Source organism: Phocoena phocoena, chromosome 1 (assembly GCF_963924675.1).
Source record: "Phocoena phocoena chromosome 1, mPhoPho1.1, whole genome shotgun sequence".
NCBI lineage: Eukaryota > Metazoa > Chordata > Mammalia > Artiodactyla > Phocoenidae > Phocoena > Phocoena phocoena.
In genome coordinates, this window is record NC_089219.1 from 107,390,523 (window position 1) to 107,462,611 (window position 72,089).

Below are 72,089 nucleotides of genomic sequence, written 5' to 3' on the forward strand. Positions count from 1 at the left end.
TTTCTTTTAACATCTTTATTGGAGTATAATTGCTTTACAATTGTGTGTTAGATTCTGCTTTATAACAAAGTAAATCAGCTATATATATCCCCATATCTCCTCCCTCTTGCGTCTCCCTACCACCCTTCCTATCCCACCCCTCTAGGTGGTCACAAAGCTCCAAGCTGATCTCCCTGTGCTAAGCGGCTGCTTCCCACTAGCTAGCTATTCTACATTTGGTAGTATATATAAGTCCATGCCACTCTCTCACTTCGTCCCAGCTTACCTTTCCCCCTCCCTGTGTCCTCAAGTCCATTCTCTATGTCTGCGTCTTTATTCCTGTCCTGCCGCTAGGTTCTTCAGAACCTTTTTTTTTTTTTAGATTCCATACATATGTGTTAGCATATGGTATTTATTTTTCTCTTTCTGACTTATTTCACTCTGTATGACAGTCTCTAGGTCCATCCACCTCACTACAAATAACTCAATTGCATTTCTTTTTATGGCTGAGTAATATTCCATTGTATATATGTGCCACATCTTCTTTATCCATTCATCCGTCGATGGGCACTTAGAATGCTTCCATATCCTGGCTATTGTAAACAGAGCTGCAATGAACATTGTGGTACATGACTCTAGAGCTAATCAATGAATTTGGTAAAGTAGCAGGATACAAAATTAATGCACAGAAATCTCTTGCATTCCTATACATTAATGATGAAAAATCTGAAAGAGAAATTAAGGAAACACTCCGATTTACCATTGCAACAAAAAGAATAAAATACCTAGGAATAAACCTACCTAAGGAGGCAAAAGACCTGTATACAGAAAACTGTAAGACACTGATGAAAGAAATTAAAGATGATACAAACAGATGGAGAGATATACCATGTCCTTGGATTGGAAGAATCAACATTGTGAAAATGACAATACTACCCAAAACAATCTACAGATTCAATGCAATCCCTATCAAATCACCAATGGCATTTTTCACAGAACTAGAACAAAAAGTTTCACAATTTGTATGGAAACACAAAAGACCCCGAATAGCCAAAGCAATCTTGAGAAAGAAAAATGGAGCTGGAGGAATCAGGCTCCCTGATTTCAGACTATACTACAAAGCTACAGTAATCAAGAGAGTATGGTACTGACACAAAAACAAAAATATAGATCAATGGAACAGGATAGAAAGCTAAGAGATAAACACACACACATATGGTCACCTTTGCCATTTTTTGACTTGGGTTGTTTGTGTCTGTTGAGTTGTAGGAGTTCTTTATATATTCTGGGTATCAATTCCTTATCAGATACATGATTTGTATCTCCCATTCCATGGGCTACCTTTTCACTGTTGATAGTGTCCTTTGAAGCACAAACCTTTAAAATTTTGATGATGTCCAACTTATCCACTTTTTCTCTTTCATGTGCTTTTGGTGTCATATCCAAGAAATCATTGCCAAATTCAATGTCATGAAGCTTTCCTCCTGTTTTCTCCCAAGAGTTTTATAGTTAGAGCTAATCTTTAGATTGGCCTCAATTCAGTAATTCATTAATATTTTAAGTATACTTTTGCAATCACTTATAAATCTATTATCATCCAGTTCACATTTTCCACCTACCCATTAAGAAATTAATCCTTTTATCTATTCTTTTAATCAGTACCTACAAAGCTAAGAATTATGGATACAGCAGTGAAGTGGTCAGGAATGGTCCCACCCTGCCCTCACCAAGCTCATAGCCTATTGATTGAAGAAGCCAGACACTGAACAGGTGATTACAAGCACAGGTATGACATGAAAGAAAAGGAAACTGCCAACATGTAAGACTGAGGAACATAAACTAAACAAAAAGATTTTATCAACTTCTTGGGAATCTTTGACTTATTGGTCTATTAACCCAAACAAAAAAATACTTTAGCTAACTACTGACTCCGAATGGTAATTATTGCTTTCTTCTCTACGTGCTCACAGACTTTTATTAGTTTCAGAGTCCACTCTAGGCTCTACCGGGGGCCAAGGAGCTCTTGGTCTTCAGATTCTGGAATCTAACATTTCACGGGTTTAAAAAAACTAGGACCACATTTGCCTTTGTATTTTTGGCTCTCTGAGACTCAAAATCTGAAAATATCTTAATTTCTCATAGATAATTCTCTGAAGTAACATTTATAACTTCTTTATCTACCTCAGGGTATTATTCACTGGATATGAAGATCTGAAGTCATTAAAAGCAACCCGGTGTTATGTGCTCACCTCTTTAAGGTTTTGATCCCTCCTAACCATGTTTGTTTGGCCATTTTTGGCTTGAAGATTGGTTCCCTTTATAGCAAAGAGAGGAGAATTTGGAGTTAAGTGATTTCATTTTGTCTCTCTCCTTTATTAAATCTTTTCCCCCAGATACTTGGGCCTATATTTTACTTTTTTATTATATTTTCAGAATATAGTTTAAAAGCAGTTAGTTTCCCCTCCTCACCCCACCCTACCCAAGCCTCGGGTATCACAGATAAAAATTAGGGGAGTTGGGGACAAGTGCTTGTTGGGGGTTGAGGAAGTGCTGAGTATGGAGTGATGATGTGGCATCTATGTGTGCACAGCTGGAAGTAAAGGCAGGGGGATGAGAGGTTTGGATTGGTTATGGAGATGTGAAATTTTCCACATGGAGATGAGTATAGATTATCTGTCCATGGAAGTGGGAGAAAAGAGAGTCACATGGAAGGCCAAGAACTAAGTCATGAAGGATTGGCACAGTCAGAAGCAGGGAGAAGTTTCAACCAAAGAAACTGAAATTCATAGAATAGGAAGAAAGCTTAGAAATGATCTAGCCCACCTCTCTCGTGTAACTGATGAGGAAATGGTTGTCCAGATAAAAAAGAATCAGTCAGTGGAATAGCTACAAATGTATAGAGTTGTATAAGTCCTGAGAGGGTGGGAAAGTGGTTTTCAAGAAATAGGAGATGGTCCACAGGGCCAAATGGTACAGAGGAATTGAAGAATGAGAGGGCACTAAGGATGGGCCTCAAAATTGATTAAATGATGCTTTGGTCTTCCAGAGTACAGTTTTGATAAAGCAAAAAAAAAAAAAAAAGGAAGCCAGATTGCAAGGGTAAGTATCAGGGAAAAGGGTTTGAGTGTGAAAGAGACAAGGAGACAGATAGTGAGTTATAATACACTCAGTAGGTTTGGCAGTACTAGGCAAGAGAAATAAGATGATAGCTAGAAGGAAAGGAGAAATAAAGTTTAAGACAATGGAAATATTACTACTTTAAGACAGAAAGGAAGGAACCAATTGAGTGGGAGGGATTGAGGATGCAAGAGTACTCCTACCATCCTTGGCAGGAAGATCACAAGAAGCAGAAAAGGAACCAGAGCACAGGTGGATGTAAGCTTTGGAAGATACTGGAAAGTAAAAGAAGAAGGTACCACATGTGGTGAAGGAGGCAAAGCAAAAGGAAAGCCACATCCCAGAGGACAGGTATGGGGATATGAGGAGAAAACCAAGCTGAACGCAAGGTCCAAGGTGGGACTCTGAGTCCTGCCTCTGCCTCTCCCTGGAACACTGACTTTGATCCCTCAGAGCTTTGTTCCCTCGGAGCCAGCAGCTTTACATTTGGATGTCACAGTTTTTATGAGACGGATATCAGGTAACATACATGCATATGCCTTGTACAAGCTGAGTTATCAAAGCATTTTTGAGATTCATCCCGGGGCTCACAATGCAAAAAGAGAAGATCTGAAATGGCTGCGCTAGTGAGTAAATTCAAAAGTTCACAAGATGTGTGCTGGCTGGGCAGTAGGAAGGTTCTAGCTGGAGCTGGAAATTGTGTTTCTTTGTTCAGGAGAGAGACCCAGGGAGCCCTCTTGCTGCTCTCCTGGGCACTGAAAGGCAGCACAGAAAAACCTTAGAGAAAGAAGCACCAGAGTGTAAATTCTGAGATGGGATGGTGGGAGCAGTAGCAAGAAGGTACTATTTCAAGGGCCACTGTTCCCTGGAGTCTCAAAGCCCAACCGGCCCAAGGTGATGGTAGCAACACTTTTAACAGGGTTATACTGAGGTCACCAGATTCTCAAGCACTCCCCTCTTCTTTAAAGTTCAGAACCACCAAATTAGAGGACCAAACCCCATCCTTGACCACATGAAAAACAAAACGAGGCCTGCCTCTGACTCAGACTGTTCACCGGGAATGAAGGATGCTGTGGAATCATAGGAGCACGGATTCTCAGGGTGGGTAGAGACTTTAAAGGCCATTTATTCCACCACCCGGCTGGTGTGCGACCCTTTTCCATAGTCTGGCAAAATGCCAGCGTAAGCTCAAAATCCTCCAGTGACAGCCCAGTTCATGCATGGCAGCTCTGATTATTTCATCGACTCTCCTTATATTGATCTAAAGTCTATATGTCCCTATAGCTTACATACCGGTCTGAGTGTGGTCCTTGGGATCCACATAAAAAAAATCTTCGATGTGCCCTCAGCATCTCCATTCCTCCCCCTTGATGGTCCTTTTCCAGTTGACATGTTTGTCTGTCTCTGCTACCAAGTCTGGCTCTCAGATCTGAGCACAGCTCTCTGGGTGTGCTCCAGGCTGCACAGGACAAAACAGGGCCATCACCTCCTTCATTTCAGGGACCAGTGCAGACACAGCACACTTAGAATTTTGAGGAACACGTCATATTATTGATTCACACTGAACAAACTGCTCACTACAACCCCTATACTGTTGTGGGCAACTGATTGTGAGATCAAGAACTCTGTATTTATCCCCAGGAAGTTACATCTTGTAATATTTGGCCCAGGAACAAAAGAAAGATATCAACATGGACATATCTGGACATATCTAACATACTTATCATTTATTCACTCTCATTCATTCATTCATTCATTCAATAAGCTGTTCCTCCCAGTTTTATGCACTTAGTAAATGTGACTAGCCTCTGCACTCTATGTTTATTCAGTTTTATTTTTACACAAACCATTGAAAAACGTGTCCAAAGGGGCAGAGGCCTACTGTACAACATGAAACGTCTCCCTGAAGAATGACTGACCACTGATTTAGTTACTTTATTAATTCAGAAAATTCACTCAATTAATATGTGTTGAGGCTGCATGCGCCAGGTCATGATCTATGTGCTGGAGAAACACACAGCAGTGAACAAACCAGACAAGGTTCCTGCTGATTATAGAGGGAGAGAGAGGATAATGCGAATACTACTACTACTAACTAACATTTATCGAGCATTTCCTATGTGCCAGGTATTTTTCTAAACACTTTACATGTTTATTCTTCACAAAATCTTATGAAGTAAATACAGTACTATCATTATCCCCATTTTATAGATTAAGTGTTCTGAGGCACAGAGGAGTTAAGACACGTGCTCAAGATCACACAGATCCTAACGGATGGAGCATCAGCCTAGGCTGTCTGGCTCCAGAGCCTGTCTGTTTAACCACTGAGTTTTTATTGTGTCTCTGCAAAAATAAACACGAAATTAAACATACACATAAACACATAAGGAAATATTCTCATACGAAAAAGTCGCATTTAAGCTGAGGTCTGAATGACAAGAGGGAGCCAACGTCTCAAGAACTGAGGGAAGAGCAAGAGGTAGGAGAGGTGGGCAGAGGGACTATCACGAGGGGCCTCTTGTACTAGGGGAATGCTAGGGATATAGCTATAGGAATTCAAGCGTTCATAAATATGCCTAATTGCTTCAGTATTCAGCCTACACGTGATCATTTTTTCCACAAATATAACGTGAATGATTTCCATTCCTAATCCCCACACGTGATCAAAGATGCCCCCTTTACATTCTGACAGTTCCCTTCTAGCTGTCACCATCACTGGTGTGTACCAAGACACACTCTGGACCCACAGTCAAGATTCAGCATCCATTACGTCGGCATCGTGCTATGTGATCTTGGCCAAGTCACAGCCTCTCTGATCTTCAGTTTCTGGGGATTTTGCCCGTTGCTCCAGGATGTCACCTTACACCTAGAACTGAACCACTAGGGTGTTAAGCATCTGGGGACACTTCGATCTAGGGAGCAATCACTCTTTCAACCTTTCTCCTTCCTGATCTCTTCCATCCTTCTCCCCACAGGCCCAGGTAAGCTGTGTCTAACATGATGCATCTGGCTTCCATTACTAGCAGCTCCCGGGACTGCTCTCTCATCTCCCAGAAGCCCTGCTGGTTTGACCCCATCAAGTTCTACTTACCCAAGTGTTATACAACCCTCCCCTTAATTACACACTCAATCAGTTCCTCCCGATCTCAGCAATTTGTGGTCTCTGGGCATCCCCTGGCTGCTTTTCTGGAGGTAGCTCCCAGGCTGGGCCTTGGCAAGCCTCTGAAGCACTGACTGGGTTTCTAAGGCCAGAGTTGAAAGCCTTGCTGCTATTTCACACTCTTATTTCCTTCCCAATTAATTCTCTGATGAATACTGTCCTTTGCAGTGATCCAGTACAGGCCATTTTCTTACATCTTTCCTTTACCTTTGAGACTTTTAATCTCTCTTGAATCCAGATTTTCCTCCGTGGAAAACCTGCCTCAGGGAAAAATGCCCTGCTTTCCAACCAATATAAACAGACCTACCCCGCAGCACACTTCCTTTACTGGTTTACCTAGGCCCTACTTTTGATTTCAAAGCACATGCTTGCACTCTCTAAACATCCCTACACCACAAGGAGCAACTCAAAACTTCAGGGCATGTAACAAGCTGCTGAATTGTAGTTTCTTTAAGCCCCAAGTACATGAAGATGCAGATTCAAAGTTTGGACTTAAAGAAGCTACCATGTTCCAGACCCTTTTATATAGTGATTTTGTTTTACACTCTCCACCACTTTCCCTCTCCAACGTGCAGAGAGTATCATCATCCCCAATATACAGACAAAGAGAGACTTGGCCATGTTAAGTGAGTGGCCCACGGTCACAGAGCACAGGAAAGTGGTAAAGGTGGAATTCAAGTCCCTGGTTCTTTACTCCAAGGTGGGTGCTCTCTTACCGTCCCACAAGTGGCTTAAGTGCCTCTAAAACAGTCACCAGGATCTTAACCCCCAATGGCAGGCCATCTAGGATGGGGCGCCCACCGCCACGGCTGCCTGAGGAACACTCAGAAGGAGCCACAAAGAGGCTTTTCTGGCAATAATTTGAGCAATGCCTCACGTTTTTATAACACTTTTTACATTATGAAGTGCTTTACATATGTGACCCCTGGGATAGTTCTGTGAGGGAGGCGCTATATTTGAGTCCCACCATACAAATGAGGATATGCAGGCTTGTTAATGGAAAGTTAACAGAATGTCCAAAGTCACACAGAAAGTACATACAGAGGTAGGACTCGAACTCACAGCTCGTGACTCCAAGACCAGTTCTCTCTCAAGTCCTTACACATTAGTTTGGATTTTTGCTTCAGAAATGGAGATTCCATGCCACCAGCCCTCTTCCACCACCTCCCACCTTCAGGGAAGTGTACATTTCAAAAGCCAGGTGGAGAGAAAGGAGCTCAGGGAAGACCAGCTTTTTATTGGGGAAAGTGTTTCTCCCCTCTCTCCACTCACCCTTGGACAGGGACCAGGTTTCTAGAGGCTGGCGGGGTGGACTGAGAGGGTCAGGACTGCATGGCTGGTCCCCTTGGCCACTAGAAGGCAGGGTCTGAACAGAGCACACAGCCTCTCCCCAGACAATTCTCCAGACAGCCAAAGGGACTCACACTTGCCCTAGCAGACCCAGGGTACACAGCGAACCACAGCTCTTGGCCCCAAAGCTGAAGAATGATACATCCCTGGCATATAGTAAACAAAGTAGTTGCTCTTAGCCCCTCCCAGCCTCCTTCGCAGGTACATGGGCAGTGCCCTAGAGGAGTCCAGCTAAGGAAAAGGGGTGCCAGGTATCACTTACAAAGACCTAAGTTTCTTATAATAAATACAAACAGGTCACCATGCCAAGACCCAGTGCTCTGAGGTCTGGGGGTGGGGTGGGATGGGAACTCTTTCTTCCTCCCTCTCTCCAGGTGGAACTTTCAGAGTTTTGATGTCCTTGCTGTTCTTTTAAACCGTCTACATGCAACTATTAAAGGGGTGCCGGCACAGAGCAATGCCCGGCCCTGTCTACTAACAGCTATTTTATCCCACTGTGTACCAGACCAAGAGCTCTTGAGTAAGATAAGCCATGAGGCCCTCAGGAGGGTTTGGCAGGTGAGTTCCCCATGAAATCAGCCTACCCGAGCAAGCCCGGTTACGTGGGGGAAGAGGAGTGACCGCTCTCCTCTATCCTGGGAGGCCCTTTACTTTGCCATCCAAGGATGAGATCCCCTCTGGAAATTATTTTAACCTTAACAACACTCATTTTCAAAAGCATTAAGAGAAAGGAGTCAAGGGCAAGGGCTGGTTAGGAGTTTATGAAGTGCTTTGCACATCCATCCTCAGAACAAATCATCAGGGAGGCAAATAGCAACATCACTGTTTTATAGTTGGGAAAGCAAGAGCTCTGAGAAGTTAAATGACTTGCCCACAGCTGCACAACTGGTGGGCGAGGGGCCAGAGTTCTCCCGCACACACAGGCTCACTCTTCTCCGTAAGGGCAGGCACTGCCTACGGAGAGGGTGGCTGGAAAGAACAATCCCAGTTTCCTACTCCTTGAGGAAACCTGTTACAGCTAAGAATCTAGTGGGGAAGAAATAGCCAAAGGGCAAAAAGGAAAGTTTGAACGCCCTTATATTTACTCAATTCTCACAACAACCCTAATTAGTAGGTATAATTATCTCTGTTTTACATGAGAGGAAAAACAGGCTCAGAGACACCTGTCCAAGGGTCACAAATACTAGCTTCAGAATTTGAACCCAGTAGAAGCCACGTGTTTTCTTTACTCCATGCTTCCCCCTGGTGGTGAGTGGGGAAGAGTACATAGAAGCCCCTTTGTGCAAAGCGGAAACAAGGAGAGGGAGAGGTCAGAATCCATTCAGTAAATCTTGGCTGAAGTCCACTTTGTGCCACGTCTTGTGCTTGGCTCTAGGAACACAATAATGGACAAGACAGGCAGCCCCCTACTGAGGGACAAACAGAAACACGGGAGGCATCAAGATGAGAGGGATAGGGACTTCCCTGGTGGTCCTGTGGTTAAGACTCCACACTTCCAATGCAGGGGGTACGGGTTTGATCCCTGATCAGGGAACTAAGATCCCACATGCCACAAGGCACGGCCAAAAAAAGAAGAAGAAGGAATTCTCAAGACAGCAATGTAGAAACCCTGCCTGAGTTTCCAACCATCAGACTCAAGATGGCAACACCATCTCTTACCTGAGCCTACTTCCTAAAGACTTGCTGGTCCCCAGGATTGTGTGAGCCAACTTCTTAAAATAAACGTCTCTCTCTCTCCTTAAAAAAAATTGCTTAATTTAAAAAAGAAAAAAAGATGAGAGGGATACATGGGCAAAGGGAGGGTGTGTCGGGGGCCAGGGGAGGAAACAGTGTGTCACAAGAGCCAGAGGAGGGGGACTAACTGTTCTTGAAAGAGTTCAGTCTGGCCGGGGGGGCGATGCATGAGGGGGTGTGAGGGACGAGGCTGGAGATATAAGCAGGGGCCACGTCTCAAAGGGTAACGGAACATAAGAAAGGGAGTGACCCGTTAGGAAGGCACTGAGTAACCTGGGAGGATGATTATGGGCCCAGGAGAGCAGTGTCAGAGGTGCTCACTCACTCAACGAATGTGTGAACACTAGTGCATGGCAGGCATTATTCTCAGTGCTGGGGACACATCGGTGAACAAGGTAAAGTCTGCCTTCGTGGAGTTTACGTTCTCATCAGGGAGATAAATAAATACACAGATGTGTAATATCAAGCACTGAGAAATACCACAGGGGAAAACAGACAGGACAAGGTGGGTCCTGGATTTGCTTGGGCTACTGTAACAGAATATTACAGATCAGGTAGCTTAAACAACAGAAATCTATTTCCTCACAGTTCTGGAGGCTGGAAGTCCAAGATCGTGGTGTCAGCAGGGTTGGTTTCTGCTAAGGCCTCTCTCCTTGGCTTACAGATGCCCATCTTCTCCCTGTGTCTTCACATGGTCTTCCTTCTGTGTCAGAGTCCTAATGTTCTCTTCTTTATCCAGTCATATTGGATTAGGGCCCACCCATATGACCTCTTTTTTTCTTTTTAAGTTGAGAAATATGGTTTTTAAAAAATAATTAATTAATTACTTTATTTATTTATTTTTGGCTGCATTGGGTCTTTGCTGCTTGCTGTGCGTGGGCTTTCACTAGTTGCAGTGAGTGGGGGCTACTCTTCGTGGCGGTACGCGGGCTTCTCATTGCAGTGGCTTCTCTTGTTGCGGAGCATGGGCTCTAGGTGCGCGGGCTTCAGTAGTTGTGATGCGTGGGCTCAGTAGTTGTGGCGCACGGGCTTAGTTACTCCACGGCACGTGGGATCTTCCTGGACCAGGGCTCGAACCCATGTCCCCTGCATTGGCAGGCGGATTCTTAACCACTGCACCACCAGGGAAGCCCATATGACCTCTTTCCACCTTAACTACCTCTTTAAAGACTCTATTCCAAACATAGTCACATTTGAGGTACTGGGGGTTAGGACTCGAAAATGTGAATTTTGAAGGGATGTAATTCCACCCATAACACAAGGTGATAGAGTGTAGCTAGGCTGGAGGTAGAGTGAGGGGGTGGATATGAAATATCTTATGTAGGACAACAGGGAAGGGCCTCCCTGAGATGACAGTGAGCTGAGAGCTGAATGAAGAAAGGGCGCTAGCCATGCCCATGTCTAGGAGAGCATTGCAGAGAGGGGAAGAGCTTGAGGTGAGGACACGACTTGGGGCTCCTTGGCAGACGAGAACGGTAAGGCGGCTAGTGCAGCCGGCGTAAAGTAAGAAGAGACAGGTAGGAGAGAAGTCACATAAAAGCCTTGACGACCATTATGACTGGCTCTCGCTTTGAGATGGGAAGCCCGGGGAGAATTTTGAGCAGAAGAGTGACATGATCTGACTCGTATTTTAAAAGCAACACCTGTGTTGAGGATAAATTAGCAGAGAGGGAAAGGGCAGAAACAGGAGACTTTGCAATAATCCAGGTGAGAGGTGACGCTGGGATGAAAATAGTAGCAATGGAAGTCTCGAGAAGTGGTCAATTCTGGATAAAGTTTGAAGAGAGGTGCAATAGGATTTACTGACGGATTAGATGTAGTACACGAGAAAAAGAGAGGAGTTAAGGGTAACTCCAAAGTTCTTGGCCCAACCGGCTGGGATAATGGTGGTGCCATTTACCTCAATGGGGAAGCATGTGGGAGAAGTCGAAGAGGCATGAGAACTGAGAGTTTAGCATGGACAATGGGAAGTTCAATACATATTAAGTAGCTTAAATATCCACGCAGAGATGTTGAGTAGACAGTTGGAAATGGAACCAGAATTCAGGGGAAAGGTCCAGGCTGAAGGTATGAATTTAGGAGACATTATGTAAATAATATTTTAAATTATGGAACTGCTTGAGATCACCTAGTGGGGTAAGTGTAGGAGAAAAGGTCCAAGGACTAAGCCTCGAGATACCCCAACACTTAGAGATTTTTAAAAGGTAGATTCAGCAAAAACTGAGAATTTGAGAAATGAGGAAAACCAAGAGAGTATTTGTCAAGGAAGCCAAATGAAGAAAATATTCCAAGAGTGCCGATGAGAAGCTGAGTACTTAGACTGAAAACTGGCTACGGATTTAGCACCCAGAGGTCACTGATGATGTTGACAAAGCTGTTTCCATGGAGTGGCAGGGGTGAATGCCAAATCACAGTTGGTTCAAGAGAGAAGGGGAAGGGAAGCATCAGAGACGGCAAGTATGAACAAGGCTTTTGAGCAGTTTTGCTACAAAGGGAAGAGGAAAAGAGCATAGTAGTTCAAAGATGTGGGAAAACTTAAGACAGGAGATTTTACAGCATATGTGTAAGCTAATGGGAATAACTGGTAGGAAGAGAAAATTAACAATAGAGGAAAGAAATAATTGGAGGAATTACTGCAAAGCTGGAGGGTTGGCCTTGGATAGGAGTAGGGATGGTTCATTCTTAGTAACAGGAAGGAGGGCCTTATAGGCACCAGTGCAGCTGGGTTAGCAGGTTGGGGGTGGCGTGATGGATATGGAAGTTCTCTTCCGATTGCTTTTACTTTCTTAGTAGGGTGAGGGGATATTGAAGATCGAGGAAAAAAGATATGAGTATATTCAAGAAATAAACAGGTAGGACTGATAGAACTTAACTGATGAGACATATAAAAGTGTGAGAGGAAGGAGACAAGGATAGATTTCTGGTTTAGTATCTGAGTGGATGGTGGAGGCGTCTTCCATTCAAATAGGGAAGGCTGTAGGAAGAGCAGATCTAGGAGGAGAGAGGGAACATTTTGTGTCTGTGGGACATCCAAGTGGACATAAGTGTCTGAAGCTCGGGAGAAAAAACTTGAACTAGAGAAGTAGATCTGGGAGTCAACAACATAAAGATAGGAAGCAGAGGGGTTTTTGTGCTTGCTATTTTCTCCGAGAAGTAAAGGTGTTGGTGGCTTGAGATCAGAGAAAGTTTGAAATAGATTCTGGGGAAGAATGAGAAAATTGATAAGGAAATAGGGGGATCACCAGGTAACCTTGGGGACCCAGGTCAAGGTGGAGGACTTATGCTAAGAGTGGTCCCGACCCGCCAAGCGAGCCCTCATCCACGCTCCTGGAGCTCCAGCCACCAGAAGCCAGTGCCCTTCCTGCCAGGTCCCCACAGCAGGGCTGCACCTCATTGCCCAGCAACGTGCCCTGACCTTCAAGCCTGCCTTTTACATAACACCACTTCCTTCTTGCTTACCTGGTTAACTCCTACTCCCTCATTTTCTCTATTCAGATCAGGACAGAACTTCCCAAGAAGCGTTTAACTGCTCCCCCCAACACCCGGCCAACTGGGGCTGGGGGTGTCTTCTCTGTACCCAAGTAGACCCTGATGTACCTTATCACAGAATGAAATATACTGTATTGTCATCACTGATTTACTTATCTGCCTCTCCTACTGGACTGAAACAACTTGAGGGCAGTAACCTTTCACCTTTATAATGATCACTGCTTAGTAGGTGCTCAATATATGTTTGTGAAATGAAGATAAGAGAAAAGAACTGAAGTCCAAACCCACACTCAATTCTACAGGGTCATGATGTCCCCAGCCTATGTCACAGGCAGCTGCTTCTGGCCATGGAAATCAAGCCACAAAACAGGATATATCATTCCGGTTTCAACATTACATGCCTTTTCCTTTCAAGAAGAGACCCTAATATACCCACAGGAGGGAAATACCCTTCCCTCAGGTTAAAGTACCTTAACCCTTGTTCCTGCCTTTCCCAAACACAACAGCTGGAGGCACTGTATAAAGGCATTTTATTCAAAAAATCAACACCTCCTACTTGAACAAATCACTCACTATTTCCAAGTCCCATCACTTGGGCTTCAGAGCAGAGTGTGTGGTATTTTTCTGGGCTCAAGGTATAAACTGACATGGTGTTCAAGAACTTGTCCAGTGGACACAGCCGGTCAGGGCAACCTTCCGGCACCTGCTCCTGTGGAAGAGACAGAACTCAGCAGGGGCACTGAGGACCCTGTCTGGCTGTTTTCAGCTGTGCCCGCAGTTCTGAAAGGCTCTGACCCAATGGTGTGTGTATACACACATATAACAGCCAGGAAGGTCCCATTTACTGGTCAACTACCAGATTAAAAGCACTATGCCCTGCTTGTGAAAGTCCCTCAAGAACTGTTGGTTGAATTGACTGGGAAAACACACTCATGTTTACTCCTGAGCTGGGAAGGCTAAAGGTCTAAGCCGTGGGGAGTGCTCTAGCCCCTGCCCTGGACAGCAACCTGCTGAAGCAGCCAAGGCACCAAGAGTACTGACAGTAAACATCACCTCCCAAAGACATCATCATTAATTTTCAAAACAGGCCTCACAGTCAGGGTGTTACATCCTGGCAGAGACACTCAGGAGAAGAGAAGGGTGGTCCTATTCTTAGAAGATAAGGGATAAGGCCCAAGTCCCAGCCTGCCACTATATGCCCAGTTCTGCCTTAACCCTGGGCCACAGCCTTGAGAGGATTCAGAGAGCTCAGGTGCCAGTGGAGACTCCCTGGGCCCGAGGAGGGAGACTTGGTGCTAAACCAGGTGGGTGGGGTCGCCCAGCCACCTCCCAACCCCACCCCAGAGCTCTTACCTCTCCACGGTAATAGAGCTGCACAAACCACTCCTTAGACTCCCGGTGCTGGTAGAGTTCCATGGTCAGGTCCACAGCAAACGGGGGCCATTTGTGGTCAAAAATCCCCAGGGCCATTAAGAGAGGCATGAGGGTCACATCATGAGCTGCATAGAGGTACAGCTTTCTGCAAGAAGAAAACAGTTCTTCACAATTAATTCTTTACCTTAGGACTCTGGAGGCCAGGACACTGCTGCCTTCGCGAGTGAGGACACCGGTGACATCTACTAATCAGTTGAGCCTACTAAAAAACTCCTTTGAAGTAGGTCGTGGGGAGAACCCTCATCCCGCACGCCCCTTCTTTTCATGAGGAGGGATCCCCACCGGAGTAGCTCTCCTGGCCTCCTCCTGCCCGACCAACCACCTACTCCTCCCCCGGTGAGTTTTGAAGAAGAAACTGGGCATGTGTGGCACAGCTCTACCTCTCTCTTCTCTTCGGGACCCGCCTGCCTACAGCAAATGTTCTTCCTACTCTCAGTTGTGTGATGAGTTTAGCAGAGCAAGCTCTCCTTGTTGGGGAAGCTTGCAGTTTGGGGGCATTAAGTCCATTTCATTAATATGCCTGTCTGGCCCTCAATACATTCTCTAAATGGGCTTTAATCAGTAATAAAGTTGCCTTTTAATCTATATCTACCTGAACCCTGTATCTGTCTCTTGGGAAACACTGAGGATTTTATTTGTTGACCCTCAACCTAGAAGGCTAGCATTGGACCCTACAGTACTCTACAGACACAAGGCCGAGGCGGGGCAAGGTGGCAAAGGCCAGTAAGAAATATATTGTCATTGCAGGTCTGTGGAGGACAGGGAAGGTCATTCACGTGATTTGCTATTATAAATCTAGGCCCAAAGTTCCTGAATGTTCCTATTTCAACTCACTGTCCCCTTACCTTTCCCACACTCATCGCGCATTTCTAACTACGTATGATTCTTTCTCTCAAGCAGGCAGTCTACAACAGTCCTTCTCCAATATTAGGGCGCTTACAAACCCCCTGGGTGTCTTGTTAAAATGCAGATTCTGATTCAGTGGGTCAGGCTGGCGCCAGAAACTCTAACAACCCCAGGTGACAGTGAAGCTGTTTATCTGCAGACCACACTTTGCTTAGCAAGTGCCCAGGACACACAACATTCCAAATCCATGGTCCCTAACCTGGGGTTCCGGGCACTCCGTAAGTGGCAGTGGACGTTCACAAGCCACTTCCAACATTTTTAAATGCCCAGTAGAAATCCTACCTTCCTGTATACTCAGTGAAGGTGTTCAAACAATCTATTAAGCAATTATCCGTGTTTGGGGCTATTATAATACCGAATCCGTGTGATGTCCTCATTAGCTACTCCATTGGACACATGTTCAATTAGTTAAAAAAAAAAAAAAAAAGGAAAAATAAATTTAGGGTTCTTTTTTACTAAAATAAAATTTCCGAACATGGTAGGACAGGTGTGGCAGGAAGAAAGGTAGAAATGTTGTGAATGTCTCTGGGACACGTGGCCTCTTAAACATCTACTTTCAGCCTCCTTCTTGCCCTCCTAGAACCTGGGTTCTCTCCCTGCAGCCAGACACCACCCCGCCCCCACCCCCACCCCCACTGCCCCCAGCCACACCAAGCTGAGCTGCTGGGCCAGGTACCTGGTCTTGCCGGGCGGGGTGGTAGGGTCCACGACTTTCAGCAGGTTGCTTTCCAGAATGTGGAGGAATTGGCCCACTGCCATCTGAAGGCTTTCCCTATGGCGAGTAAACAATATTTAAGTACCCAGCGGGCACCTGGCACACAAGGGATGCAGGCTAGTTCTGCCCCCTTGAACCTCATGAGCCCAATGAGACAGAGCTGAGAAAAGACAAGGGATGCATGAGGGACAGTGACAGGCGGTAAGGAGAAAAACAGCGCTGCCACAAGTCTGAGGGCTCTCTGTGCGCAAAGACTGCCAACAATAACAGCAGCAGGATATAGACCTGGTAAGAACACAGCTGAGACAGGATAAGTCATGGAGAACCAGGCCTTCACGGTTAAAAGAACAAAACTGGGAAGGACACGGTGTAATGAATTCCAGGAATTCCAGAAGGCCTTTAGAAAAGCCATCCAAAGGAACTGCCTAAACTACACTTCCTACGCTTCTTTGGAATTTAGACCATAAGGACTTTTCTTATTTATTTAACAAGAAGTTCAACACTAGTGCTCCCAGGCTTGGCACTGTGGCTCCACCACTTTCATTCTCAGGACTGTCAACCTCACGATCACAAGATGGTGCCTCTACTCAAAGCACTTCTTCTCACAGCAGCAAACAAAGCTGAGAGATGGTGGCTAGTAAGTAGCAAAAAGGCTTGCTTTGGGTGCCTCACACTTCTTATCAAAGAGGAAAAAAAAACCTCTCCCAGAATTCCCAGAACCCAATCACTGACAGAAGGAAACGGGGTTGCCATGATCGGCTTAGACCAATCTTTACTCAGGGTGACTGGGTAAATGGCCACCTTTATAAATCAAGGAAAGTGGAAGCAATAGCTGAGGAGTATGCAAATACGCTTTCCAGAAGAATGTGTGCAGGCCAAGCCAAGTTGGATGGCACTGTGAAGTTGTAACCATTTGTCCTTGAAGAAACATCAGGTTTATGAAACCAGGGCTAACGGAAAGGAGAATGGATCAGGTCTTGTGTGAAACGCTTTACACCAGGAGAAAGCAAACTATGGCCACGGGCCAAATCCAACCCACCTGCCTGTTTTTGTAAATAGTTTTATTGGAACACAGTTGTGCCCATTTGTTTGCGTATGATCTATGGCTGCTTTCACGCTACACGGGCTGAGATGAGCGGATGCGACGGACAATACACGGGCCGCAAAGCTATATTTACTAAATATGTGTGTATGTGTTGGTGGAGGGGAAGGCAGTGAGTGACAGTTTAGGTCCAGTGGGGCCACTTCAGGGAAAGATGAGGGAAGGAGACAAGTCACAGGGAGTGGCAGCAAGCTGAGTGGCGCGACTGGAGCCTTTCAGATGCCCGAGGCAAGTGCAAAGTGGACACACTGACTCTGTGTGGGAGAAAAGCAGGCAGAGGCTCCTATGCTTATGCGAGACCAAGCAAATTCTTGAAATGTTAGCTGCCTTTTCCTCCCACTCATCTTCCCCAGGACTGTTCCTCTACTTCCCATCTCCCCTCTCTACCAAGTCACCTATTCTGAGGACAAGCTGAATGCTTTGAACCAATCACAGAAAGGTGTTTTTTGAAATTTGGTTTCCCCATTCTGGTAGTCAGGAAATATGTCTTCTAAAAACAGAGCCCTAAGTACCAGTAAAATAGAGAAAACACAGGACTGGCGGTCAGAAGATCTGGGTTCAAGTCCCACCTCTGCCACTTGCTAGCTGAGCCTGGGCAAGGTAGCCCACATCTCTCAGGTCCAGTTTCTCCATCTCTAAAGCGAGGACTTGGACTTGTCAGGGATAATGACACCCACCTCACAGCGAGAACAGGAAGGTGCTTTGTAAATTGTAATGTGATGAATAAAGTAGCAATAATGATTCTTCCTTCAGCATCCCCGCCACCCCAATCTTTTGAAACTTAAAGCAAAGGAAAAAGTCAGTGATTAAGAGAAATCCAGTCGAGTGGTGGCTCCCGGGTCTGTGTAACAGTGAATGGAAGCACTAGGTCACTAGTCCCAGCTCTGGAAATGTAAGGACCTAGGGCCGGGTCCATTCAGAAGGCCAGGAGAATGGGGTGATCTCGGCCTCTGCACACAGAGACGCCAGCTAACAAGTGTGAGCAGGCCTGATGAGCCCCCTTCCCCACGCACTGGGAGGTATGACCAAGCGTGACTTTATGACAGCAGCTGAAGAGGCTCCTTACCTGTCTTCCCTTTGCAGGATGTACAAGGCTGTGTCCACCGCTCTCTGCTCAATCATCCATGCAAACCTCTTCAGCGTGGGGCAGCTCGGGAGGCTGTGCACCTGAAAGGTCCAAGGTACAGTTTTTGAAAGAAATGCTTCTCATCCACTGAGCCTGGCAGCCAATTAGCTTCCATGGAGCCCTAGGGGCCTGTCTTCTCCTGGGGAGAGCCTTAACAGCTCAAAAATCTATATCCCCAAGGCCTGTCAGAAGCTATTCCTCGAGATCTAAAGGCCCAGGAAAAAAAAATTGTTTTTCCTTTTTCTGATACTCCTCATCTACCCCAAAGTAAAAAAAATTTGTATTTTCTTAAGCTAAAAAAAGACCAAAAAATTGAATAGAATACAAGGCAAGGAATTCATAAATTTCTACTTGGCCTTCATTTTCCCCAAGATGATTTCTATAAAGTATGCCATATAAATATGTTATATATGCAAACTCTTGCTTATTAAACTTAAACCTATTTTACACATAAGCACAAGGTGCATTTCTGCCTTCAGGGCACACCATCATCTTCACAAGAGAAGGAAGGAAGATCCAGGCTATACTGCCTTTGGGTGTCCGACTTTTTTTTTTTTTTTTTTTTTTTTTGGCGGTACACGGGCCTCTCACTGCTGTGGCCTCTCCCGTTGCAGAGCACAGGCTCCGGACGCACAGGCTCAGCGGCCATGGCTCACGGGCCCAGCCGCTCCGCAGCATGTGGGATCTTCCCGGACCGGGGCACGAACCCCTGTCCCCTGCATCGGCAGGTGGACTCTCAACCACTGCGCCACCAGGAAAGCCCGGGTTTCCGACTTTTGAATCTAGGACAGCATTTCCTATTGTGCGGTCTTCAGTATTTATTAGATAAGAAAGATTCTATGGCTAAACAAGTTTGAGAAAAACAGACTTAAGGATGAACCAACTTTCTTTACTACAGGCTTCTCAGATTCTTTAACATGCTGACGTGTGTATAGACTCTCCAACAATAAAGAGGGACTCCAAAATTTTTAGACAATAATCTCTCCCTACCGTCACCCACCCCACCCCTGCCTGCCCACGTAATACACACTCACATAATGAGCATTCTGGTGAATGTGCTTTAAGAAACTCTGGTTGAGAGTTAAATGTCTGGGCTCCCAACCCAGTAAGGGGTCCTCCTTGATTGTTCCCTATCCCTCAGTTCCCACGTCCATTCTGTCTGCAAGTCCTATCACAGCTGCCTCCAAGCCAGGAGCTCTCCACCCAGTTCTAACTCAGAAGGCAGCCCACCAAGCCTCCCCCAGGGTCCCCCACCCCCAGGGCCCGAGGAGGACAGCCAGCCCACCTGCTCAGCAGCCATGTTGTCCAGGAGGATGAGGAAGTCCACTCCATCGCTACTGGCAATGCCCATCCCTTCCTTCACCTTCTTCAAATCCTCTGAGATCCCTGGCTGCAAAGAAGCAGCCTGCCTCCGGCCTCTGTCAAAAAATAAAAAGTTACTCCTTATATTTCATCATACTGTATAGTGATTAACAGCTGACAAAGTGTATCTCATTCTTCATTTGGGATCTCATTTAACCTTCAACGACGACTCACTGGGGTTAGCTAGTATTATTGCCATGGTATAGATGAATAAACTAAGACTCTATGAGGTCAAATGACTTGTAAAAGGAAGTTAGTATGTACCAGGACTAGAATAATAACTTGGATTTTCCAAATCCCACTCTAGCATTATCAAAAACAATGCAAGCATGGCCAGGTCTGCTTGAAAACAGCATTCTCCTTCTTCTGGGGGAACACATACTACATAGTTTTAGTGCAGACCAGAAATACCTGAAAACTGCAAAGTGCCATCAGCCCAAACCAGTCTATCCTACACGGCAGAATGTTGGTAAGAAAAAGGGAAGCTGTGTCTTCTTCTGCTCGTCCATCTGGATTTGCAGTTTGATGACTGACTTACTCATCTTTATTTAATCATCTTTTCTGTAAGGTTCTTCATCTGCCCCATCTGAGAGCATTGAAGGATTGAAGAGAGGATAATGCTTGGCAAACGGCAAAGCCCCACTCATGGCTGTATACACCATCTTTCCAGCCCAGCGCGTGGCTCTCCCCAGGCATCCTGTACCTTCACTATTAGCCTGTCACTGTGAGTAAGAGCTGCCTCACTTCCTGGACGGTTGATGGCAGACCTGAGCTTAATGCAATCTCTTTCATTCCTTATCCACCAGCACGGCCAGCCTGGGCAGGCCCTCAGTTCAGGGAGCGCCTGCCAGCTCAGGCGGTAAAACGCTGCCTGTTCACCCCTGGTGAGCAAGAATCAGGGGCAGTTACCTGGTTCTTTCCCGGAGCCTCTGGCAGTTTTGGTAGTTGGGGTACAAGACTTCAGAGCTTGCTTCATCAGTGTGGATGATGATGGGTCCTGGAAGGAATGCGGGAAGCACAAGTGGGAAGAGGCTTCAGCTTGTTCTTCCCAGCAGCTCCACCCCCTTCTTCTTCTGTCTATACAGACGGAGCTGCTCCCAGAGGCAGATCATCCCCTTAAGGACAGTGAATGCCTTCAACATGCCCTGGCCTTGCCAACAGGAGCTCTGCTGCGGTCTGAGCAATGGATAAAACAGTAGCAGCCTTGCTTTGTCCAGCACCACCTCTCCTGCTGGGCCACCTATAGCCGAGAGCAGGTACAGGTGCCGATCAGACTGGCACGTCCATGACCCAGTCCAAAAAACGTCGCCTCGAGGTACCACCAGTACCTGGGGATTCTAATAAAGAATGCGTCCTCCCTCACTTTATCAGAACTAGGTGACATTCTTGCTTCCCAAAGTCCGATCCTATAGGCCAATATGGTGACTGACATGACAATCTGAGAAGGGTGGCCACAGGGTCACAAATTCTCTCAGACCCCATGGCCTCGCCCAAAAGAAAACCCAGGCTTCCAGACGAACTACCAGGAACCAAAGACTAGACTACAGTGTTTCCTGCAGACCTCGCAGCAGCTTGCTCCTGTCCAGAGCTCACGAGTACCCTTGTCCCGTCCAACGATGCCCAAGAAAAGTGCTCTAACACCTTCCCGTGCTTTGCTCTGTGCCAGAGATGGCAATGGCCTGTGGTAGCGCCCTGTTCTACCCAGCTCAAGCCTCACCTTCTCTGATGGCAGAGAAGCTTTTTGGAATTCACTGAGGTCAATCCATGGAGTGATTAGGTGAATCTAAACCCCAAAGAGCTATTATTTCCGAACAAATTATTGATAGCCAAAACCTCAGTATTTAACAGTAGCCTATGGTGACTTGAGTAGAATACCAGTATTCAGACACACTTTGTTGGTCTGGACAGAAAAAAGCAAATCAGACTGAAAGTCATGAGTTTAGGCCTGAATCTATAACGAACCAGTAGGATGGCCCTGGGAAGTCACTTCCCTTCTCTGGGGCTCATGTGTAAATTGAAGGGATGAGACTAGTATCAGCAATTTTCAATTGTTTCTAAAGCAGTGGAAGCTTTTTCCTCCCACTATTAGATAAGGTAATAAAAGAAAAGGTGCTGATGGCTTCAAGGTAGGGGTCCAAAGTATAGTCTACCTGCATGCCCCAACCCCCTCCTTTTCTGTAGTTTCTGACCCCTCTGAAGAATCCTGGGGTTCCACAGGAAACGTTGTAAAAAAGAATAGACCAAATGATCAGAGGCCCTCTCCAGATATACATGTTTTCTGAGAAGCAGGAGAGCACAAGAGCGAAGAGTATGGATTGTGAAGCCAGACTGCCAGCGTTTAAATCCCAGCTCCTCCATTTACCAGCTTACTATCTGTTCCTCAGATAGTCATTTAGCCTCTCTGTGCCTTAGTTCTCTTATCTGTAAAATGGGGATAATGTTACCTACCTCACAGGGTCATCACAAGAATTAAACAAGTTAATATCCGCAAAGCTCTTAGAATAATATTTGATGTATAGTAAGTCCTTTAAATGTGAGAATAATAGTAACTATGATTTAAACCTCTAATTAACACATGATAATTCCTACCTGGTACCTGACATTAGTGTCTGGATAATGGACCTACAGTTTATGATAAATGAGGCACATTTGAGTTGGCACTCAGATACGCATTGAATGAATGAAAGACAAAACGGTGCAGACCAACACCTTCCAGCTTCCCCCCACCAGCCTGATTCTCTGTAGTTTACTCAAAACCTTCTGGGCCTTCTCTAGGATTTTACTCTTGAAACAATATCCCAAAGTTGCACCACTTCCACCAATGGTAGCACCTTGTGGGGTTCTTAGGTCTATTCAAATCCCTTGATACTGGCCAAGGCATGGAAGTAGCTGTGACAGGAGTCAAACTGGACTTGTGAGGATGTCTGGGTCCAGTGCAGGGAGCGGCTACCCAGGCAGCCACACCAGAGGCTGGTGATGATACCACTTCCTTCCTTGCACCAAGAAACCCCTTTCCTACCTCAGTTACACTTTAGGTGGTTCTGAGGAGAGGACATTTGCCTTTTAGAAGCTGAGCAAGTGAACAGCTTTCAGAAGGCCAGGCACTACGGATTATTCCTAAACTCAGGGGCTCCCAAGAGGTAAGGAGCAGCCCATCCTGTTTGCTTTATGTTACTTAGGCTCGCTGTTTGTGTTCAGCCAGCTTCAGCCAGAATTAGCAGCAGTACCCAAGCCAGCTGGGGGCAAGGCCAGCCTCCTTTGGCCTGGAGGTTCTGTATTTCACAAACTTTTTAAAAGCCTGATGGAAGTTTTATCTCTATTTGAGATACTGCTACAGAAGCTAAAGAAAAGAACAAGAACCTCTGCCTTATGGCATCGTTTTAGTATTTTAATATTGGTGAGGTCATGATGATCTGAAACTCAGACCAGCAGTTAAATGTAAATTTCAACCAATTACAAATGACAAGATATGGCTTCATTTGATAGTCAAAGGGCCTCAACACATGAGATCCATAAAGGAAAATACTGAATGTAGTTCTTGGTGGTGAAAAGGTTGAGAACCGCTAGCTGTGCTCATTCACTGGCTGAACAGGTCAAAACCCAAACTCGACAGATTTTCTTAACTAGGAAAGGCTGTACGGAATACTGTTAATACCATCTGGGTCATGCTGTGGATTACCACCAAGACCAGGGCAGTAGCAGCAGACCCAGGTCCCAGCAAAGTGTCCCTCCTGCCCTCCTTCCTTTTCAGCAGCGTCTCTACTAAACAAAAAGGCCCCAGTACTGTTCACAAGACCTGGCTGGGGCTGCCTCATGCAGCTTGTGTGGATGCTTCAGAGAAGAAGTCAGGAGCCAGAGGCGCATCAGAGCAGCTGACGCATTGCTGCAGGTGTGCAGGTCAGGCTGACAAGGGCAGCAGCAGGCCAGACAGGGAGGGGCCTGCCAGAGGAGTAGGTACACCATGGAAGCTACCTGAGCAGGAGGACAGAGACCAAGGGGACAGATACCAAGAAAGAGAGAGCGGGACTTTGGAAGTGAGAAGAAAAGGCTCCTCAGGGACAGGGGCTGACTCGTAGAGCCCAAACTCAAACCTTCTTTCTGACATTGGAAAAGCCCAGCCAGCAAACACCGGGTAGACTCCAGATTCCGATATATGTTAGTGGAACGAATGCTGGGAAAAAAACCAAAAAGGTAGATTAACTCATAAAAGGAAGATTCATATGTACACTCCACCTTATTCCACAGAGCAGCTGGGAGGCTTTCAAGACTACATAAGGGGAGCTATAGGGCAGGGAAGTATCCTTTATCTCTCTGTGGGATGGCTGCCCAAGGGACCTGAAGGCCAATGAATGTGACCTCCGGTGACCACTTGTTCACTGAATCCTACTGTACTAGGGTAACTGCTCCCAGACTACCTTGGACGTTCTAACAGGTGAGAGCAGATTCTCGTCTACCCCTGACCGGGAGAATGGTCCTCCTCTATCGGGGAAGGTCATCCTCTTCGACCGAGTGTGCGGCTTCGGGAGGGACACACATGGAGAGGTGGGAGAGGAAGGGGACGCCCGCCTAGCCAGCCAGATCAGCAGAATCAAACCCTGGCGATGAATGGGATGACAGATGTCACAGTCAGATCGACCACACATCCCCCCAGACTACCTTGGATGAGAGTGGGAACCACCTGGGGCATCAGGGCAGGTTTTCTCATGCCCAGGACCTTACATTGGGTGCAACATCCCTTTTTCAAGCGACTCACAAGACCTCCAGTGGGTTGAAGGTTGGCGAAAGAAAGGGGATGTCCTCCACGTAGTTCTTCCTCAGCCTCTCTCCCAGGGCAAACATCTGCTGCATGCCCACCTTGGTCAGCTGTCCAGCAAACATGCCCCCCTGAGGCGGGGGAGGAAGGAGAGGAGAATGAAAACGTCTGATGGCCTGCTAACCTCAGGCCAGAGCAAACCATCACAGCTCCGCAGGGGCCTTCCCGGAGCGGGGAAGCATCGCTCACCTTCAGCGTGGTCTCGTGGTACTGAGAGTCGAAAGGAGAATGTGGTTTCGGGCCACCAGCTAGATTGGTGACTGTGTAATCAAGCCGAGTTTGGGGTGGGACCTCTAGTAGCTGGGGTTTCCACTCTACCTGCTGTGACCACAAAAAGCAACATATCGTTTAAAAAGGTTCTTGAAACTTAGAGCATTGATATCCAGCAGCACGTAGCTAGCATCACACTGACACTAGACAAGCAACCTTCCTACGGGAAGGAAGGAAAGGAACTTTAACTCCAGCTCCAATTAAGGGAAGAAAAGACTGCGACTTATCATTCCAGGTGTCCTCAGCCCAAGTCCTGTTATTGCTACACTAGTACTCACTGTTAAGGTATTGCTCTGGCACTAAGCCCAGACTGAAGTAAAGGGGAGCAGCAGCCAGACTGCCGTGGCGAATGAACTAATGATGGAGTAAGTGAATGAATGTGATATAATCTCAGTGACCGTATACTTAAGAATTTTTAAGAAATCAACCTGCAGGCTTTTATGGCCCTTCCTTAAGGACTCTCGTAACTACTACGTATTTCCCTTCCTTTCATCCAACTTCTCAAATAAGTAGCTGCCCCCTAAGAAACCTTCACTTCTTCACCATCTTCCTTTATTCCTTGCAGTCTGGCTCCTGCCCCAACTGTACTGATTTTCAAAACATAACAAGTAGTCATAGGCCTCACAGCTCCAACTGCCAACTGCCCATAAAATTCTTACATGCACTGAGTCCGATGTGATGCCTTAAATTTTAAAAACAAAAGTCTTTTCTTCTAATCCCATATACCAGCCCCTCTTCCCAACTGACTATGATTCTCAAGGCTACCCCAATCCTCCTAGTTGCCAAGACTCAAACCTCTGACTCACCCCACTGCTCCCCCATCCCCACCCCAGACCCTGTGGATCACTGGCTAGAAAAAATGTTACTCCCACTGGTCCTTCTTTTATCTTATTATTAGAGTATAAAACCTTATTACCTCAGGCAAAGTCCTGTGACAGGCTCTCTCCCTCCCACCCCCCAAACCATATATACATAACCACCCAATTAATCTTGCTAGGCCACTCTCATCATATCAATAGCTTTTTCCTAATGTTCCAAGAGAGAAGCGTCTGCCTTTCAGGACTTTTGGCCCAGCCTCTGTCCCCAGCTGTACTGCCACTACGCCTCTCTCTTCCCCTACCCAGGCCAGACCATACCCACTGCTTTCTCTACATCTTCTTTCAGCTTGCTTCCCTTGCTCGGAGGGACTCCTGTCCATCTCTGTCCATCCAGCTTCTCTCCAAGGTTCAATGACAGCTCAAGCCTTACCTCCCCAGCTGTGACTGCGCCAGCTTTCAGTGGTTGTCTTCTTATCCGAATTCCTACAGCACTTACAATATATAACTCAATTTCTTACTGCTTCATTTTGTTTTAAAACTAACTTTTGAAAACCTGCGATGTCACACAGCATTGTATTTATCTTGGTGCCTCCCAGAAATATCCCAGGAGACAGCTACTGGGAGTCCCAGGTCCATTCTTCCAAAAGGCATTGTCTCAGCCTCACCTGCACCCAGTCTCCAAACACCTGAGCCTCTTCCCCTGCTGGTGCTACAGCAACTGATATCAGAAGATCGGGTGTTCAGAGCCGAGACCTTCTTCCTACAATCTTTTAATCACTGCTCCTCCTTTCAAAGTTCTAACACTATAACTTCCCTTCATAAAACCCTTCAAGGGCTCATAGCTGCATGATGGCCCCTGCCTCTCTCTCTTCACCAATTCTTCCCTGCCCTACACACTTCTTCTCTAGCCACAAAACTCTGGAACACCATCCCCACACCTCCTGGCCTTTCAACGTCATGTTCCTTCTACCTGGAATTTTCTTTTCCCTTTCGTCTGGAAAGACTTCTGTTCATTCCACAAAACAGCTTAAATGTTCCCAGAAGCTGTGACCTTGGGCCTGTGCTCTCACAGCAGCCTCAGTGGATCTTTTTGGTAGCCTTTGCCAAACTGTATTAGACAAGTCCCTTTACTAGTCTGTCCTGCTCAGCAGACTTAGCTCCTGAGAGCAGAGCCTGTGTCATCTATTGACCTCTGCATTTTGGATGTCCAACAAAGGGCCTGGCACACAGTAGGCATAATTAACAGCTCCAACAGGGAATTCCCTGGCAGTCCAGTGGTTAGGACTCTGTACTTCCACTGCAGGGGGCACAGGTTCCATCCCTGGTTGGGGAACTAAGATCCCACAAGCTGCGCGGCCAAGGGGCGAAAAAAAAATAGCTCCAACGATTTGTTAGATCCCGTGGAAGATACCAAGATTGAGATAACATGACCCTGCCTTTTTTGGATTTTCCAGTTAGTAGAGACAGCAAGCTATGTATGTAAATGATAGCAGAACTAAAATAGAAACTATGTGCTACAAGAAACCAGAGGAAGGCCATAGTAGTTCAAAGGCAAGACAGACCTTCTCTTCTGGCTGAGGATTCAGGAAAAGTTTCATGGAAGGAATGGTATTTGAAATGAATAGGATTTAGAAAAGCAGAGACCAGGACTTGAGAGTAAGAGGTAGGTAAGAAGAGAGGGTGGTATTCAGAATTCTAAGAATAGGTAGAAAGCTTGAGCAAAGCAGAGATGGGGAAGAATATATAGAGGAAAGAAGTGGCTTGGTTTGCCTGAATGTGGGAGTGGTTTTCAAACTTTTAAATTAGCAAATATCAGGTTGAGTTAGATTTGTATATTTAAAGGCAAAAACTGGAGTTCCTCTAGTTTAAGTAGGAGTGGGAACTCAGAACCCTAGCCACTCAGCATCCCCTTCGCCAGCAGGCTCCATAGAATAGTTTGAAAGCCATCAGTATAGATCACAATTGAAATGGAAAGACTCAATGCAGAAAAGCCAATTTCAAGATGTCTGCCATAGAGCTGGTGAGAGCCTAAGGCTTCATCTAAGGCAGCAGGAATAGAAGGGGTGGATTCAAGACTTTTGAGTCAAACCTGGCAAGTGAGTAGATAAAAGCTTTATTTGGAGGCTATATTGGTAGGTAAACAAGAAAGAATAAAGAGAAAATGACTTTGATTTTGAGTCTGGGTGCCTAAGGTGGTAAAGGGTAATGGAGGAACTCCTTGACTAAAACTAAGGCCAAGACAGAAGAAGAGCTGACAAACTGAGTTCGGGTTTGTACGATTTAAGTTTCAGACACCTCCTTTGAGTTCCCAGCACTCCCCGCATATTCCTATAATTGGAATCTGTTTTGTCTCTCTCCTTCATCACATTGTAAACTCTTTTCTCTTTTACAGCTGAGATTGAATTATCCATCCTTGTAAGCCCAGTGTCTAAGCACAGGTCCTGATACCAGGTCCACAGGGCCCGCTCAGCCACACTACAAAACCTCCTCCTGTTAGGTGCATTCACCAAGAGAGGATCTCTGGTTTTCCTAGGAGATGACTCCTGAGGTCTAGGTGATGTCAAGTCTAGAGTACACATTTTCAAATTTTCAAGGATGGATGATACATGAGCTCCATACATGGTGTCCATCCCACATACACACTCTCATTCTCGTGCTTGCTTTTCAGCTTCGGAGTTAGTGGCAAAGACTAATTTTATAATTTTATTTATTTATACTCCATTTTCAAGAACTTAAAGTAAGTGGTAGCAATACCTAAAATATAGTAAGATAAGCGATTCAAAGTAGACAAGAAAGACAAAAGCAAATGAGTATATAGGGACCAAAAATATGGATAGAGTAATAGAGTTTCTCAAAAAAATACATGCCATGAAGATCCATATACTTACTGTAGGTGGGCCAAAAGAGTCAGCACTAAGCTTTCTGGCTTTTATGTACAAGGAGAAACTTGATCAGCTAGACAAGCTTAAAGATAAAAGCAAGGCAACTGTTCAGGAGAAGCACACCACTTCTCATGCTAACAGACAAATGCCTCCCAAGGGTCCTCATAAAGAGGATATAATGAACATCTTTTCAGTAGTCGCAGCAATGAGTTTTGTGGGATTGTTTCTCATTGTTCCCTCGACACAGAATGATAGCATCTCACCAAAGCACATTTCCGTGAAGACAGTACTACACGGGGATCGATGTGCTACATTCAGGTAAAAGAAAAAAAATCTACGTAAAAGTAAACAAGAACTTCCAGGTGTAGATTTTAGAATAAACTAATGATTTGAAACCTTGCACAGTAGTACCACTGGGAAATTGTTTTAAAGGTACTGATGCCCGAGCCCCCTCCTGGGCTAATGACGTCCAGATCTCCTGGGGATGGGGCCTCCGTTTTTTAAATGCTACCCAGTCCAGATAACTCTAAGGCTTCACCAGAGGAGCTTTTACCATATCTGGATGCTCTGGGTCAATTAAATCAGAATCTCTGGGAGACAGACCTAGGCATCAGTATTTTCTAAAGCTCCCCAGTTGAGTCCAAGGTCCCACCAAGGTTAAGAACCACCACTGCACAGGAATGAATGGATTGATTGGCACATCCTTTGTGTAATGCTTCCTGAAAACTGCTGCTCTTAGATGAGTTTTGAATAAGTATTAATCAACACTGATACTGACATTATCCTTCTGAGCTCATCTACACTATCAAATAAATATGGACCCGAATGTCTTCATGAACAGTGGAGCTGGAATGGGTTGGACTTTATTTTATAAAAACTGAGGAATCTTCCTGGGTTGGGGGCTATTTTGCCATCATATAAAGAGGCGCTGAGGGAAATCCAAAAGTAGGGCCAAATTTATCTTTTGAAAGTGTACCTGGATCTAATCTAACAACCAGAAGAAATGGACAATCAAGTTCCAGAGTTTTATTTCCAGAGCACAGATACAACTTTTAGGAAGATAGGTTAATTCATCAGCCATTCAAGCCATAAGAAAACAACTCAATAAAACAACTAGTTTTAAACAATGATATTTTCTGAGGATTTGTGAGATAACTGAATGGATTGACTTGTCACATAAGTTTATCCATAAACTAGTCAGAAGTCTGGAAATATCTACCAAAGGCAATTTTAGTTTTAGAATGTTGTCAAAGTCCTTTCTGACTATAATTAATAGCAGAACCACAAAGATTAGAAAATCCCAATAACAACCTCTATTAAATTGTAGCTTGAAAAAAAAAAAAAACCTGAGAGAGAATATCCAGAAACAAGTTACAGGAGGCTGATGATACTTGCTCATAGCCTAAGTTGAACAAGAGTTGGTTCTACCCCTCGCTTTTATGCGCAAGACTTTATACAAGATAACCAAAGACGTTCAGTGCATCTGCCTGAAGTCTAGAGAATGTGAGCAGGCAAAAGAGGTAATGTGCCTTATCTAATTGCGAAATAACACCGAGGACTCAGATTCTCTATATTTTGTGGCTACAAAGACAGAAATTGAATGAAGCCGGCAGTCTACCTGAGCTACAACTGCCACTTCCAGCATAAAGGCAGAAGATACCCATCACACATCCACTGGCTCAGGAGAAAGCCCTAAAAGAATCTAAATCTTTTTCTGGGTCCTTTAGGGAGCACATATACTGTCTGTAGGAGGTCTAGGCCTAGACATTCAGACTTTTATTCACTGCCACCACTGACAACTTTGTCTTCTATTCTTGTACGTTATTTTCCATACAGCCTTTCAGTACCGAGAATAAATGGCGAAGAAAGGAGAGTACACAAGAGATGGGCTATGTACAAAACTATAAGGAAAATTTAGTGACCTAATATAAAAAGGCAAAGTAAGAGACTGAAAAAAAGGTCAAAGTATACAAAAAAAGGAAAGAAAGAAAGAGAAGGAAAGGAATGGAATTCAGGCACCAGATAGAATGTGGTATAGCCATATAGAAAGGCCAACTAGAAATCTGAAAATAGAATTAAATGCCTGACAAACTTTATTCATTTCTGTGGGAAGTGCTTTAGAGGTTTGATTTCATGTGTGGCCAGCTTTAAAAACTGGGTTTTCGGGGCTTCCCTGGTGGCGCAGTGGTTGAGAGTCCGCCTGCCGATGCAGGGGACACGGGTTCGTGACCCGGTCCGGGAAGATCCCACATGCCGCAGAGCGGCTGGGCCCGTGAGCCATGGCCGCTGAGCCTGCGCGTCCGGAGCCTGTGCTCCGCAACGGGAGAGGCCACAAACGAGAGGCCCGTGTAACGCAAAAAAAAAAAAAAAAAAAAAAAAAACTGGGTTTTCAGTCGTACAATGTGAGTTGTATAACCTTGAGGGTTTCTTAAAAGCAGCTATCATCATGAGTATGTCTAGTATCAGATTTGGACATCCTGTTGAACCTGCTCCAACATCAACCTGGAGAATAGTAAGAATAGTAAGCACCCCACAGGTTAAGTTTGACACCTGGGTGCCTGGGGATTTCAGGTTTCCTATTTATCTTCACTAGGAAGACAGTTCTTTAATCACAGGCCTGCCTGCTATGAAAGGCCAGAGATCTTTACTGGCTCTCCCCAAGAATCAAATCCAGAAAGGGTAAGCATTTTCAAAACTGACTACTTGTACTTTAATCATAATTATCCTGACCAAAACCAGGTAGATTTTAAGACATAAGCCACAAGACTGAACAATTAAAAATTATTTTTCCTACCTCAGATTCCTTCCACAATAGGTTTAGGAACCCAAAATAAAAAAGGAGAGCTCCAAGACACAGCACTTATTACCAAAAAAATCTTCAGGATCGCAAATGGTATCCAGCAAACCCTGAGAGAAAGCTGCAGTAAATTCTGTTCCCAAAGGTATTAACCTCTGTTATCCACTGCGATCCCAGTTAGGGTGGTTCCTGGCACAAAGGTCCCTGCAACTCTTTGACAACCGCCAAAATGGTCACACATAAATGCACTACACCCTTGTACTCAAGTTCCCACAAATATTTATTAGAAATGCAGAATCTCAGGCCCTACCCCACGTCGGCGGAATCAGAATCTGCATTTTAACAAGATCCTAGGAGATTTATACGCACCATGGGAAGCACCCTACTACTTCCAGCTGCGCTTCATCACAGCCATCGGGGGGCGTAACTGGAAGTTGCCGGTCTGCCCTACAATCCGAGAGTCCGAGGGGTCTTGGGGGGTCAGGGGCGGGCACCAGGCCAGCACCTTTGCTCAAATTGTTTTCCCTTTGTCTGGACCCAGCCCGAACCCCCGCTCCGTGAGCGTAAAATTCCAAAGGTGGTGTGTGTTGGGGCGAAGAGCCCGGCCCGCCACTGGTTGGCCACACAGTCCTCGCCCCACCGGCCGCGCCGAACTCTCACCTGCTCCTCCCGCGGAAGCGCCTTGAGAGGGCTCCGCGCCCCGTGTCGAAACACGACTTGCACCATTTTCAGCTCCAGCAGGCTTCGGTCGACGGAATTCTGGTCGTCAGCCCCCCGCCGCTGGTGGAGGCAGTACGCCAGCGAGGTCAGGACGCCGACAGGGGCCCACATGCGCACCCTCAAGATCCGGGAGATCATGGGGGAAACCCCTCGGCTCCTCTCCGGGGTGAGGGTGCAGAAAGCGAATACAAGTCCTCCGCGATCGACGGGGCTCAGCAGCCGCCCCCAAGTTCCCGGGAACCGGTGGGCGAGCACATCCACCCGCCCAAGCTGCGACCGCTGCGACTCCCAGCTGTGTAAGGGGACCCCGAGTGGGAGCGTGGGGGAAGAAGCGGAGGTGGGAGCAGCGATGACTCCCCAGGAGTTTTAACCAGGGTCGGGGTTGGCCTCTCCCGCCGCAGACTGGGAGGGGAGCGGGGAGCTCAGCTCCTTATCCTTCGTCCTCTAGGGAACCTTAAACTTGGATTCCAAGTTCGGCCTCCAGCACGCTTGACGGGACAGGAACCTGCCTAGAGTTCCTGGGCGTCAGTGACTCCATTAACACAGATCACTCGACTCCACTTTTTTATAAGCAAGCTCCCACCCACTTTCTCACCCACCCGGGGACCTGCCCCAAGCGGACCCGCGCAGAGGAGCACGGGAAAACGAGTCCCGCGGTGACTCCTATCCGGAGGCTCTGAGTTGCGAGAACTACAACTCCCACAAGGCTGCGCGCCGCGGGCCCTCCCCGGGAGGTATTACCCCGCCCCCGGCAGTGGGCCTAGCCCCTCAGGCCGGCAGGTTGGAAGTCTCCAGGAGCTGGCGGTCAGCGTGTGTAGGAGTGAGTCCGCGAGTTTGCCAAGCTGATTGGGTAGGCGACATGAAGGCAGGGGGAGATAGAATTGGGTAGTGGAGCCGATTTATTTTGAGTCTACTGAGGGTAGAAGACTTCCTTGAAGTCCTGGAAGTTGGGGTTCTTGAATTAAGAGCCAAGTACCGTTTGCGAAGGGCGGCACTAGGCGCTTTATATTTAATTTTCATTTGCTGTCTCCCTTCTATGTTTAGAGGCTTAAATCGTTGCAAACTTACAGAACTTCAAGCTCATTGATGTGTTTATTTACATCCAGAATATTTCTTGTGGAAAAATCCAGGCCCTGCGTGCAGATGTCCCAGTGACTAAGCACCTTAGCTAAGCCTCAACCACCTGCTGGTCTGGTTTCTCATGAATTTACAGCGGCCCCAAACCACTATTCCAGATCTTTGCAACAGGGCACAATGAAACCATCTGTGTCTGTCTCAAGGCAAAGGTCAAGTTGTGAGGAGAGTCTGAATATGTTACATTAAAAAAAAACCAAATTCAGTCAATTTGAAGATCTAATTAGCTTTATTCAACTATTCATGAATTGGGCAGCATCCCATCTAGCAACTAGAAGAATGCTGGGAGTGGTTGTACAAAATGGAAGGCTTTTAATAGGCAGGAGGGTGGGGCAAGAAGGTATTAAAAAAAGAAAAGATGGGTTCCCTTTCTGGGAAGGCCCCCCCCCCCCCGCAAGGGTTTTATCATGCAGATTGCCTCTTCTGGGGGTGGGAATGGGGGTTGATGGAGAGGGACCACGTGACAGGTTACCTTACTGGTGCTTAACCAGAAAATTCCATACTGGTCCCTTAACATTACATTTCTGGGGGAGGCAGAAACTGCAATTAGACATGGGTACTAAACCTAGATAATAAATCTAGGTTTGGTATCATGGGCTTCAGCACTAGTGATGCCACTTTGGGCCTGTGGTTTTCTTTTTAACACCATCCAACCAATTCTTTTATCATTCTAGATTCTGTCATTGAATCAAACGGGGCAAGATGTGAGGGCAACATACTTATGGAGTATGGCTCCTGACCTGAGTCTAAACTAGTTCACTCACCTAGAAAATTCTGAATGTCCTACTGTCGGGAAGGGTCAGTTTGGAACACTGCACATTGTCACAGTTTTCCCCCTGGCCTAGCCCATGGACTCACTTCTCAGAGTCTTACTGTGTGTCCTGATACTATTAAAAACTGAAAGCTGTTTTTCTAGCTGAAGTAAGGTATCAGGAGCACCAGACAACTCAGCTTCGGAACCTGTGTAATGAAATGTAACCTCAGTGGGGAAAGCTGTTCTCAGCAGTTGAGTGAAAACATGGTATAACTTTAGTGCAGAAGGGCCCTGGTGTTTGAGCAGCTTCAGCAGTCCTGGTTGTGCTAGCACATCAGAGCAGCTTCAAGGCAATGTAATGTTGGCCTCTGGATGCCATTCCCTTCTGCATAATGGACAGGCCACCCTAGTCCACACCCTTACCCTGGCAGCCTCAGCACAGACTTGTCAGGCATCACGAGCAGCACCTTTGACCTGGATGAGCCTGTGCTGCTGGGGTGCCCGTGTGTAGTTGAGGAGCAGTGCTGTGGCTGTCTTAGCAACAGATCTCTGCAGGAAGCCAGAGCAAGGGAGGTTGGAAAATGACAGATTCCATGTGGCACTGTTTGTCAGCACATGGGAGACAACACTTGGGAAGCCCTGTAAATATTTGGTGTGTTATGTATGGTGGTGCTGGTAGTGTTAGTAAATTGCAGTTTAAAAGAAAGGGTAGAAATCCTGAAATCATGCTCTGGGGCTGCAGAGTGGCAAGGGTGGGGGGTGGTAGGCCGTGGGGGACTGAGCAACTGATATTGTGACCTTGGCTTTACCATCAGGCAGGTTTGGCTTGGGAAATAAGCCCTCTTCCCACCAAATTGTCCTCAGAGGGTTGGCTTTAATATTATGCCAAAACTCGGTTTGAATTATGAGATAAGAAACAACCACATTCACTGTTTTATCTCCAGTAGTGAACACAGTGCCTGAGTCATAAGTACTCCGTAAATACTTGCGGAATGAAATTATAGAATATATCGTAGGAATGTTGTTGAGGACATTGTTCATTACATCACTTATTGCTCCCTATATAAATCGCCTCTTGAGAAATTTGTTTTAGTGTTAGCATTAGAACAAACATTAAAACATATGAAGATTACTTTTCTTTCGTTTTTGCCTTGGCTGATAGGAAGCTTGGAGCTTAATTTTAAACTTAACCACAGCAAATATTTAGAACCTAATAGCTAGTGTAACTGTGATCTTTTCCTCCAGGATATCACCCTGGATTGGAGGGGGGCAAAACTGGAGAAAGGTCAGGCTGTTGCAGGCTTCCAGGTGTGAAACCTTTAGGAGGCAGAGTTAACAATAGAGAGTGAGAGGGAGGAAGGCGTCAAGGATGACTTCTTAGTTCCTGGGTCGGGCAACTTGCAGAGGATGCCTTTTACCGGGAGGAGGTTGAGCAGAAATTAGCAAGTTAATTTTGAATATGTACATTATGAGGTTACCTGTGAGGCATTTAAGTACAAATGCCCTCTAGATTTCATGGATCTGGAACTCAGAATAAATTTGGAGTAGGAATATATAGGTGAAACTCCTCCACGCATAGTTATTAATTGAAACAATAGGAGTGGTTAAGATTCCCAGGGTGAGTGAGTCGAGTAGGAGAGAAACAGGGGGCTAGGACAGGACTCTTGAGTGTTACGGAGCAAGGGCTCACTGTGCAACGCGCATAGAGGCCAATACTATGGCACTGGCTTTTGAGAAAAGAGCTTTATCTTGAGGTCGACTGATAAGGAGGCGGGAGGCAAGGCTCTCAAACCTGTCTCCTTGATCTATGGTCGGGGCAAAGTTTAAGGGGTTAGAGAAATTTCAAACCTGGATGGTGATTGGTTAGTCTTGAATTAGTCCATATGAGCTACTCATGCTGCTGGAAGCCAGGATTTTCTTATTGAAGCACTTCTCACTTTGCAAAGGGCTCTGGTGGCAACATTTCCGGAGGCAAGTCAGGTTTGTGGGTTCAAGCCCCACCCTAAGGGAGTCCATATAAAAGGTTACAGCTGCTGGCGTACTCAAAGGATTAGAGTCCCAAACCCTGGGTTAGAGCCTGCGGTCTTTGGATTTCTCTGCTTGTCTGTGTTTGTCCGTGACTGTTTTATTTGTGAGGAATTGGCCAATAGGGTTAACTATTGGATGACTGCAGCAAAGCTTTGCTGAATCTGCTTCCTGTCATTTTGCTCTGGCTATCCTGAGGAGAAAACACTTCCAAAATGGGGAATGTTAACAGTACCCCTGCTAATTTAACAGGAAGGTGGGGGGAAAGAAAAAAAAAAAACATGATATATCAATCAGTCTAAGGAATAGAGTAAGCACAGTAAAAGTAATTAGGAAATATAAGGAGTAAAATCAGTGAAATGGGAGCTAGGAGAAATCATCAATTTCCAAATGGGAGGTCAGCATGGATTAAAAGGCAAAGCTTTGTGTCTTTAGAGTGATTTGAGGAAAGACAGATTAAAGAGGAAAAAAACAGGTGGGGCAATGTTATTAGACAAATAGATATTTTAGGAAGGTTGAGATTGTTAAGGTAGTAACAGGACAGTGATTTTACAATATATAATTACTTGCAGTTTAAATAAGAAATACAGTAGTCAAACTTGGCCTACATTTAGCCAACTGTAAAATAAAGCAAAAAATCTTCCAAAACACAAGCAAAACTTGACAAGAACATTTTTGAGAAAATAGCTCTTAAATACATCTAGAGAATGGCCTGAGAAGATTGAAGTATTTTGAAGATGGAGATAATGTTTCTAATGCAGATAATAACTAGAGTCACCTGGGTATAGATCTCTGTCAGTAAGTTTGTGCTTTGTTCTGTTTGTACCTGTCCTTTCTGATAACAATATGGTTCTTTTAGTGATGTGCTTTTATTCTGTAATTTTTAATGTATTATGTTCTTGGTGTTCTATTTGAGTTCCTACTGTATATGGTATACTGGAGTTATGAAAAGGAAGAAAATGATTTTCGTTTGTACCACTGCCTGGCCCAGTATCAACTGGGGTCAGGGGAAAATGGCGCAAGAATGGGTCTTCTAATTGTAGGACTATTTTACAATTAGACTTGGTTTGCAAAAGAGTGGAGAAATGGGACAAAATCAGCTTTATCCCTGTTTCTTACAAGGGAGGAGTCTTTTACAGTTAGACACATTTTAGTTTGTCTTCATTGAGAATTTTAACCCTCTTTTGTATGAGCCAAGCTATCAAGGAGCTAGCATTGAACTGCTTTTAAGTGTGTGTGTATGTGTGTGTGCGTGTATCACACACACACACACACATACTATTTTGAGCAATATAGTGAAGGAAATCTGGTCAGCCAGCTACAAAACTCAGACTTCAGGAAGGGCTTGTTTTTCTTCAGAGAAGGAACTCCCAGATGGAGAACCTTGGCTGTCCTACCATCAGCTCTGCCTTGCACTGTGGTTATCAACTTTCTTCAGTTCAGGAGTAGGCAAGCACGACGTCGGACCTCGACTGCTTTTTCTAAGTTATTTTGTCCAGCAGTTAAAACTGCTAAACAGTTCTCAGCAGCGAAACCTGAGTCTCTATATCAGAATAAGAATTTGCAGAAGATATGTAAAGTTATGGTTCAGAGGAAGGCCCTCAGGAAAAACCTATTTTCCCTGAGTCAGAGCCAGTAATGATCTCAACTACATTTGTCTCCTCCTTTGGTGCCTCCCGCCATTCCCCCGCCTCATGAAGGGGGAAATCCCTCCGAGTGGTGCCAAGGCTTCCATCAGCAATCCTCCTAGAGCCCCAGGTCTGGCCCCAGCCCTGTACCCTTCCTTACCAGATAGTCAACAGGGTCTCCCCTCCCCATACCTGTGAGGGTACTCAGTTTGACCCACGGGGTACTCTGCTTCAGGCAGGGCAATATCCATGGAGACAAGTTCCCACAGGTCTAAATGACCAAGGTCAACCCAGGGGATCTGTATATGTGCCCTCCTCCTTTTCTATCTCTGATCTGTATAATTGGAAAAAAGCATATTTAAAGCACAGCTTTCCATATGTGCCTGAATGCCCTACTCCCTTGTTGAGGCAAGGTCTACTAACAAAATTAAATGACTTTCTCAGCAGAAAAAACAAGTGTGCACCCTCCAAGCTGCACTATTACAACTGGGAGATGAGCCTCAACCAGAAGTCCCTGAAGAAATTCTACAAAAGGTAAGAGCATATGTTTGGGCTGACCCAATAGTAGCAGAGCTCTGTCCAGGCACCAAGACTCTAAATTTAAAGCAGTGCCCTTTGAAGAGGTATGCGAAAGAAGGTATAAAGCCTCTGCTAACCACCTGTCTTAAATCCCAATTAATCTGACCTTGTCATTCCCCATATAACACTCCAATCCTGCCGGTATGAAAACCGGGGACAAAAGATTATCGTTTTGTGCAGGATTTGGGAGCCATTAACCAAATTGTAGAGGATACATTCAGTGTGCCAAATCCTTATGCAGCTTTATCTGGAGACTTTTGCTGGTTTACAAACAATTCTGGATATAAAAGATGCCTTTTATTGCATATCCCTAAGTCCTGAGTCCCAGGAACTGTTTGCCTCTGAATGGGATGATCCAGAGACTAATATAAGACAACAGTATTGTTGGATGGCACTCCCGCAAGGATTTAAGAATGCTCCCACCATCTTCAGGGAAGCCTTAGCCAAGGATTTAAGGGGCCTCCAATTAAATGAGGGAATGTTACTTCAATATGTGGATGCTAGTAAAACTAAGGAAGCTTCAGACCAAAATACAATCCTCACTTAAAATTTTTGGCAGACCAGGGATATAAAGTCCAAGGGGAAAGTGCAAATTTCTTAACCAACTGTAAAATATCTAGGATTTGAGTTATCAAAAGGACAAAGAAACTGACTGCCGGATTGAAGGGAAGCATTAGCTAGGGTGGTTGTACCCACCACCAGAAGGCAATTGCAAGGATTCTTAGGAATGGCTGGGTTTTGTCATATTTGGATTCCTAACTTTGGACACATGGCCAAACTCCTATATGAGGCTCTTAGAGGAAATGACAATGAACCATTAAGCTGTACTCCGGAATGCCATAAGGCATTCCATACCATAAAAAAATTGAAGAAGTCTATTCTAGCAGACCTGACCTGACTGATCAGCCTTTAGAAAAGCCAGACGTGGAAATGTTTATGGATGGGAGCAACTTCATGGACTGGGGACTTCCAAAGGCTGGATATGCAATAGTAACTCATCAGGAAGTCCTAGAAGCAGAAGCCCTCCTCCAGGTACATCTGCCCAAAAGGCAGAGCTCATAGCCCTCATGAGAGCCCTGCACCTTGGAGCTAAGGAAAAGGCAACCGTTTATTTATTTATTTTTAATAGTGTTTTTGCTTTTTTTTTGGCCACGCCATGTTGCATGTGGGATCTTAGTTCCCTGACCAGGGATTGAACCCATGCCCCCTGCAGTGGAAGCACAGAGTCTTAACCACTGGAACACAAGGGAAGTTCCCAAGGTTACCATTTATACTGATTCTAAGTATGCCTTCTCTATAGTGCATGCCCATGGGGCCATATGGAAAGAGAGGTCTACTAATATCAGGAAGAAAAGAAACACGGAGAGGAGATACTGGCCATATTAGACTCTGTTATAATGCTGAAAGAAGTAGCCATAGTACATTGCCCGGGCCACCAAAAGACTGATAGTTATATAGCTAAAGGAAATAATTTGGCTGATCGGGCTCTAAAACAGGCAGTCAGAAATGGAAATGGATCTAGGGAGAGCAGACTGATGGGGATTTCACGATGACTCTCGGAAGACTTAGATGGTATTCGGTACCAAACAACCAAATGAGGCTGGATTTATAATGAACAGGGACTAGTGCTTACACCTGAGCATTTAATGGAAAGAATTATTACTCATCTACATCAAGGAGCCCATTATGGGAGGGATGCAACCTATCATTGGCTACAAAGGTTTATTGTTGGTTCGCAGATTCAAAGGCCCATCCAAAAAGTAATAAAAAATTGCCTGATCTGCATCAGAAACAATCCTAAAACCAGGCCACGCCCGATAATGAAAGGGGTGCAAACCTGAGGGACAAAAGCAGGAGATGATTGGTAAGTAGACTTTACTGTTACGCCAAGAAGCATGGGAAATAATAGACATCTGCTCGTATTTGTGGACACCTTCACAGGATGGGTCGAAGCATTTCTATGCTGAATAGAGAAAGCTTCTGAGGTAACAGAGGCCTACTAAGAGAAATCATCCCTCCTTTTGGGTTGCCTCTTTCTATTCAAAGTGGCAGTGGAGGAGATTTCATAGCCAAGATAACTCAAGGGGTGTCTCAGACCCTCGGAATATAGTGAAAGTTACATGCTTCATGGAGATCTCAGTCTACGGGAAAGACTGAAAAGAGGAATCCTACCTTAGAAGAGACAATCACCAAAATATGTCAAGAAACCAAGTTAACTTGGGATAAGGTCTTATCAGTTGCCCTGCTTAGGGTAAAAGTAGCCCCTAGAGGCAAGCTCCAAATGAGCCCTTATGAAATGTTATATGGGAAACCCTTCCTTAAGACAAAGTATTATTGCAGTTTTGAAAATGATCATGTAGCATGAGTAGCTCATATTGCAGAAGAATTAGATACTATAACATGTTTTCATGGATTCCCAAAGGAGTAAGGTCTGTTTTTGAAGGACTGTTAAAGTTAGGAGTCATAGTTCTGTGTATCTTAGGGTTAATCCTTTCACTCATCAGATTTTGTGCTTACTGTCTATCATGTATATTTAAAAAGGCCTCCCCCACTCACATGATGATTGCTCAAGACAAGAGTTCAGGCTAGAATTTGCAAATATTTATAATAAAATGCAAAACAATTTCCTTCCTGTTATAAACATTCACACCCCCAATCAGCAGGAACAGCTAGAATGGTCATTGCCCTATTTGCCTCAAGACTCAGGAATGGGGCTTCCCTGGTGGCGCAGTGGTTGAGCGTCCGCCTGCCGATGCAGGGGACACGGGTTCGTGCCCCGGTCCGGGAAGATCCCACATGCCGCGGAGCGGCTGGGCCCTTGAGCCATGGCCGCTGAGCCTGTGCTCCGCAACGGGAGAGGCCACAACAGTGAGAGGCCCGCGTACCAAAAAAAAAAGAAGACTGAGGAATGTACAAAGAAAAAGGGGAGAATTGAAATAGTACGTAAAACATCGACCAGCCTCAACTGTTTTTGTCTCTTTAAATAGGTTGTTGATTAATCAAACTGAAATAGCACCAGCTTAAACTGGTTTAACTTCCTTAAAACAGGTTGTTGATTAATCAAAGCTGGAGTTATTTTACGGAGATAGCACTGTGCATGTGCAAGACAGGAACCTGTGTCTCCAGGATGACCTTGGAACCAAGAGTCTACAGAACTCAAAGAATAGAAATCTTGCCACCAGAGCCTTTTACAAAGTGAGAAGTCCTTCAATAAGGAAAAGCTGACTTCCAGCAGCATGAGTAGCTCATATGGACTAATTCAAGACTAACCAATCAATCACCATCCAGGTTTGAAATTCCACTAACCCCTTAAATTTCACCCCAGACTCTGGCTTGAGGAGACAGGTTTGAAAACCTTGCCTCCTGTCTCTTTGTCAGTCGACCTCGTGATAAAGCTCTTTCTTTTCTCAAAAATCAGTGCCATAGTACTGGCTTCTATGCACATCAGGCAGCGAGCCCTTGCTCAGTAATGAGGGAACACCACCATTTAAGGGAAGGGCAGAGAAAGAGAGGCCTGAGAAGGAGAATGATAAGGAGTGGCAGAGATAGAAAAGACTTAGGTATCAAGGAAGCCAAGAGAAGAAAGGTTCGAAGAAGAAGGGAGTGGACAGCAGTGTCAAATGGAACTGAGAAGTCAAGTGATGGACGGACCAAGTGTCTCCTGGATTTGACAAAATATTCTTTGGTCACTAAAGTGAGAGCGGTTTCAATGAAATAGTGGGGTGAAAATTAAATAGAAGTGGGTAGTGAGTGGGAAGTAAGTGTAGACATCTTCAAGAAGTTTAGCTGAGAAGAGGAGGTGAACAAATACAGTATCGGGAGGTGTTTGATTCAGGAAGTTAAGGGAGAACTGTCTTTTGAAGATGGGATAAGTTTCTATGTATGTTTAAATGTTGATAGAAAGAAGGCTATAGATAGGAAGAGGCTGAAAATACAAGAGACAGGATAATCGAGTGAAGTGCTTAAGAGGGTAGGAAATGATGAGAAATAAATGTAAAAGTCATTAGCCTCAGAAGGAGAAGGTACGTATTGTCAATGTTGACAGGTGGGAAAGAAGAAAGAACAGGCATACGTGGAGTTACATTTATAGTGTGGGAATTAGAGGGGTTTGCGGAGGGATAGTTTCTTTTTTCTGCAGAATCAGTGGGGTGGGGGGTTAGGTTTGGTACTTCTTGAAGATTTGAGGAACATGGGAAAGTGAAATATCCACAGCATACATGGGAGAGAGGGTGATGGCGAGGTAACCAGAGGCTTAGCTGGTCCCCAGGTGATTCTGATATAGGAGTTCTTCAGATCACACTTCGAGAACTACTGATAGGAGGGGATTATTTTATTCTGGGAGAGTTTTTTACAAAATGGGAGAAAATTGCCCGCTGTGGGGGCAGGGGGGACAATTAACACAAAAAGATACCATTGATGGGGCAAAATCGCTAAGGAAATGGGAGCTGTGATAAAGAAGAAAGGAGGAAGGATCAGTCTTGGACAGGAGGTGTGTCACCTCTCCAACTAAGATCGGCCTTAGGCAGAGAGAGCCTGAAATCCTCTTTCATTAAGGGTCACCTCTTTCCATTAAGATGGGAAAGGAGGTAAAGATAAACATGGAGGCAGGTAACATTGGTAGTTTCACTTCCAACAAAATTTTTCCCCAGTGATAATCTCCAGCAAGCTTGGAAAAGAGAAACTATCAATAACATTATAAGTGATAATCTCCAGCAAGCTTGGAAAAGAGAAACTATCAATAACATTATACCTAGCGTTATGCTAAATCTTTCTCATGCAGTGTGTCATTTAATCCTCCTAGTAACTTAAGTGGAAGGTCCTATCACCATTTCATAGAGAAAGAAACTGAGGTTAGAGAACAGAAGTTAAGTAACTTGTCCAAGGATGCCCCGATCTTAAGGGCAGAGTCTAGGTAGTCTGAATGTGGACCCATGTCTGTCTGAAATCTGTTAGCTACAGATATTATATATAGTGTATATTATATATACACTATGAGCCACAGATATTATACTGCTCAACTCATTGGGGGAGGGGTAGTAATTTGTGTGACATTTTGCATGGATGATACCATGCAACATGGTAGCATGGGAGATTGAAACTGTTTTTCCTTCATGAATTCTCACCCGTAAGTCTTTCTTCCTACCATCACCTCAGTCCTGATTGATGGCTTTTTTCCCCTGAATATCATTTAGAACTTTGTTGCAAATGGCAGAAAACTGACTCAAGCTGGCTTAATATGAAAAAAGAAAAAGAATTAATTAGCCCATGTAATTGAAAACTTCAGAAGGCTTAGCTGGGTAAAAGCTCAGATAATAATGGTTTCTGGTTCTTTTGAAGCCTCCAGCTCCATCTCTCACTCTTTTGCCTTTTCTGTGGAACTTTATCTGGTGCCTCCTAGCTCCTCCCTGGGTCACACAATGGCTATAGCAGTTCTATCTCTTTACTACTCAGTATATCTAGAAACAAAGATTTCCCCCCATATAAACAAGTCCTGGGCCTCGGTCATTTGCAAGATGAGACGTGTTTTTTAAGTTATAAGAAATAATTTCCAACCATCTCTGGAGTTGAAGGGGAAGTCAAACCCACCCACATGAGCAAAAAGGGTACAGGTAGTTCTTCAAAGGAGACTCGGAATTGTTTTTACCAGAAAAGGGTGACTGGATGATGAGGGGGAAACAACAGATGTTTGCATGCCTCTCTCCCAGCTTTCTTCCCCTCATTAATCACCTTCCTATGTGATTGTCAGTGACTCAAGCTGAAGTTGCTGACCTTTTGGCAGAAGAAGGTGGGCTTAATACTCTCTACAAGTCTTACCGGTCACATCTGTGTCTATACATCTTTGTCATCTCCTTGTTTAAATGTCTCTATTGGCTCCACATTGCCCATGGAAGAATGATTTACAATATCAGTGTTTAATGGTCCACCACTCTGGTCTTCCATGCTGTTTTAAAGTCCTGGAATACTGGCATTTCTGTTGGTGTGATACAATTATTTTAGAGTTTAAAAAATCTGAATCATTTATGTCTTGATACACAGAGACATGCTTCATTAAAATCTTGAATCAGATATAAGTACGCTTGTTTAGAAAGCCATCTTCTATACTTCCATAATCCTTAAACAAAAGAAGAAAATAACAACCACCAAAGCAAAGCTTATAATGCAAGAATAGTTCTTATCTACTACAAAGATTTCCACCAAATGGAATAGGAACAGAACGCTATTGGTATTAATATGGTGTCCACATTAGAATCTCCATTTATGTAAGATGAGACAGGAAGATGAAGACAAGTGAGAAATACTTTCTTTGAAGCAAACAAACAAAAACAGCTTGTTACAAACAAATATTGTCCCTGCAAAGAAAGAAAATATTGCCTCCCCCCCAAAAAATCTCCTCAAACTTATTAACGAAGAGATAGGGTTGTTTGAAGATAAGGGACTAGAGAAAATACTGATATTTAAGGACGTCTTATAACTATCTCCTTATCATTCCCTTAACCAGCATACATTCAGAATTTTTTAGCAACTGGAAAGTTTTTCACAGCTTGATGATATCGTTGATAGACTAATATCACTTTAAAAACAATTGTAATTTTACTTCATTTTAAGCCCCAATTAAACTATTTTATGTAGAATTTCCTTTAAGCAATATTTTATTTTTATATTAAAGTGATATGGTTAATGTATTTCAGTATATTTGCATTTATGCTTATGAATTTTTATATTTGAAATGTAATAAATACTTAGTTTTACTGATCTCGGGTACTTAATATGTGAAATAAGTACGAAAACCTCCTGAAATTCTATCCAGGATTTAAATGACTGTTTAGCTTGGCGCTGGAGGCCCTTCCTGTCAGCCCCTTGTCTACAGTCCCAGCCGCCCTCCTGCATCCCCATCCCGGGGGATGGATATGTTTATCTGTGTTTCCTTTTCCAAGTAGAGCTTGGATCCAGTCACCTCTATTCCTTTGCTGGAGGCCCCTTCTTCAATTTTTACCTATAAAGGTCACATGGGACGAGCACAACTGGTAGAATGGAATCTTAAAGCAAATTTGTTTTTGTCTCCCACTATCTTTTTAAGTCTGCACCAAGGGGCTATTTCTCTCTTACATTTAGAAAAGACAAAGGTTGTCCCTCAGAGGTAATAACAGTGCTGTCACTTTTTAGGGCACAAAATGTCAACCAGGCACTTAAATGGGAGTCCGAGATGAGAATTGTTGTAACTTCAACTTACAGTTGAAGTGTGTCCTCTCCTCCAGCTTCAGCTGGCTGCAGGCTAGAAGTCTGAAATTTGAAGATCGGGGGAGAGGGGCTCTTGGCTTCTCTCTTTCCTCCTCTCATGCTCCTTCTTCTCTTCTCCCATCTTACAAACTTGTTTTTGGCCCTTTCAGGGTCTGGAGCCTGGGGAGGGGAATTCGTGGATTCATAGAATTCTTGGTTGATTGATGCTGTGGAAGTGATCTAGCTGGTGCTCTCTGGACCTTGAAGATCTTTGAAGCCAATTTCCCTCTTGAGGGACTTTCATGGGTTCCTCAGAGACCTTCCCTTTCCCCACTTCTGCAGCATCTACACGTCCAGCAGCAGTTCATTTCCAGCTTTCACCCCCGCAGGAGGCCATTTCGACCAGGGGCTAAGCATAACCATGTCAATTCCCTTTCCCTCAGGGATCTCATTTGGTCCATAGGAGACACCATTCACCCAGACAGACTCTGGGAGTGTAGCTACCTCCCCACACCTCAGCCCTCGACATTTTGATTTCTCCAGTGTGATCCAGTCAGCAGACCTGTGTCCCTCAAACTGTAGGAGACACACATTAAGCTCCGCAGATGGTTCCCTCAAAGTCCTGTCCTTTGGTTTGAGATAAGGAGCGGATATCCCTTCTCCTCCTCATTCACCCTTAGTGAGGAGGGTAGAATTCTTCATACACAGTAGTTCTTTCCAAAGAAATCCATCTCAAAAAGCTTCCTATCAGCATCCCTTTATGCCGTCAATGTGGGTGACCATTTGAGAGTTACCTCTCTCTCCCTTCTCCCCTTTTTACCATCTATGTTTTGGTCTAACACATAGCTCTGGAATGTGCCTCAACTAAAGCTTTTATTTTAACATCTTGCTACATCCCTAAAGATCACTTTCATGCCTCTACCTGCACAAAAGCTTACTGATCAGCCCCAAGGTAGTAATTTTCTACTTTGCCAAACTCTTAGGTGTGGATCATTATGCCATTCACATGGTACTTATTTTCTGCCTTGTATTGTACTTACTTAAGTACACTTATTTCCACCAAAAATTTGTAAGTTCCTCTAAGGTAGACACTATGCATCTTTGTTTTTATATCACTAAAGTCTTACACACAGTATGTAAATAATATTTGTTATATCCAAGAAATGGATTGCTCAATATTGCTGTGTATGGTAAAGTCTTGGAAAGTAGATAATCTTTCCAATTCAACCTCTATCTACCGTCCTGAGTTTTAAGCACTGTGGCCAGTTGAGGATACAGGCACAGACAAGACAAAGTCCTGTCTAGAAGCACTCATAATCAGCAGAAGAGATGGTATATTACAAAAAGTTACATAAGTCTACAATAAAGGTGTGATCTAAAGGTTGTGCATAGGAGGGAGTGGTTAACTAACCAGGATGCTCAGGGAAGTCTTCATGAAGTTGGAACTACTTGAATTTTTTAAAAAATTGAGCTATAATTTATTATCATGAAGTTCATGCTTTTAAAGTATACAATTCAGTGATTTCTAGTATGTTCACAAGGTTGTGCAACCATCACCACCTTGTAATTCCAAAACATTCATCACCCTCAAAAGAAACCTCATGGGCTTCCCTGGTGGTGCAGTGGTTGAGGGTCCGCCTGCCGATGCAGGGGACGTGGGTTCGTGCCCCGGTTCGGGAGGATCCCGCATGCCACGGGCCGGCTGGGCCCGTGGGCCATGGCCGCTGGGCCTGTGCGTCCGGAGCCTGTGCTCCGCAACGGGAGAGGCCGCAGCAGTGGGAGGCCCGCGTACCGCAAAAAAAAAAAAAAAAAAGAAACCTCATACTCCTGAGCAGTCTTTCTCCACTCCCCCTCTGCCAACCCCTGGCAACCACTTATCTACTTTCTGTCTTTATGGATTTGCCATTTCTAGACATTTCATATAAATGGAGTCATACAATATGTGGTCTTCAGCGTCTGGCTTATTTCTCCTAGCATAATGTCTTCAAGGTTAATCCATGTTGTAGCACATATCAGAATTTCCTTCCTTTTTAAGGTTGAATAATATTCCACTGTATGTATATACCACTTCATCCATTGATAGACATTTGTGTTATTTCCATTTTGGGGGCTATTGTGAACAGTACTGCTGTGAACATGGGTGTGCAAATATCTATTAGAATCCCTTCTTTCAGTTCTTTTGGGGAGACATCCAGAAGTGAATTGCTAAATCGTATGGTAATTCTGTATTTAATATTTTGAGAAATCACCATAATATTTCCCATCGCAGCTGCACAATTTTACATTCCCACCAGGAATGCAGAAGAGTAGCAATTCCTCCAAATCCTTGTCAACATTTATTTTCTGTTTTCTTTTTGTTTTTTTATAATAGCCATCCTAATGAGGTGAAGAGGAATCTCACTGTGGTTTGGGTTTGCATTTCCCCAATGATGGTGATTATCTTTTCATATGCTTGTTGGCCATTTGTATATCTTCTTCGGAGAAATTTGTATTTAAGTCAAAAGGCTCACTTTGTTTTTTCTCTTGTCTTGGTTTTTTTTAACTTTTATTGAGGTACAGTTGTTTTACAATGTTGTGTTAGTTTCTGCTGTACAGCGAAGTGAATCAACTGTATGTATACATACATCCCCTCTTTTTTGGATTTCCTTCGCATCTAGGTCACCACAGAGCACTAACTAGAGTTCCCTGTGCTATACAGCATGTTCTCATTAGCTATCTATTTTATACATATTAGTGTATATACGTCAATCCCAATCTCCCAATTCATTCCACTTTTCCCTCCTTTGGTATCGATACATTTGTTCTCTACGTCTGTGTCTCTATTTCAGCCTTGCAAACAGGTTCATCTTTAACATTTTTCTAGATTCCACATATATGTTTTAATATATGATATTTGTTTTTTCTTTTTTTAATTTTTTAATTTTATTTTTTTTATACAGCAGGTTCTTATTAGTCATCAATTTTATACACATCAGTGTATACATGTCAATGCCTATCACCCAATTCATCACACCACCATCACCACACCCCGCGGCTTTCCCCCCCTTGGTGTCCATACGTTTGTTCTCTACATCTGTGTTTCAACTTCTGCCCTGCAAACCGGTTCATCTGTACCATTTTTCTAGGTTCCACATACATGCGTTAATATACAATATTTGTTTTTCTCTTTCTGACTTACTTCACTCTGTATGACAGTCTCTAGATCCATCCACGTCTCAACAAGTGACCCAGTTTCGTTCCTTTTCATGGCTGAGTAATGTTCCATTGTATATATGTGCCACATCTTCTTTATCCATTCGTCTGTCAATGGGCATTTAGGTTGCTTCCATGACCTGGCTATTGTAAATAGTGCTGCAGTGAACATTGGGGTGCATGTGTCTTTTTGAATTATGGTTTTCTCTGGGTATATGCCCAGTAGTGGGATTGCTGGATCATATGGTAATTCTATTTTTAGTTTTTTAAGGAACCTCCATACTGTTCTCCATAGTGGCTGTATCAATTTACATTCCCACCAACAGTGCAGGTGGGTTCTCTTTTCTCCACACCCTCTCCAGCATTTGTTGTTTGTAGATTTTCTGATGATGCCCATTCTAACTGGTGTGAGGTGATACCTCATTGTAGTTTTGATTTGCATTTCTCTAATAATTAGTGATGTTGAGCAGCTTTTCATGTGCTTCTTGGCCATCTGTATGTCCTCTTTGGAGAAATGTCTATTTAGGTCTTCTGCCCATTTTTGGATTGGGTTTTTGTTTCTTTAATATTGAGCTGCATGAGCTGTTTATATATTTTGGAGATTAATTCTTTGTCTGTTGATTCGTTTGCAAATATTTTCTCCCATTCTGAGGGTTGTCTTTTTGTCTTCCTTATGGTTTCCTTTGCTGTGCAAAAGCTTTTACGTTTCGTTAAGTTCCATTTGTTTATTTTTATTTCCATTACTCTAGGAAGTTTATCAAAAAAGATCTTGCTCTGATTTATGTCAAAGAGTGTTCTTGCTATGTTTTCCTCTAAGAGTTTTATAGTGTCTGGTCTTACATTTAGGTCTCAAATCCATTTTGAGTTTATTTTTCTGTATGGTGTTAGGGAGTGTTCTAATTGCATTCTTTTACATGTAGCTGTCCAGTTTTCCCAGCACCACTTATTGAAGAGACTGTCCTTTCTCCATTGTATATCCTTGCCTCCTTTGTCATAGATTAGTTGACTGTAGGTGCGTGGGTTTATCTCTGGACTTTCTATCTTGTTCCATTGGTCTATCTTTCTGTTTTTGTGCCAGTACCATATTGTCTTGATTACTGTAGCTTTGTAGTATAGTCTGAAGTCAGGGAGTCTGATTCCTCCAGCTTTGTTTTTTTCCCTCAAGACTGATTTGTCTATTCGGGGTCTTTTTTTTTTTTTTCGGTATGTGGGCCTCTCACTGTTGTGGCCTCTCCCGTTGCGGAGCACAGGCTTCAGATGCGCAAGCTCAGCAGCCATGGCTCACGGGCCCTGCGGCATGTGGGATCTTACCGGACCGGGGCATGAACCCGTGTCCCCTGCATCAGCAGGCAGACTCTCAACCACTGCGCCAGCAGGGAAGCCCTATTCGGGGTCTTTTGTGTCTCCATATACATTTTAAGATTTTTTGTTCTAGTTCTGTAAAAAGTGACATTGGTAATTTGATAGGGATTGCATTGAATCTTAGATTGCTTTGGGTAGTACAGTCATTTTCACAATATTGATTCTCCCAATCCAAGAACATGGTATATCTCTCCATCTGTTGGTATCATCTTTAATTTCTTTCATCAGTGTCTTATAGTTTTCTGCATACAGGTCTTTTGTCTCCCTAGGTAGGTTTATTCCTAGGTATTCTATTCTTTTTGTTGCAATGGTAAATGGGAATGTTTCCTTAATTTCTCTTTCAGATTTTTCATCATTAGCGTATAGGAATGGAAGAGATTTCTGTGCATTAATTTTGTATCCTGCAACTTTACCAAATTCATTGATTAGCTCTAGTAGTCTTCTGGTGGCCTTTTTAGGATTCTCTATGTATAGTATCATGTCATCTGCAAACAGTGACAGTTTTACTTCTTCTTTTCCAATTTGTATTCCTTTTATTTCTTTTTCTTCTCTAATTGCCGTGGCTAGGACTTCCAAAACTATGTTGAATAATAGTGGTGAGAGTGGGCATCCTTGTCTTGTTCCTGATCTTAGAGGAAATGCTTTCAGTTTTTCACCAGGGAGAATGATGTTTGCTGTGGGTTTGTCATATATGGCCTTTATTATGTTGAAGTAGGTTCCCTCTATGCCCACTTTCTGGAGAGTTTTTATCATAAATTGGTGCTGAATTTTGTCAAAAGCTTTTGCTGCATCTATTGAGATGATCATATGGTTTTTATTCTTCAATTTGTTAATATGGTGTATCACATTGATTGATTTGCATATATTGAAGAATCCTTGCATCCCTGGGATAAATCCCACTTGATCATGGTGTATGATCCTTTTAATGTGTTGTTGGATTCTGTTTGGTAGTATTTTGTTGAGTATTTTTGCATCTATATTCATCAGTGATATTGGTCTGTAATTTTCTTTTTTTGTAGTATCTTTGTCTGGTTTTGGTATCAGGGTGATGGTGGCCTCATAAAATGAGTTTGGGAGTGTTCCTTCCTCTGCAATTTTTTGGAAGAGTTTGAGAAGGATGGGTGTTAGCTCTTCTCTAAATGTTTGATAGAATTCACCTGTGAAGCCATCTGGTCCTGGACTTTTGTTTGTTGGAAGATTTTTAATCACAGTTTCAATTTCATTACCTGTGATTGGTCTGTTCATATTTTCTATTTCTTCCTGGTTCAGTCTTGGAAGGTTATACCTTTCTAAGAATTTGTACGTTTCTTCCACGTTGTCCATTTTATTGGCATAGAGTTGCTTGTAGTAGTCTCTTATGATCTTTGTATTTCTGCAGTGTCCATTGTAACTTCTCCTTTTTCATTTCTAATTTTATTGATTTGAGTCCTCTCCCTCTTTTTCTTGATGAGTCTGGCTAAAGTTTTATCAATTTTGTTTCTCTTCTCAAAAGACCAGCCTTTAGTTTTATTGATCTTTGCTATTGTTTTCTTTGTTTCTATTTCATTTATTTCTGCTCTGATCTTTATGATTTCTTTCCTTCTACTAACTTTGGGGTTTTTTTTTTTTCTTTCTCTAGTTCTTTTAGGTGTAAGGTTAGATTGTTTATTTGAGATTTTTCTTGTTTCTTGAGTGAGATTGAATTGCTATAAACTTCCTTCTTAGAACTGCTTTTGCTGTGTCCCATAGGTTTTGGATCATCGTGTTTTCGTTGTCTTTGGTCTCTAGGTATTTTTTAATTTTCTCTTTGATTTCTTCAGTGATCTCTTGGTTATTCAGTAGCATGTTGTTTAGCCTCCATTTTTTTTTTTTTTTTGAAACAGCCTTTTTTCCTATAATTGATTTCTAATCTCATAACAGTGTGGTTGAGAAAGATGCTTGATATGATTTCAATTTTCTTAAATTTACCAAGGCTTGATTTGTCATCCAATATGTGATCTATCCTGGAGAATGTTCCATGTGCACTTGGGAAGAAAGTATTCTGCTGCTTCAGATGGAATGTCCTATAAATATCAGTTAAATCTATCTGGTCTATTGTGTCATTTAAAGCTTGTGTTTCCTTATTAATTTTCTGTCTGGATGATCTGTCCATTGGTGTTAGTGAGGTGTTAAAGTCTGCCACTATTGTGTTACTGTCGATTTCCCCTTTTATGGCTGTTAGTATTTGGCTTATGTATTGAGGTACTCCTATGTTGGGTGCATATATATTTATAATTGTTATATCTTCTTCTTGGATTGATCCCTCGATCATTATATAGTGTCCTTCCTTGTCACTTGTAACAGTCTTTATTTTAAAGTCTATTTTATCTAATATGAATATTGCTACTCCAGCTTTCCTTTGATTTCCATTTGCATGGAATATCTTTTTCCATCCCCTCACTTTGTCTGTATGTGTCCTTAGGTCTGAAGTGGGTCTCTTGTAAACAGCATATATATGGGTCTTGTTTTTGTATCCATTCAGCCAGTCTGTGTCTTTTGGTTGGGGCATTTAATCCGTTCACATTTAAGGTAATTATAAGTATGTATGTTCCTATTACCATTTTCTTAATTGTGTTGGGTTTGTTATTGTAGGTCTTTGCCTTCTCTTGTGTTTCCCACTAAGAGAAGTTCCTTTAGCATTTGTTGTAGAGCTGGTTTGGTGGTGCTGAATTCTCTTAGCTTTTGCTTGTCTGTAAAGTGTTTGATTTCTCCGTTGAATCTGAATGAGATGCTTGCTGGGTAGAGTAATCTTGGTTGTAGCTTTTTCCCTTTCATTATTTTAAATATATCCTGCCATTCCCTTCTGGCCTGCAGGGTTTCTGCTGAAAAATCAGCTGATAACCTTATGGAGATTCCCTTGTAAGTTATTTGTTGATTTTCCCTTGCTGCTTTTTCTTTGTATTTAATTTTTGATAGTTTGAATAATATGTGTCTTGGTATGTTCCGCCTTGGGTTTACCCTATATGGGACTCTGTGCATTTCTTGGACTTGATTGACTATTTCCTTTCCCATGTGAGGGGAGTTTTCAACTATAATCTCTTCAAATATTTTCTCAGACTCTTTCTCCTTCTCTTATTTTTCTGGGACCCCTATAATTCGAATGTTGGCACGTTTAATGTTGCCCCAGAGGTCTCTGATTCTGTCCTGAATTCTCTTCATTCTTTTTTCTTTATTCTGCTCCCTGGCAGTTATTTCCACCCTTTTATCTTCCAGCTCACTTATCCGTTCTTCTGCCTCAGTTATTCTGCTATTGATTCCTTCTAGAGTATTTTTAATTTCAGTTATTGTGTTGTTCGTCACTGCTTGTTTGTTTTTTAGTTCTTCTAGGTCCTTGTTAAATGTTTCTTGTATTTTCTCCATTCTGTTTCCAAGGTTTTGTTTGTTTGTTTGTTTTAACATCTTTATTGGAGTATAATTGCTTTACAATGGTGTGTTAGTTTCTGCTTTATAACAAAGTGAATCAGCTATACATATACATATATCCCCATATCTCATCCCTCTTGCATCTCCCTCCCACCCTCCCTATCCCACCCCTCTAGGTGGTCACAAAGCACCAAGCTGATCTCCCTGTGCTATGCGGCTGCTTGTTTCCGAGATTTTGGATCATCTTTACTATCATTACTCTGAATTCTTTTTTAGGTAGATTGCCTATTTCCTCTTCATTTGTTTGCTCTTGTGGGTTTTTACCTTGCTCCTTCATCTGTAGCATATTCCTCTGTCTTCTCATTTTGTTTAACTTACTGTGTTTGAGGTTTCCTTTCTGCAGGCTGCAGGGTCTCAGTTTCTCTTACTTCTGGTGACTGACCCCAGTGGGTGTGGTTGTTCCAGTGCCTTGTGTAGGCTTCCTGGTAGGGGGCAGTGGTGCCTGAGTTCTGGTGGGTGGAGCTGGACCTTGTCCCTCTGATGGGTAGGGCTACATCAGATGGTGTGTTTTGGGGTGTCTGTGACCTTAGTATGACTTTAGGCAGGCTGTCTGCTAATGGGTGGGGTTGTGTTCCTGTCTTGCTAGTTGTTTCACATGAGGCATCCAGCACTGGAGCCTGCTGACCATTGGGTGGAGCCAGGTCTTGGTGTTGAGATGGAGACCTCTGGGAGAGCTCTTGCTGATTAATATTCCCTGGGCCTAGGAGTTCTCTGGCAGTCCAACGTCCTGGACTCAGCTTTCCCACCTCAGAGGCTGAGGCCTGACCTGTGGCCAGAGCACCAAGACCCTGCAAGCCACACAGCATGGAAGAAAAGAAAAAAGAAAAAAAGAAAGAAAATGAACAAACAAACCCCAAGACATATGATAAAAACAAAGCCAAACAGACAAAAACACACAAAGAAACACGCATACACAAAAACTAGAAAACAAAAAAGAAGAGAGCAACCGAACAAATAAATGAACCTAAAAAGTAAAACAAACAATAAAAGCTAAACTAACAGAAGCAAAAACAAAAAACTCATTTTTGAACTGAGTTGTTTGTTTTTTGTTGTTGACTTGTAGGAGTTCTTTATATATTTTGGATATCAGTCCCCTATCAGGTATATGCTTTGCAAATATTTCCTCCCATTCTGTGGGTTATCTTTTTCACTTTGTTGACAGTGTCCTTTGATACACAAAAGTTATAAATTTTGAAGTCTAATTTTTTTCTTTTGTTGCCTGTGCTTTTGGTGTGATATCTGGTGATCATGTTTGAAATGTGAGTGTATTTGGAAGAACAGTGCTTTATCATTAGTCACTAGAGCATGTGTGCATAATGTATTGGTCATTTTCTAACTTTAGCCAGTGGCAGTTAGTTTGTAGAAAAAAGAGAGGAAGGTACCTGAAGAAGAGGTTGGGGTAGGATGTCACAACGAGTGTAAGGACTTTTGCCAGTACTAGAGCAATAGCTGTCCAACAGGGAAAAGGAGAAGGGTTCCTGGTAGGGGGAAAAAGATGTGTTGAGAAGAGGAAGCACTAACATTAGATGAAATGGTCTTATTGAAGTACAGTGAAAGCAATTGTCATGAGAAAGCTGTGGGGGGGGGTGCTTTTAAAAAACATCCCTCAGTCTTCTTGGTTCAGTACTGTAAATTAGGGAAGGATGCCATATGTGAAAGCATTATAAAAGTGCTATGTAAGATTGCATTATTGTTATTAATATGTTTGTTCAGTAAATAAGCATATAAAAATGGAGCATAGTAACTTGGACCTAGGAGGGATGTAGTATAAATGGAAATACACCACCTAGATCTCTCTTCCGGGAAGACTTACTGCCCACCTGCAGGGAGTGTGATCAACAGAGAGGTCATGCCCTTCTGCATGCAGCCTGCATTTGGTGATTGAGAGGGTTGAGAGAATAAAGGTCAAGCCATTTTGACCCCATGTGGGACACTCTTGTGGGCATTGCTTGCTCTTAACTTCCAACTGAGGCGGCTAAGATTTTCTCAGGTCTTTACTACAGTTTAATGTCTTCCTCTGCTTAATCCTTCTTCCTCTCCCTTTCTGATACCCCTAAAACATCTTATACCAAACTCCATCTCAACATCTGCTTCCAAAGAACCCAACCTTAGAGATTATTTAGTCTGAACTCTATCTTTTTTAGATAATAAAGAATATTTTTTCCAAATTCAAAACTATTCTCACTCTTATAGAATAGGTAAATACTTATGTAGAAAGAAGAAAACATCATGCATATTGGCCACCACCTTTGGAGACCGGTGATAACAATCTTAAGTAACTATTCCAACCTTTGAGTGTATCATAATATACTTACCTCTTAAACGATTATTCCTGTTTCCAGTTTTTTTCTAGTTTTTCACTAGCATAAATAATGCTATAATAAACATTTTGTGCATAAAGGTTTTATGTGTTCTAAATTATTTTCTTAGGATAGATTCGCAGGATTACTGGGTTAAAGGGTACTCCATATTGAAGGCTCTCGTTGGATAGTTTTTCAGAGGGTCGAACCAGCTTTCACTATCATTAACAGAGTACAACATGGCAGTGGCATTCCCATTTCAGTGCATTTTCTCTATGATTTTATAGACAAGATAATTACCGATTAAATAGTAATTTGTGACAGTGTAGTGTCTCTGTCACAAATTTAGATGAATTTGTGAATTTAGATTACATTAATTCTCGTTAGCCCAAAATGCGTATAAAACCTAAAAGTGTAAAGCAGCTCTTCTCATCAGCTCACCAGTATTCTTTACTCTCAGGCATGGAATGCCAATCTTCAGAGGATGCTTTTGTGGAGAAGGAGGTGAGTAGGTAGTGATGGTAAAAGTGCAGAGATTCCTCCCTGGGGAATCATTAGAGATAAATCACAAAGGGAGGGGCCTTAAAAAGAACCAGCGGGGTGGGCGGGGGTGGGGGAAACGACTTCCCTGGAGGTCTAGTGGTTAAGATTCTGCACTTCCACTGCAGGGGGCATGGATTCCATTTCTGGTTGGGGAACTAAAATCCTTCATGTTACGCGGCACAGCCAAAAAAATAATAATAATAAAAATAAAATAAAAAATAAGTAAATTAGGCTTAAAAAAAAGAACCAGCTGGGCAGAGACTGCAGCAGTGGAAGGGGACCCGTGGGCTAGGTGGGTCCCCCTGTTTCTATCATGATGCTACATATATGTGGTAGCAGTGGACCCAAACACAGCAGAATACTTGGGACAACTGCACAAAATAAAATGTTCTTTCATTTTACAAAATGGTGACATTCTGTAACACTTTCTATAATGTTTTTTTGTTTTTGTTTTTTTGTGGTACGCGGGCCTCTCACTGTTGTGGCCTCTCCCATTGCGGAGCACAGGCTCCGGACACGCAGGCTCAGCGGCCATGGCTCATGGGCCCAGCCGCTCCGCGGCATGTGGGATCTTCCTGGACTGGGGCACGAACCCATGTCCCCTGCATCGGCAGGCGGACTCTCAACCACTGCGCCACCAGGGAAGCCCATGATGTTTTTTTTTTTAATTGGGGTATAGTTGTTTTACAATGTTGTGTTAGTTTCTACTGTACAACGAAGTGGGGTAGAGTTCCCTGTGCTATACAGCAGGTTCTTATTAGTTATCTGTTTTATACATATTAGTGTATACATGTCAGTCCCAATCTCCCAAATAACTTTCTTTTTTTTACTTAACGAGTCATAAAATTTCTGTGGTGCTCCAAGGACAATGGTGCTTCAAGGACAAAGGACAACCCTGCCTGAAAAAGTGTCAGCATTACACCACTGCCAGGACTCTTAATCAGCCCTCCGCACCAGCTTGCATGGTTATGAAATTCCTGAGCCCACCTGGGCGATGCCCACCTGGGCTACGGGACCTGTCCCAAATAAGGAAAGGCATCTGGGCTGTCCCACTTCCACCCTATATAAGGAAGGTATATGTGCCTTGACCAATCAGTAAACAAAATTTTCACCTCTGACCATTCCTTTGTTTTCTGGCTATAAAAACTGATCAGTACCACATGTTCGGGCTCAACTAGGAAGCTGAGCCCAAACTGGAAGTAGTCTCCCAGACTACTAGGAAGTTGGCCTTTTATTCTGGCAGTGACCCTTCCCTCTAATAAATTCAGTCTTCTTTACATTCTGCCTTATGTCTGGAAATTCTTTTCCAACCCTCATTCTGACCACGACAATTTCCATGTCATTAAATATGGGTCTATGCATGATTTAGTTTGCATTGTGCTAAATGAACTATATAGATTCTGAAATAGGTACTAATGTTTTCATTTTAAAGATGAAGAAACTGATGTGCAGAAAGTTTTCAAAACTTCTACAGGTCCCACAACTAGTAAGTGGAGGAACTCCTACTGAAACCTAGTTGCATCCAACTCCAAAACCCAAGATTTTCCCATTACACCATGTTGACCCTCAGGACATAAAAAGTTAAGCCTAACACCAACCCTCTTCTTTTGATTATCTGTCCAAAGCTCTGGGGAGTGGGATGTCTGTATAAGAAAGCAGAGTGGTAGAAATGCAGCCGCAACCACAATCTCCCTGAAAATTTTCTGTTATTTTGCAATTAACAAGCTTACAGCAATTTAAAGTCCGTTCAGGCATTTAACTCTTAGGCACTGGGCACACAGAGATGAACAGGGATGCCAGTTTAAACAGCTGTGTCTGCTTCAAGACATTTCAAAGGCAAGGGGAAAGGGGGAGCAGATTCCCAGAGTGAGCCTGTGGAGTGACCCCACACTGGCACCCCACCCAGGGGTCACCACTGGTCCCTCCCGTGCGTACTGCTTCTGCCAGAGAATGTGACCTAATTAGAGTGGCACACATTTGCTCATACGTGAGATTCCTCTTGATACCAAAGGACGCCTTTCTCTCTGGCTTTTAGTGATGAAGGCACCAGTTTTGGGGGGGTTGTTTGTTTGTTGTATTGTTGACTTAAAAAAATATACACACAACGGGAGTGTTGCGAGTTAAGTTTTATTTGGGGCAAAATGAGGACTGCAGCCCGGGAGACAGCGTTTCAGATAGCTCTGAGAAACTGCTCTGAGCAGGGGAGGGGAAGAGCCGGAATATATAGGAGTTTTGCAACAAAGAGCAGGTAATTGGGAACGTCAAAAGATTATTGTTATATAAAGAAAACCAGCTATCTCAAGATAAGGGATTTAGTGCTTTTCTGTGTAGGGGAAGAAGCAAGAGTCTGGGCTCACTGAAATCATTCCTTTGATATGCACCTTAGATTATCTGGGGCCTGTATTTTCACATCCTGAGTTTCCTCCGTGCTCACCTGCAGGGAGTGGCTGCAGTCTGATGGCTGCTAGATGGCAGATATTTTTTTCAGCCCTGAGTTTCCTCAGGGCTCACCAGCTCACGTTGGAGGGCGGCAATCATTGGTGACTGTGACATCCTTTGTTTATTGACATGGCAGGAAATATTCTATTTATAAATATTCCATTCCATTTGTAAATACTCCATTTATCAGCGTCGTATGCCAAGGCTCTCCGAGTCCCCGTTTCAGAGAGGACGTGAGAATTTGCCTCTCAGGTAGGGAGCCGCTGATTCCCACTAGAGGGCACTTGCTGCCGATTCTGGGCGACGTGCCATTCGGCGGGGGCGGGGGCGGGGGCGGGGCGGGGGCGGGGCGGATAGTAAGTCCCGCTTCTGTGATCAGCCTGCTGTCAGATTCACAACACGCTTGTGGTACTTGGTTTGTTTGTTCTGGAGAACAGTTGGAGAGTGTTTCCTTGGCCAGCTGGGAGAGGCAGAGGGTGCGATGGGAGGGTTCCCTGCCCACCTCACTCTCCTCAACGCCCCCTCCACTCCCTTCCCTCCAGGACTCTTCTTAATCGCCCCCAGTTGCCGCTCAGAGCCAGCAATGTTGGGAGGAGTAGATTAACCCTGGAGGGGTTGTGAGAACTCCCATTTCAGAACACAAAGGAAGAAAGAACAGAACATTGAGATGCAAAGATTTATGAGTGAGAAAAGACTTCCGTAGGAAAAGGAAATTAGAAACCAAGCAAAGCAGAATATTCAAAAGACAGCCACACAGCACGCATAATAATGAAGTTTCCATGACTCCCTTCGGCTCAGGTCCCGCTCCTTAATAATTTAGATAGCAATTCTCCTTCCCTCGGCAAACAGGTGGGTGTGGAGGCTTTGCGGACGTTTCCTCACTGCTCCGTTCACTGTCTCTGAGAGGAAGGCTAGGTTGTCCAGAAGGCTTCCTTCGGGTGTCCAGATGGAGAAGCAGGCTCTGCGAGCCTGCCATTTGCATAAGGTAACGGAGTGAGATGATGGCACTTCTGGGACCAGCGGGCACGCTTCCTGGTCAGTGCCACGTGGAGAGCACCAAGGTCGTCCCTCGGGCGCCTCAGAAGGATGGGGGTGGGGCTGAGGAAATACAGGCAAATGTCGGTACGTGAGTGGACTTCGAAATGGAGGCGGGCACTCAGACTGCACCGGGTTCCTTTGGAAAACGATGCCACGAAGTCCTCATCTCTGGTTGGGTCTTGTTCGGTTGGGCTGTGGCGTGGGAGATATCCGTGGCATGCTCGCGCTCCACTGCCATCCCCTAGTCCGGGTCCACTGCTCTCCATACCTGGGCTCGCAGCTAGTTTTTCCTGCCTTCACCTTTTCCTTGCGGTGGAAACCATGCACACTGCTACCGAAACGTCTTCCCAAAACACTGCTTCTCCCACGTCCCTCCCCAGATAGAAAACCTTCTATGGTGGAAGTCATAGACAAGTCCTCTCAGGCCTGTAGATATACTTTGTTTGACTACATGATACTTTAAAAAAAATCTTTTGAATTCATTTCCAACATTGTAAAAGGGAGATTTTTAGATAAAAATCTGAATTTCTAGCTTTGAGGGGAAAATTGGCAACTCTAGGCCTGCATTTCCACATTGTAATTGACTAGAGCAAAGGAACATCGTTGCCTTCAGACAGGGCACGTGTTTTCCAGTTCAGCTCAGTCCCTACCTCTCCGCTGTCTGCATGCCTCCCCAGCTTTACCCCACCCCAGTGAGGGTGACCTGCCTGGATCTTCTAGACTGGGTTCGTGATTCTTGTTCTATGACAAACCCTGACCCAATGCAGAGGGTCCAAACCAGGCTCCCCATCAGCATTACCGAAGGGGCTCCAGCCTCAGAGGTGATCAATTCTGCACCAGTGATTATTCCATGTCTGGGTTTAAAAAAAAAACAACACACACACTACAAGTGATATTGCTTTTTTCCCAGGCAGTGGCACTGAGGATGGAAAGGAGGGGTCAGTTTTAAAGAGAGATTTTCGAATTGTATTATAAAAACAATACACTTTACTGATTTGATTATGGGGAGTGAGGGAGCAAAAGAAGACTAGGATTGTCCCAAGGTTTCTGGTTGAGAAACTAGGTAGCTAGTGGTGACATTCATGGGTAGAGGGAGCCCTGGAGGAGAAGCGGGTTTTGGGAGACCACCCAGATGGAGAGATGTAGAAGGCAGTTGGTTTTCTGACTCCCAGGCTCGGTGGTGAGGCCTGGTGTGGAGACAGAGTTTGCAAAGCCACCAGGCCTGAGGTGATTGATGAAGCCATGAAAGTGAAGAGATGGCCCTGGAGAGGGATGTGGTCTGAGAAGAGAATGGGGCCAAAGTCAGAATACTAGGGAGCACCAGGCAGAAGGGGAGTCGGCACAGTGGCAAATACCAGGAGAAACTCTGGGAGAAGAGAGCTTCTCAAAGGGAGCGTTCAGAGAGGGCAAAGCAAATGAGGTCTGAAAAAAGAATCTATTTGGGCAATTGGGAAGAGGTCATTGTTTTGTTTTCAGAGTGCAATTGTTGAAGGGTAAGTGGCAGAAGCCTTATTTCTGTGAATTGACACATAGGTGGGAGAAGAATGGAAATGCATGGTTGCCAACCATTCTTTTGAGAAGTTAAGAAGGAAAGAAGACAAAGAAGTAGCGGAAGGAGTGGCAGAATTGGAGAGGGCGTTTTCTTTTTCTTGGGATGGAGGAGGTGTGTGCATTTTGATATGGGGCAGAGGGCAGTGGGGAAGGAGAGGCTGACTTTGAGGGGGGTGGGTGGTGGTGGTGGTGGATTAAGTGTGGAGCAGAGCCCGGGAGGACAGCGCAGGATGGAATGAGGAGCACGTGACCAGCTTAGACTGGGAAAAGGGACCCTTCACCCTCTGGGTCTGGAGAAAACAGGAGAAGGAGGTTGCAAGTAAAAAGGTGGGAAGTTGGAATTCATGTCTGATTGCTTCAAATTTCTTTGAAGTTGGAGGCAAGGCAGGTGACGGGAGGAGTGCTGAGGGTGTGGAGTGGCTGGTGTGGGACGTGCTCCTCTGGGGGTGCTCTGAGCCCTTGTGGTAGTGGCTGCTCTTCATATCTACTTTTCCTGTATTCTTTAAAGTTCTCTTTACTTTAAAAAAATTACTCATTTAAGGTGTAAAATTCAATAATTTTTAGCATATTTACAGAGCTGTACTACCATCATCACAATCCAACTTTATCAACATTTCCATCACCCCATAAAAATCCCTCATACCCACTTTTAGTCAATTCCCATGCTCCACCCCAGCCAACCACTAATCTACTTTTTTTTTCTCTACAGATTTGTCTATTCTGAACTTTTCATATAAATGGAATCATGCAATATGTGATCTTTTGTCTCTTGCTTCCTTCACTCTGCAGAATGTTTGCAAAGTTCATCCACATTGAACTTGTTTCAGTACTTCATTCCATTTTATGGCTGGATAATAGTCTACTGTACGGGTGGATCCCATTTATTTAGTCATTCACCAGTTGATGGACATTTGATTTGTTTCAAGGCTTTGGCTATTATGAATCAGGTTGCTCTGAACATTCACGTTCACGTCTTTGTGTGGACATACACTTTCCTTTCTCTTGTGTAAATACCTAGGAATGGAATCACTGGGTTACACTTTTTTTGTTTCACTTTTTAAGAAATGCTGCCACCCTGTTTTCCAAGGTAGCCGCATCATCTTACATTCCCATCTTTTCATGTGCTTACCAGCCATTCATATATCTTCTGTGGTGAAGTATCTATTCAAATTCTTTGCCCATTAAAAAGAAATAAGTAGTTTGTCTTATCATTGAGATATAAGAGTTCTGCTTTACTTTTTTACTAGACAATTTCTCATTATTCCAATCCCCTGATGTAGTTAATAATTCTTTATATTAAACTTCACCTGTGCAAATTACTGTGTGGTAGCTCTCATTATCACACACTGACTTACACAGGTGGCCACTAATACTTATTCTCTGATAAGCCAGCAGGAAATACCCAGAACAGAAATAAGAAAAAGTGAAAGCTTTGGATCTAGGAAGATTTGCATTTGTATCCCGGTTTTGCCACTTACTTCTATATGTCCTTAGGCAAGTCATTTAAACTTTATGAATTGCATGTTATCATCTGTAAAATAGGAAAATGATGTTCATTTCACAGGATTTTCTTAAAGATTATAGATAACATACATAATAGCTTATCACAGAGATAGGCACGTAGCAACTCGATAAATGAGCCAACACAAACCGAAGCAAGTGGTCAAGAGCTGAAAATAAACCTTAGGATGTTCTGTGGGTGTTCTATCTAGTCAAACCACATTTGATGAAAGGTCCTTGTTATTCAGTGAAAAGTGTCCTTAACTGGCACCTGAGTGCTGCTATCATTAAAGAGGTGTCAGAGAGGCGAGTGATGGCTCAGGAAGGTCCTCAAACCGTGGCTGCACTTGGGAAGCTCATTATGAATTTGGGGGTGGTCTTCAGTTTCAGGGGGCCTATCTTATCAGTACCCCAGGGGCGTCCAAGCTTTAGAAGCCTGACTGAAGTCAGCGAAACTCATATAGTTATTCTAGTCATTAGGTTAACTGGAATGACTCACTCAGAGACTGATCCATTACTCAGTCACTAAAAATTATGAAGTTTAGAAAACAATTACGTATTGTCATATTCAACTGACTATATATGGAGACACAGCCTTAAACTAAAATGATCAAGTTTACATTTAAAAAAAGCATAAGCAAAACATATCACAAGCACCACTGCATTGCTTGTGACACTAAAGATTTAGTTTACCGGTAGGTTTGGACACTTTTAGATATCCTAGTTTGGTTATGTGAGATCTTTTGCCCCTTAAAGAATGTTAGAACCAGAATCAGAAATAGACACAATGAAGGAGTCATAAAGGGGTAATATGTTGCCTGGTAGAGAATGGGTTTTAACCCTGATGGAGCTGAATGACAGCCAGCTGGGGACTCAGCAGCTTCTGCCTCTTGGGTGGGGAAGCTGGAGAATGAGAATACCTGCTCTTGTCCTGAGAGTGTCCTTTTAGTGATCGATTTGGTCAGGTGGATGTAAGGCAAGTATCCATTCATTGGCCCTGGGGAAGCCTGCTTCAGACATGTTAAGTATGCTGTGTGGATGATCTGGAGTGTGATCTATTACCTGTAGTATTAGAACATTTTCTTGCATTTGAGCTGGCTATTGTGAACAACGTGAGTGCATGCAAGGCATGGATGGGGTTTTTGCTCAAGCATTTACACTCTGAGACCGGGGGACCGGGGGACAGCAGCTGGGCCACACAAGCCTGATTTCCTGCTACACACCAGGAACAAACTGGACTGGGTGGTTGGTGTGCTGCGTGCTTTTATTTAATACCAAACAGACCATTTTTGTCACCAAGGAAGAACCACAACGTACCCTGTAGGAGGGCAGGAGACAGTGGATGTTCCCATCTGGAGAGGCAGAGAAACGAGGTGGGCTCTGGACGGAAGAGGGGAAGAGCTCTGGGTCTGGTGGAGGTGGGGCTGAGGTTCGGAGCATGGAGAGGTGATGGCATGTATCAGCTACTCTCTCTGTTGCACGTCCCTTGTCCAGTGTGAGCCATGTTTGGGGAGTTAAAGAACATGTTTGTGCCCACACTTAAGACACAGTATGTGGAGTGAGCTGCTATTCCTGGAAGATCAAGTTCTGAGATGACAAGAGGTCAAGAGGTCTTGAATTGCAGGGTCTTGGCACCTTGATGTTCTGGGGCAAGAGCTCTGGCTGAGATGACATGTGACAGAGAAGATTTATGGGACAAGTAAGCTTTTCTCAGTGACCACTTCTCAATACTTGAGAAGGTGAGCCTTATAAGAGGCTAGACTTCCTGCAGCCATAGAGGACAGGGGCTTGGGCGATTGTTATCGGGGTGTTAAAAAGCCAGAGAATTTGAGCATTTCCAGGTTATGGAAATATAAATATAGACTTCCATGCCATAGGTCTAACAAAATCACTGAAACTTGCAGAAGTTTAATCTAAGGATAATATGAACGATCTGGCATTTCCAAATCATTATTAATGACCAGCAATGAAGAAATGACATTTCATCTCTTCTATTCCCCACCCCCCACCCCAGCTTGCTGCACTGGGAAACCTGGGTGGGGTCACAGACCCCTTACCTCACAATGCTCCTCCTAACAGTGCATCTTGCTTCATGGCTCTTGCAATGGACCAGCTCTGATGCTGAAATAGAAATCTGATTCAGTTTCTACTCTTGACTTTTGTTTGTCTCTGTACTATTCATTACCCTGTGATTGTTAAGAGCTGGCTGCCCTTTCTGACTTTTAGACTTTCATGGTATCCTGGGACTTTTAGTAGTCTCTCCTTCCTTACCTCCACCTTTCTTCCTTCTTTCCTCCTTCTCTCCCCTGTTCTGAAAAAGGATTTAAGATGCTCATAGAGATACAGTTGATCAAGATAAGATACTAAATTTATGTAAAATATTAAATTAAATTAAAAGCAGATTAATAAAAGAAAGGAAAAATAAGGATGAGGAATAAGGGGGATACAAATATATACAGACCCCTAAGAGTCCCAACTCTTGGCTACTGGTAGGCTGCCCATTGGTCCAAGCTTTCTGGAGATCAGTCAGAAAGAGAGGCGCTAACTAACTGCCCAGCTCACAGGGGTAATGAGGTAAAAACAAGTCATAACAACCCATTCTTGATAGGTTATAGATATCAGGAATATATATTTATATTCAACTTATTCCTAAAACCAGAAAGAAAATTTTTCACAAGCTCATAAAGATCTTATATAATGTGACAGGGGAGTTCCTCGACAATTCTAATGGTCTACACTGGGATGGAATTCGTTTGGGGTGACCATACCAAAGCTCAGTTCAGTAAAAGCAGTCCTCCAGGGGACCAGCTCAGCAAGATCTGCTGGTCTAGATTTTAATAGATGTTGGATGGTGGTGAGTTTGAGACTCTTCTCCCTCACAAGTCCTGGATCTAGCGGTTCTGTGTTTTCCAGCAAGGGCAGGACTTTATCCCATAATGGATGTCGCACTGTGGGTAGGATCCATTATGGGATAAATAATGGACTTTTGACTTTGTTCCCTGACAGAATCCTTCCACCGCTTACAGCTGGCTCCAGGAATTCCTCAGCTCAACCTAGGTTGCTCTCCCCTCTCCTTCCTGTCAATCCTTAAAATTCTGGCATATTCATCTATTCTCATTGAAAGTGACGTCTTTTTTCTTACCATCTGTGCGGACTTGGGTGAGTTCTTCCTCGTTCCTAAGCCTTTTTCTCACTAACTGTAAAAGGGAGCTGTATCTATGTCATGGTTTTAATGTGAAGAGTAAAGGAGAGATTATAAATCCTGTAGCTCTGTGCCTGGAAAATAGGAGGCAAAGGAAAAATCTTAGTTCTCCTCTGTCTTCCACTCGTAACATAATATGGTGTCTTTAAATGTATAGACTTTAAAAATCTAGTGCTTTACTTATTTCATGTGTAATTTTTCCTTCTGAGGAGACTATGTCTTTCCATAGTGCTTTAGACATAGTAGGAGCTCAGTGCATGTGGAATGGATGATTCCAATTGGAATGATATGAAAAGGAGGAGTAGAGCAGGATAGAGGACAAACTCTACACTCCATCTGAGGGTCCATATGGCAGCCAGTTAAAGCCATGGCAGGATCATGTTCCCTAGGTCCCCTCATAACATGCTCCAAAGCTATTTCCCCTGTCAAAATGTGAGAGACAGAGGAAGAGAGTGTGGGGGAGAGAGAGGGATAGAAGGTAGGAAGAAGCTGGAACAGTCTTTTTTCCTCCTTACTCAACTTCAGTAAATAACTCAAATATTTTAATAGCCCTGTTTTCTCAATCCTCCTGCAATTTAATTTGAGGCTTTTGGTAATGCACAGTTGTAAGCATAATAGGATTTTTTTTTTTTTTTTTTTACTTAAAGAGAAGCTTTGTGTTTGAATGAAAGTCACATACAGAAGGAATCTAATTATTTTTTTAAAATCTCTTTATTGTAGAACAATTCTCAAACATGAGTCAAACACTCCCCCTGCCTCTTTCTCCACCAACCTCCCTCAGTGCTACCTAAGGAGACTTGAAAATAACTCATGGTATTTCGGCGGAAATCAGCAGGTTATTTAACTTATCCTAGATGGGTCTTAATAAAAAAGAATTATCCTACCCTCAGTTTATGGAACAAAAGGGTGTGGGGGTGTCCAGGATGGAAGAGCTGAGCTGCTTGCCTGTTTAGGGAGCTCAAACATATCAAAGCATGTCAGAGCACTTAGGGCATCTGGCCATGGGTTCTGTTTGAATGCGGGCTTAATGAACCTAAAGGGAGAGGGGACCAGGACCAGTCAGAGCTAATGATTGGTCCTCATTTTAATAATTGCAGGCAGTAAGAAGGATACATTTGAAGGTCCCAAACTAAAACATTTTACCTGGAGGGAAGGGACAGACAAGGGTACAAATTCAATCCAAGGATGCTGTTTGGGTGAGTTGGAGGGATGATTTTGAGCATAACATTATATGATGATATAGAGTATAGTATACCTTCCTGGTAACACCTCAGGACAAGAACTTTGGACACCCACATGTTGACTTCAAAATCAGGTAAGATCCATCCAATCCAGATATCTTTCTATAGCAAGACCTAAAAAAAAAAAATCTTTTAACCTTAGGTCTTGATGAAGATGTGAAAATTAAGAATGATATAACTCACATTCTGCAATTAAACTTCATACGTCTTGCCATATAGCTAACTCACATGTAAGTGCATATGTAAACTGTGAAGGTTTTAAGGAGACTCTCTAAGGAACTGGTAAAAGTCCTTAGGTCTGGCTGAGAGATTCCCCTGTGTTCTTGTTGAAGTCGTAATTCTGTTATCCCAGTTCTGTAAATTCTCTTCTATGTTCCATGCCTTTGTTTCTAAACAACAGGCTGTACTGAGATGTGTTTTTCTTCTGCTGGGGCCTTTATTCTATCTTTGTTATATGCTGGTTCATTTTATACACAGTTTTTATCATTGTATTGCTACTATAATCTTTGACTTCCTCCAATGAGCAAAGAGAAATAATCAGACGAGAACTGTACAGCCTCCCACCATGACATCTGCCCTCCTCCGGTACCTGTTTCATATTCTGCCTTCCGACGTTTCCTAAGACGAACCCTCCGTCTTCTCTGTAAGTCCAGCTCCTCCACGTATGCCTTCAATCCCGTCCCCTTTCACCTACTCAAGCACGTCACTCCAGCACTTCTCCCCATCATCCACTGTCACTGGCTTATTCTCATCAGCATGCCCACATGCTGTCATTTCTCCCATCTAAAAAATAAATCTTTTCTTGACCCACTTTCTTCTGCAGCTACATTGCATTTCTCTTTTCCCCTTGAAACTCCTTGAAAGAGTTGCTGCCTCCAACTCCTTTCTCCCATTATCTTGGAAACCCACTCCAAGCAGGCGTTCATCTCAATTAGTTCACTGAAACTACTTTTATCAAGGTCAACAGTGGCTTCTATGGAGCTAAATCCAATAGTCATTTTTCATTTCTCATGATCAGCCACTGCCCCTCCCCCATTACCTCTCCAACCTTATCACCAACTTCTCTCCCCCTCTAGCCACACAGTCCTTACTGTGCCTCGAATCCTCCAAGAATTTTTTCTCCTCAGGGCTTTGGACTGGCTGTTTCCTCTGCCCATGATGCTCTTCCCCAGATATCTGCCTGCCTATTTCCCAGACTGCTTTTCAAATCTCTGCTCAAGTGTCTCCTTTGAAGCGAGGTGTACCCTGACCATCCTATTTAAAACTGCACCCCCATCCCATCTGCTGTCACTCCTGACTTTTTTTTATTAGTCAACTATTACTGTGTAACAGTAGTAGTTACCCAGTAACTATTATAATAGTAATAACTATTACTATTATATAACAATTACTAATAGTTAATAATAGTATTAACTATTACTGTGTAACAGTAATAGTTACACAGTAACTGTGTAACCCCCAAACTTAATAGCTTCAAACAACAATAGAAATGTCTTATCTCTCACAGTTTCTGTGGGTCAGGAATTAGGGAGTTCTAGGTGGTTCTGGCTGGGATCTCTTATGAGGTTCTAAGTCACATGTCGCCCCAGAGTGCAGTTGTCTGAAGACTTGACTGGGGCTGGAAGCTTCATTTCTAATATGGTTTATTCACATGGCTGTTGGCAGGAAGCCTCAGTTTCCTCCCACGTGGACCTCTCCCCAGGCTGCTTGAGTGTGTGCCTCATGACATGGCAACCACTACCCCAGAACAAGCAATCTAAGAGACAGCCAGGCCGAAGCTGCAGTGTCTTTTATAACCTAGCCTTGGAAGTCACATGCCGTCATTTCTGCAGTATCCAATCAGTCTCACAGGCCAGACCTATTTAGTGTGGGAGGAAACACAAGTTGTGTTTCCAGGAGGTGGGATCACTAGGGGCCATGCTGGAGTCTATGGATTTCCATAGTACTCATCATCTTCAAACACACCGTATCATTTACCTATTTCAGATGTTTATTTTTGGTCTCCCCACACTAGATGTATGTTCCTCGAGGGTGGTGATTTTGATCTGTTTTGTTGAGAGTTCTACCTCTAAGTGTCTAGCACAGTGCCAGGCATATAGTAAGCACTCAGATATTTGTCAAATGAATGATTGGATATAAAGTTCTGTAGAATCCTGTCTGCCTACCCTGATTATTATTCCGGAGCAGCTTCTCACTCTTAAATTGCAAGAGGCTGCAGATCCAGACGGCTCTTTACACTTCTCTGAGCATTCAGTGGCCCATCTTTGTTTTCTGACCCAATCTATTTAGTGCCTTTGCTGGAGTGAATAACTTCCTGATTGAGATCTGAGCCCCACCCCCCCCAACACCACCACCATCTCTCTCTCTTTTTCCCTCTCTCTCTCTCTCTCTCTCTCTCTCACTCACTCACACACACACACACACACACACTAAGAGTTTTCTTTGACCGTTTCATGTCCAGTATATATAATAGTAATAGCGTGTCACCCACAATGTTTTCTGATTCTGTCAGGGCTAAGAGCTAAGGAGAGAATGATAATAAGTAAGAGGAAGTCAAAGGAAGGCATTCTGGGGTTCGGGTGGCTGTAAGAGAACCAAGGCCTTGTTCTGTGGTCGAAGAGAGGAATTATTAGCATCTGATGGCTACCGTGCCACTAGAGCTCAGGAATTACCGAGCAGAGAAGCGCCACCTGTTCCCTCCCTGCTGGGTCTTGGCGGTGCAGGCAGCTGAGGTGGTAGCAGACAAGCTGGTGCCTGAGGAGGTGGGAGCCCCAGCTGAGGGGGCTGGTAGAGGGGCCGGTGGCCGCTGAGAAGGGCAGGGTCGAGCTGGTGAGGAGACAGCCCTGGCTTCTCCTCTGTCCGTGGCTAATCCTTGCACCTGTGCTTTGGGGCCCATCCTGATTTTCTTTACAAGCTCTTGCTCAGCCTTCTCCCCATACCCGTTCCTTGCTTCTTCCTTCACCACGGGCCTTCCCCCTCAGTCTGCAAACATGATTAGCTCTCCCCTATCCTAAAAACCTCTTCTCTCTCCTGGGACCACTTTTTCTCAGGTCTTAGCCACCCCCCAAATAAAACGAACACACACGCAAAACCACATTTCTCTACCATTTGTTCCTATTAGCAACCACCTTTTGGCTTTCCTTAGCAAATTTATTAAATGAGCTATTTGTGTGCCTGGCCGTTCGCATCAATTTACTCAGTTATTTATTTAATAAGCAATTTACTGAGGACCTATTATGTATTAAATACTTAGAAGAGAGAAATGGAGTATGATTTCTGCCCTTAAGGAGCACTCTGCCTAATAGGGGACACAGTCAACAAATTATAATGTAATGTGATAAGTATAACAAAGAGGACATGTGCAAGGTCCAGACGTAACACAGAAGAGGGTGTCATTGGCTCGACAGAAGGTAGGCAGGAATCCGAGATGGTTTCCTAGAGACGTGGAGTCTCAACAAGGTTAATAATATAGGGCGAGGGAGTGGGGGGAAACAGAGAATATCTTGGAAGCCAAATAAGAGATACCGGTCAACTTAATCAAATGCACAGAGAGATGATGTAAAGTGAGGAAAAATATACATAGGAGTTGGCAGCCTGAAGATTACTGGGGGAGTTGGAGGGAAGAGGATTGCAGTGGGATGAGAAGCAAACTTGAGCGAGAAGCTAGAGACAGTTTGGGCAGGAGCTTAGCTGAGATGGAAGAGCATTGTAGGGTAGCAGCCAGAGAGAAGGTCAGGGTGAGGGGAGAAGTCAGCAGTTCTCTGGGGCCAGGAGAAACAGTAACATCATAGTCACCAGATTCTTAGGGGTGGTGTGAGGATTCAATGAGTTAATACACATAGAGTGACGGCGCCTGGCACACATTCGATTAGGAGGTGGGGGAGCAAGAATGCAAATTCTCGTGCTTTGGTGCCAATCCCGCACTCATTCTGTTGCATCAGGAAGGCCTGGGGAAAGTCTTCCACACTCAGAGAGTTCTTGGGGTAATGAGGAGAGAGAAGAGAGTTTGGGCAGGGCCACCTGAGGCCACTGATAGGCCTTGTTGCTCATTCAGGAGAAACAGGCTCTGAGCTTCCTGTGTTCTGACAGGGTCCCCTCATCACTTCTTCTCACGTGGCTTCTTGGCCTGACTTCTTCAAAGAGAAGGCCGCCTCCTAGGATGACAGCCCCAACGATGTCCCAGCCACACATTGCACGTGGGGAGCTTTGCCATCAGGGTGGGGACTGATGCCGAGGCTGGCTGAGCTGTGGCCACTGCAGTTTTGTTGGCTGCCCCGTGAGCAGGGTGGGAACGTCCTTCAGGGGTAGAGTTGTGGGAAGCTCTCAGACACCAGCCCAGGAGGATGTGAGCCACACGGACTAAAGGGAAGAGCAGAGCTCATTCAGTCCCTGATCTGGGACTGGTCTCAGATGAGGGCAAAATAGCATATTTAGTTTTAAAACGTCATTCATAAAGAATGGGGAAAAAATCACCATAATCCTATCACCCAAAGGCAACCACTGTTAACATTTGGGGTAAGCCGTTCCAGACTTTTCTATTTAGTTCTTTCCACTTAATGTGCAAACTTCATTTCATGTTAATAAATAAATATATTTCCAAGTACATCATTTTAAATGATCGTATAGTATTCTTGTAAATCAACTAAAGGGGTAATTGAATGGAAGAGGAAGACATGGTTTGGGTAATCCTACATTTCACCTCACCAATCTGCCACCGGGAAGCCCCTCCCGGAGACCACATTCCCACACACTCAGTGTATCTGAAACAGGGCTTTTGCCGCCAAACCATTCCCTCGTTCCAAAATTCCATTCTTCTAGTCACCCATACTCAAACTCCTAGAGTCACTTTGTCTTCCTTCCCTTAACATCTGCTAGTCACCATATCTTGCCAAATCTTCCTTTGCAATACTTTTTCACCCACCCCACTTCCTTTTCATTTCTGCTTTCAGTACCTGAGGCCAGAACATTATTAACTTGATGCCTAATTACAACATTCTCCAACTTATTGCAATTACTTCTTAATTTATGTCCCTGCCGTCAATCTCTCTCTCTCTTTTCTCTAATTCATTCTGCAGAATGCTGCCAGACTTCAGATACTGCTCAAAAACCTTCGATGTCTTCAAATTTCCTAAAAAACATATCTTATGTTTGTATAGCACATCTCATTT

The 72,089-nt window shown here is 44.0% G+C and overlaps 1 protein-coding gene across 1 annotated transcript; it reads right to left on the reverse strand.

Annotated features, from left to right (window-relative positions):
- Positions 1 to 13,345: 13,345 nt before the first annotated feature.
- Positions 13,346 to 32,218, reverse strand: ACP6 (acid phosphatase 6, lysophosphatidic). Its single transcript, XM_065888260.1, has 10 exons — positions 31,715 to 32,218; positions 24,477 to 24,605; positions 24,228 to 24,358; positions 23,566 to 23,645; positions 20,384 to 20,471; positions 19,398 to 19,530; positions 18,053 to 18,153; positions 15,846 to 15,941; positions 14,183 to 14,348; positions 13,346 to 13,538 (listed from the first exon to the last, which is right to left on the reverse strand). The coding sequence occupies exons 1-10, from the start codon at positions 31,910 to 31,912 to the stop codon at positions 13,395 to 13,397; spliced, it is 1,266 nt and encodes a 421-aa protein (XP_065744332.1). The 5' UTR covers positions 31,913 to 32,218; the 3' UTR covers positions 13,346 to 13,394.
- Between the last annotated feature and the right edge of the window lie 39,871 nt (positions 32,219 to 72,089).

What these genes read in the sequence shown, in the direction of transcription:
- ACP6 (XM_065888260.1), bottom strand. Translation starts at nt 31,912, where the DNA reads ATGATCTCCCGGATCTTGAGGGTGCGCATGTGGGCCCCTGTCGGCGTC. An exon ending in ACCACGAGACCACGCTGAAG is followed by an intron (nt 24,359 to 24,476) that starts GTGAGCGATGCT and finishes CCCCCGCCTCAG; the next exon opens with GGGGGCATGTTTGCTGGACA. An exon ending in ACAACATGGCTGCTGAGCAG is followed by an intron (nt 18,154 to 19,397) that starts GTGGGCTGGCTG and finishes TGGACCTTTCAG; the next exon opens with GTGCACAGCCTCCCGAGCTG.